Source organism: Oncorhynchus mykiss, chromosome 24 (genome assembly GCF_057628025.1).
Source record: "Oncorhynchus mykiss isolate SJ-2025 chromosome 24, ASM5762802v1, whole genome shotgun sequence".
Lineage (NCBI taxonomy): Eukaryota > Metazoa > Chordata > Actinopteri > Salmoniformes > Salmonidae > Oncorhynchus > Oncorhynchus mykiss.
In genome coordinates, this window is record NC_143045.1 from 43167635 (window position 1) to 43239723 (window position 72089).

Consider the following 72089-nt stretch of genomic DNA (forward strand, 5'->3'; position numbering starts at 1 on the left):
AAAAGTCTAAATGAAAAGTTACATACAACCAAAAAAATGCCTTGTCTGTTAAGAATCTAGCCGATGTATTGTTTTTGACTACATGCGCCAATAAAATCCCTCATTAAGGCGCCCACACAGGCCCATTTCCCCCCCTTCAGGCCACCATTATTAGCCAGTTCTGGCAACAAAAATAATAACAAAATAAGACGGGCCCACCATGCAAAACATATATATAAAAAATGGACCAGCCCATCTGGCATTTATCCGAGATGACAGATGTCCAGTCCACCCCCTGTTTAGAGAGATTCTTTCCAAACAAAAGTTGCATGTAACTTTCTATTTAGAATTTTTTTGGAGGTGAAGTTACACACCGGCAATAAAGATCATAGTTGTTCAGCGAAACGCCCTTCTTTTGGTAAATATCGAAAGTATTTTGACATAATTAAGATTGAAAAAATGGTAAATTGACAGTCAGTTTAAAGGATAATCGCCATATTCAACGTCTCCTCTAAACTCATATTCTGGTTCGGCGTTTAACGTTAGTAACGTAATCATCTTTTTAAGAAATTAAAATATCCGGAACCTGTTTAATAATAAATGTAAAAAATAAATGTTTAATAATCGTACATTTTAAAAAGTAGAGAGAATTTTTTTTAGCAACAAAAAAAGTTAAGTTATCTACCATTTTAGTAGTTTACAAATACTAGCGAATTTACATTTGGCTAACATTAACGTTACTGACGGTTAGCTAACGTTACCGTTATAACGACACCGACGCTAGCTAAAAATTAACGTTAGTTAACTAGTTTATATGAAAAGTACCTTGCTATGGACCTCAGACATATCATAGCGACTTTGTAATAAATCACTCGTTGCGGATTCTCCCCACCACTGGTATGGAGTGAGTTACACACACACAAATACTCTGGAAAAATGTGTGAAAAAAATCGGCTACAAAGTTAGCTAGTTAGCTTCTGTAGCTTTTGAACCAAAATAGGAAGCTCGAGGGCATTATTTTTTTGAGCGTGAGCTGCCTCATGAAATGGAACTACTGGCCTCCAATGACCTCATATACCAGCAAGCCAAACTTGATTCATTTTCCCAATTACTTGACAATAGGGTCACTTTTTAAAATATATATATTTTTAAATATAGCTAATTTAAGTCGCAGCTCTAGTTCTACACTGAACAAAAATATAGACGGAACATGAAAAATGCTGAAATAAACAATCCCAGATATGTTTCATATTCACAAAAAGCTTTTTTTTTTCCCTCAAATTTTGTGCACAATTTTGTTTACATCTCTGTTGGTGAGCATTTCTCCTTTGCCAAGATAATTCATCCCCCTGACAGGTGTGGCATATCAAGAAGCCGATTAAACGCCATTATCATAGGGGTGGCAGGTAGCATAGTGGTTAGAGCGTTGAACTAGTAACCAAAAGGTTGCAAGATTCGAATCCCCAACCTGACAAGGTAAAAATCTGCTGTTCTGCTCCTGAACAAGGCAGTTAAACCACTATTCCTAGGTCGTCATTGAAAAAAAAAAATGTTCTTAACTGACTTGCCTAGTTAAATAAAAATATTTTTTTACACAGGTACACCTTGTGCTGAGGACAATAGAAGGACACTCTAAAATGTTCAGTTTTGTCACAGGTGTCTCAAGTTTTGAGGGAGTGTACAATTGACATGCTGACTGCAGGAATGTCCACCAGAGCTGTTGCCAGAAAATGCCATGCTATTTTCTCTACCATAAGCCGCCTCTAAAGTCGTTGTAGAGAATTTTTCCCAGCGGCCTCACAACCGCAGATCACGTGTATGTCGTCATGTGAGCGAGTGGTTTGCTGATGTCAACGTTGGGAACAGAGTGCCCCATGGTGGCGGTGGGGGTTATGGTATATGCAGGCATAAGCTACGGACAACAAACACAATTGCATTTTATCGATGGCAATTTGAATGCACAAAGATACCATGACGAGATCCTGAGGCCCATTGTCTTGCCATTCATCTGCCGCATCACCTCATATTTCCGCATGATATTGCATGGCCCTTTGTCACAAGAATCTGTACTCAATTCCTGGAAGCTGAAAATGTCCCAGTTCTTCCATGGCCTGCATACTCACCAGACATGTCACCCATTGAGCATGTTTGGGATGCTCTGGATCAACGTGTATGACAGCGTGTTCCAGTTCACACCAATATTCAGCAACTTCGCGCAGCCATTGAAGAGGAGTGGGACAACATTCCACAAGCCTCAATCAACCGTCTGATCAACTCTATGCAAAGGAGATGTGTCATGAGGCAAATGGTGGTCACACCAGATACTGACTGGTTTTCTGATCCACGCCCCTACCTTTTTTGTAAGGTATCTGTGATCAACAGATGCATATCTGTATTCCCAGATATGATTAGGCCATAGATTAGGCCATCATTTATTTATTTCAATTGAACTGTAACTCAGTAAAATCTTTTAAATTGTTGCATGTCACTTTAATATTTTTGTTCAATGTAGTATGATGTTATATTAACAATGTAATATGTTATATAATAGAAATTGTAGGACATGTAGTATGTTATGAATTACAATTCGTATGATATGTTACGGATTGCAGTTCATACAATATATTACGAATTTGCAATATGTATAATATAATACGAACTCCAATTCGTTGTTTCGAATGTTAGCTAGGTGGCTAATGCTAAAGTTAGCTAGGTCGGTAATGTTAGCTAGGCTAGGGTTAAGGTTAGGGTTAGGTTAAAGGGTTAAGTTTAGGGTTAGCTCACATGCTAAGTAGGTGCAAAATTAGCTAAAATGCTAATGATGTCCAGAACACACGCGCGCGCACTCGCATCCTCACTCGCTCACTCTCTCGTTCTATCTCACTCTCTGCTTTCATTTTCTAATCCTTCTCTCGCTCTCTCTCCACCTTTACGCCGTTTCTGTGTATCAGGATGGACTTGGGTTGCAGCAGCCAATTTCCGCTGGCAGCACTGTACTTTTGTTTTTGCCTTTAGTAACCTACAGTGACACCTAACGTAATGTAGCATATCCTACTAAATGGAGTGTCATGAATTTTAGTAGGCTTGGACGGTATCCAGATTGTCATACCTTCATGCTGACCTTGTGCCATAACGGGATATTTGGTAATACCGGCACTGAACACAACGGGTGCTATTTTCTAACGCTACTAACTCCGAAGGTTAGCAATGCTAACAAGTACATGTAAAATCTCATAGAGAATGCTAACTAAATGCTAATGAGCGCATTGTGAAATGTTATACTGTCTATGAAATAAACTATTTGCAAGACAGACATCCCAGCTCATAAACTTATACAAGTAACAAAAAAATGCTACTCACAATTTGCTGCACACACATAACAAATATTAGACAGCAAGGTTCTTGTTCCACAAGGGGATTCTCTGCTGTTACAAAGCAAAAGCTTGATTTTCAAGATGCTAACCGCTTAGCTAGATAGCTAACTAGCTACTAAATTAGCAAACTAAATGCACAACTGCAGAGCATTTAGCACATTTTAGACAGTTAACTTAATAGTTATAATATATCTAGCTGGCAAACATCTAGTTGTGAATTCCATACTGTAATTAGATCACCAGGCGCATGCTGCACAACAGTGAGTGACTCACAAGGCTCCGGTCTCTCCATCGTTGTCTGCTTGTAAACAAACACCACTTGACTGGGGACTACCAGTAAGCTTGATAATGAAACATTATGTGACAGGTGAAATTAAGGACATATGATATTCTTTATCTCCTAACGTATCGCACAAGTTGATTGCAGGTATTGACCTAAAAAGTAACTACAAATATTTTTAAAAAATAAATAATTAAACTTTGAAGAAATAATGTAGTTTCAATGGTATTGACGGTATTGGAAAAAGCATCCGTGGCAACAGCTCAGACACGAGACGGACGGTCAGATCCATAAGTATTTGTACAGTGACACAATTTGCATAATTTTGGCTCTGTACCCTAACACAATGGATTTGAAAGGAAACAATCAAAATATGCTTTAAGTGTAGACTTTCATCTTTAATTTAAGGGTTTTGTCAAACTTATTGTATGAACGTGTAGGAATTACAATCATTTGTATACACAGCCCCCCAATTTTAGGGGCTCAAACGTAATTGAACAAACTAACATAATCATGCATTAAATTGTGAGTTTTAAAATCAGTCAAAATCCTTTGCAGTCATTGACTGCCTGAAGTCATAGACATCACCAGATGCTGGGTTTGTTCCCCGGTGATGCCCTGCCAGGCTTTTACTGCAGCTGTGTCAGTTCCTGCTTGTTTTTTGGGGGGTGTTTTGCCTCTAGCAAGTGAAATGCAAGCTCAATTGGATTCAGGTCAGGTGATTGACTTGGCATTGCACAACATTCCACTTCTTTTACTTAACAAAAGTATTGGGTTGCTTTCGCTTCGGGTCATTGGCCATCTGCACTGTGAGGTGTCGTCCAATGAGTTTTGAAGCCAATGGCTGAATCTGAGCAGATAATATACAGTGGCTTGCGAGAGTATTCACCCCCCTTGTAAATTGTCCTATTTTGTTGCCTTACAACCTGGAATTAAAATAGATTTTTTGGTGGTTTGTATCATTTGATATACACAACATGCCTACCACTTTGAAGATGCAAAATATTTTTTATTGTGAAACAGACAAGGAATAAGACAAAAAAACTGAAAAATTTAGTGTGCATACCTATTCAACCCCCCCCCCCCCCCCCCCCCCCCCCCCCCCCCCCCAAAGTCAATACTTTGTAGAGCCACCTTTTGCAGCAATTACAGCTACAAGTCTCTTGGGGTATGTCTCTATGAGCTTGGCACATCTAGCCACTGGGATTTTTGCCCAATCTTCAAGGTAAAACTGCTCCAGCTGCTTCAAGTTGGGTGGGTTTCTCTGGTGAACAGCAATCTTTATGTCATACCACAGATTCTCAATTGGATTGAGGTCTGGGCTTTGACTAGGCCATACCAAGACATTTAAATGTTTCCGCTTAAACCACTCGAGTGTTACTTTAGCAGTATGTTTAGGGTCATTGTCCTGCTGGAAGGTGAACCTCCATCGTGGTCTCAAATCTCTGGATGACTGAAACAGGTTTCCCTCAAGAATTTCCCTATATTTAGCACCATCCATCATTCTTTCAATTCTGACCAGTTTCCCAGTCCCTGCCGATGGACAAACATCCCCACAGCATGATGCTGCCATCACCATGCTTCACTGGGGATGGAGTTCTCGGGGTGATGAGAGGTGTTGGGTTTGTGCCAGACATAGCGTTTTCCTTGATGGCCAAAAATGACAAATTTAGTCTCATCTGACCAGAGTACCTTCTTCCATATGTTTGGGGAGTCTCCCACATGCCTTTTGGCGAACACCAAACGTGTTTGCTTATTTTTTTCTCAACACTCTTCGGTAAAGCCCAGCTCTGTGGAGTGCACGGCTTAAAGTGATCCTATGGGCAGATACTCCAATCTCCGCCGTGGAGCTTTGCAGCTCCTTCAGGGTTATCTTTGGTCTCTTTGTTCCCTCTCTGATTAATGCCCTCCTTGCCTGGTCTGTGAGTTTTGGTGGGCGGCCCTCTCTTTTTGTTGTGGTGCCATATTCTTTCCATTTTTAATAATAGATTTAATGGTGTTCGGTGGGATGTTCAAAGTTTCAGATATATATTTTTTATAACCCAACCCTGATCCGTACTTCTCCACAACTTTGTTCTTGACCTGTTTGGAGAGCTCCTTGGTCTTCATGCTGCCACTTGCTTGGTGGTGCCCCTTGCTTAGTGGTGTTGCAGACTCTGGGGCCTTTCAAAACAGGTGTATATATACTGAGCTCGTGTGACGGATCATGTAACACTTAGATTGCACACAGGTGGACTTTATTTAACTAATTCTGTGACTTCTGAAGGTAATTGGTTGCACCATATCTTATTTAGGGGCTTCGTAGCAAAGGGGGTGAAAACAAATGCACTCACCAGTTTTCCTTTTTAATTTTTTTTTTATTTTTGTTAATTTCACTTCACCCATTTGGACTATTGTGTGTATGTCCATTACATGAAATCCAAATAAAAATCAATTTAAATTACAGGTTGGAATGCAACAAAATAGGAAAAACGCCAAGGGGGATGGATACTTTTGCAAGGCACTGTAGCCCTAAACACTTCAGAATTTATCCTGCTGCTTTTGTCAGCAGTCACATCCTCAATAAATACAAGGGAACCAGTTCCACTGGCAGCCATACATGCCCACCTCATAACACCACCTCCTCCATGCTTCACAGATGAGGTGGTATGAGGTGGTATCATGAACAGTTCCTTCCCTTCTACATACTCTTCTCTCCCCATCATTCTGGTACAGGTTGATCTTTGTCTCATCTGTCTATAGGATGTTGTTCCAGAACGATACAGGCTTTTTTAGATGTTGTTTGGCAAACTATAATCTGGTCTTCCTGTTTTTTTTTTTTTTACCAATGGTTTACAGTCTTGTGGTAAACCCTCTGTATTTACTGTGGTGAAGTCTTCTCTTGGTTGTTGACTTTGACACAGATACAGCTGCCTCCTGGAGGGTGTTATTGATCTGGCCGACTGTTGTGAAGGGGTTTTTCTTCACCAGGGAAATAATTATTCTGTCACCCACCACAGTTGTTTTCCGTGGTCTTCCGGGCCTTTTGGTGTTCCTGAGCTCACCAGTGTGTTCTTTCTTTTTAAGGATGTACCAAATACAGTGGGGCAAAAAAGTATTTAGTCAGCCACCAATTGTGCAAGTTCACCCACTTAAAAAGATGATAGAGGCCTGTAATTTTCATCATAGGTACACTTCAACTATGACAGACAAAATTATTTAAAAAATCCAGAAAATCACATTGTAGGATTTTTAATGAATTTATTTGCAAATTATGGTAGAAAATAAGTATTTGGTCACTTACAAACAAGCAAGATTTCTGGCTCTCACAGACCTGTAACTCCTCTGTCCTCCACTCGTTACCTGTATTAATGGCACCTGTTTGAACTTGTTATCAGTATAGAAGACACCTGTCCACAACCTCAAACAGTCACACTCCAAACTCCACTATGGCCAAGACCAAAGAGCTGTCAAAGGACACCAGAAACAAAATTGTAGACCTGCATCAGGCTGGGAAGACTGAATCTGCAATAGGTAAGCAGCTTGGTTTGAAGAAATCAACTGTGGGAGCAATTATTAGGAAATGGAAGACATACAAGACCACTGATAATCTCCCTCGATCTGGGGCTCCACGCAAGATCTCACCCCGTGGGGTCAAAACGATCACAAGAACGGTGAGCAAAAATTCCAGAACCACACGGGGGGACCTAGTGAATTACCTGCAGAGAGCTGGGACCAAAGTAACAAAGCCTACCATCAGTAACACACTACGCCGCCCGGGACTCAAATCCTGCAGTGCCAGACGTGTCCCCCTGCTTAAGCCAATACATGTCCAGGCCTGTCTGAAGTTTGCTAGAGAGCATTTGTATGATCCAGAAGATTGGGAGAATGTCATATGGTCAGATGAAACCAAAATATAACTTTTTGGTAAAAACTCAACTCGTCGTGTTTGGAGGTGTTATATAAATATTCATACACATAGCTCATATAAACAAAGACATTCCGTCGTAAGAACACATACACCCAGCCATAAGACTGACCCCCTCTTCCTTATATAAACACACATCTCATCTCCCTCTAACTGGCCGGTCCCAAGAGCAAAGCACTTTTGCTGTGCACCAATGGGGCCCGCTCTGGCTAGAGCAAGGCCCGCCTCCAACCCTCCGACCAGTCAAGAAGACCGAAACGACAAGACTCCACCTACTTTATTCTATGTATAAAAATGTATGTAACCATTGTATAGGCCTCTTTTTCACCTGGCTCCTTGCCGAGTTATGTGAACTAGGTCCGTGCACGTAAAACTGCGGGACAAGATATCTCTGACTCATTAAAACTGTCTTTCGTTACAACTGAAATCCACTCTGTCCAGCGTCCGTGATTTGGTCTCAACTCTCCAGTATTTGAACACTAACAGAATACAAAGAATGCCGAGTTGCATCCAAAGAACACCATACCTACTGTGAAGCATGGTGTTGGAAACATCATGCTTTGGGGCTGTTTTTCTGCAAAGGGACCAGGACGACTGATCCGTGTAAAGGAAAGAATGAATGGGGCCATGTATCATGAGATTTTGAGTGAAAACCTCCTTCCATCAGCAAGGGCATTGAAGATGAAACGTGGCTGGGTCTTTCAGCATGACAATGATCCCAAACACACCGCCCGGGCAACGAAGGAGTGGCTTCGTAAGAAGCATTTCAAGGTCCTGGAGTGGCCTAGCCAGTCTCCAGATCTCAACCCCATAGAAAATCTTTGGAGGGAGTTGAAAGTCCGTGTTGCCCAGCAACAGCCCCAAAACATCACTGCTCTAGAGGAGATCTGCATGGAGGAATGGGCCAAAATACCAGTAACGGTGTGTGAAAACCTTGTGAAGACTTACAGAAAACGTTTGGCCTCTGTCATTGCCAACAAAGGGTATATAACAAAGTATTGAGATACACTTTTGTTATTGACCAAATACTTATTTTCCACCATAATTTGCAAATAAATTATTTAAAAATCCTACAATGTGATTTTCTGCATTTTTTTCTCTCATTTTGTCTGTCATAGTTGAAGTGTACCTATGATGAAAATTACATATTTTTAAGTGGGAGAACTTGCACAATTGGTGGCTGACTAAATACTTTTTTGCCCCACTGTAGTTGATTTGGCCACACCTAATGTTTTAGCTATCACTCTGATGTGTTTGTTTAGATTGTTCAGCCGAATGATGGCTTGCTTCACTGGCAGTGACAGCTCTTTGGACTTCATATTGAGAATTAACAGCAACAGATTCCAAATGCAAATGCCACACTTGAAATCAACTCTAGACCTTTTATCTGCTTACTTGTAAATGAACTAATGAGGCAATAACACACACCTGGCCATGTAACCGCTGAGCAGTCCAATTACTTTTGGTAAAGGGGGAGGCACATATAAAAAGTGCTGTAATTCCTACACCGTTCACCCGATTTGAATGTAAAATTTCCCTCAAATTAAAGCTGAAAGTCTACACTTTCAGCTCCTATTCATTATTTAATTTCATTATTTTAACTCCAATATGCTGTGGTAAACTGCTAAAATAATAATAACTTGGTCAATGTCCAAATATTTATGGACCTGACTGTATATGCCTAAGCCTAAATTTTAGTAACATATAATACGTTTTGCTCTGAGACCAGGCTGGTGCGGAATTAAGGGTTTGAAGGGCACATGGCAGGTAGTGTTAGAGAAGGGAATAAATAGGGAGTGATTTAGAGAACGGGTGGTAGAGGGAGAGGGATTAATTTACTGAAGAGGTGGTAGAGGGAGAGGGATTGATTGATTTAGAGAACGGGTGGTAGAGGGAGAGGGAGTGATTTAGAGAACGGGTGAGGGAAGGAATGATTTAGAGAATGGGTGAGGGAAGGAGTGATTTAGAGAACGGGTGAGGGAAGGAGTGATTTAGAGAACGGGTGAGGGAAGGAGTGATTTAGAGAACGGGGTGAGGGAAGGAGTGATTTAGAGAACGGGTGAGGGAGGGAGTGATTTAGAGAACGGGTGAGGGAAGGAGTGATTTAGAGAACGGGTGAGGGAAGGAGTGATTTAGAGAACGGGAGAGGGAAGGAGTGATTTAGAGAACGGGTGAGGGAAGGAGTGATTTAGAGAACGGGTGAGGGAAGGAGTGATTTAGAGAACGGGTGAGGTAAGGAGTGATTTAGAGGACGGGTGAGGGAAGGAGTGATTTAGAGGACGGGTGAGGGAAGGAGTGATTTAGAGGACGGGTGAGGGAAGGAGTGATTTAGAGAACGGGTGAGGGAAGGAGTAATTTAGAGAACGGGTGAGGGAAGGAGTGATTTAGAGAACGGGTGAGGGAAGGAGTGATTTAGAGAACGGGTGAGGGAAGGAGTTATTTAGAGAACGGGTGAGGGAAGGAGTGATTTAGAGGACGGGTGAGGTAAGGAGTGATTTAGAGGACGGGTGAGGGAAGGAGTGATTTAGAGGACGGGTGAGGGAAGGAGTGATTTAGAGAACGGGTGAGGGAAGGAGTGATTTAGAGAACGGGTGAGGGAAGGAGTGATTTAGAGAACGGGTGAGGGAGGGAGTGATTTAGAGAACGGGTGAGGGAGGGAGTGATTTAGAGAACGGGTGAGGGAAGGAGTGATTTAGAGAACGGGTGAGGGAAGGAGTTATTTAGAGAACGGGTGAGGGAAGGAGTGATTTAGAGAACGGGTGAGGGAAGGAGTGATTTAGAGGACGGGTGAGGGAAGGAGTGATTTAGAGAACGGGTGAGGGAAGGAGTGATTTAGAGAACGGGTGAGGGAAGGAGTGATTTAGAGAACGGGTGAGGGAGGGAGTGATTTAGAGAACGGGTGAGGGAGGGAGTGATTTAGAGAACGGGTGAGGGAAGGAGTGATTTAGAGGACAGGTGAGGGAAGGAGTGATTTAGAGGACGGGTGAGGAGATGTAGCCAAACTGTGACACTCTATTTTTTGTTCCATTAGCCCATTCTTTTATTTTGTAATTCAGAAGAACCTTCAGAATGGTGTGTACAAGTTTAATAAATGTCAAATACTTCCGTGGAACTCCAGACAAACTCGTCATTAGCAACGGATAAGATCCCCAAAATGTGGGAATTACCCCAGAGCGTCCGTAAATTGCTCTGGGCCTTGGAGCTAGCAAGCGAAGGCTGCAACTGAACCTTCTCAACTACGGTCTATTCCTGGAGCAGTCACGCCTTGATTTCAGCAGCCAGAGCATTGTGCTGTTTGGGGAACAGGTTCCCTACTTCAGACCGAAGATGCATGTCGTAGCGCAGCCAGAGCATTGTGCTGTTTGGGGAACAGGTTCCCTACTTCAGACCGAAGATGCATGTCGTAGCGCAGCCAGAGCATTGTGCTGTTTGGGGAACAGGTTCCCTACTTCAGACCGAAGATGCATGTCGTAGCGCAGCCAGAGGATTGTGCTGTTTGGGGAACAGGTTCCCTACTTCAGACCGAAGATGCATGTCGTAGCGCAGCCAGAGGATTGTGCTGTTTGGGGAACAGGTTCCCTACTTCAGACCGAAGATGCATGTCGTAGCGCAGCCAGAGGATTGTGCTGTTTGGGGAACAGGTTCCCTACTTCAGACCGAAGATGCATGTCGTAGCGCAGCCAGAGGATTGTGCTGTTTGGGGAACAGGTTCCCTACTTCAGACCGAAGATGCATGTCGTAGCGCAGCCAGAGGATTGTGCTGTTTGGGGAACAGGTTCCCTACTTCAGACCGAAGATGCATGTCGTAGCGCAGCCAGAGGATTGTGCTGTTTGGGGAACAGGTTCCCTACTTCAGACCGAAGATGCATGTCGTAGCGCAGCCAGAGGATTGTGCTGTTTGGGGAACAGGTTCCCTACTTCAGACCGAAGATGCATGTCGTAGCGCAGCCAGAAGATTGTGCTGTTTGGGGAACAGGTTCCCTACTTCAGACTGAAGATGCATGTCGTAAGAATAGCACGCGTAGCCAGAGGATTGTGCTGTTTGGGGAGCAGGTTCCCTACTTCAGACTGAAGATGCATGTCGTAGCGCAGCCAGATGATTGTGCTGTTTGGGGAACTGCAGTCTGACGGCCAAGTCAAAAGATTTAATTCCACTCTACTAAAGATCTTAGCCACCACCACAGAACGTTGTCATTGGGACCGGGACCTCATGATTCCATTCTCCGTGATGGTCTATAGAGCAACAATGGACAGCTCAACTTGGTTCATTCCGAACACGATGCTCCTTGGAAGAGAAGTAACAGAGCCCATCGACCGAGCGGCTGGCTTGCCAACCTGTTCATGGACGAACAAAACGGGTGACCGATGGTAGTGAGAAGGACGCCGAGCTCTCCTTCTGATACCACTTATTTTGTGAGTGGGTCTGCGGCACAGTTTGGAGTTCAGTCTAGTGAATGTAGCAGAATGCAACAAGTTCAAACATGGACTGTTACTCACCCTGTCTTGGGTCAAACACCCACATGGAGGCCTCAGATGAACTAAAGACCACCTAAAAGACTAGGTGATTGGGTGACTCTTCTGATTTTGAACTGAACTGTAACATACAAACTGTTCTGGGACGTAATTTTTTTAAATGTATTGTTGTTGAGCTTTGAAAATTAAAAGAACAAAACAAATTGTGACAGTTTTATATTCTACGCATTGAGACGTTGTCATGGTTCCTCCTGTCACCAGAGGGCGGCAGAGACCGCCCTAGATACTTTTATTGAACTCAGGTGTGTCTTCATTATTTCATGATTGTTTCCCCTTTAAGAGAGGTGTGTTTTCTGTTTCCCTTTGTTAGTTATTGAATTCAGTTTCCTGTATGTTTTCCCCAGTGTGAGTTTCGAGTGCTAGTGTTTGTTGTTTTTACGTTTTCTGTATCGTTACGTTCTCCATTATTCAAGTAAAGTATTTACGTTTTTCCCAAGTCGCTGATTCCTGGTCTGGTTCATTCTCTGCTAATGGGTTCAACTCTACCACGTTGCAGACGTGGGACATTTATGTTTTGGGAACTGTGTTATTTTGTATGGGAAGAAAGCCAGGTATTTTGGTAAACAGAAAGTAACATTCTTGAAGTAGAACAGAGGATAAGATCCCCAAATGTGGGAATTACCCCAAAGCATCCTTAAATTGCTCTGGCCCCGGAGATAGCAAGTGAAAGCCTCCCCTGAGCCATCTCGACTATGGTCTGGAGACAAGGCAGTAAGGATGTTCAGGCATAACAGTAGTTTGAAGGGCACATGGCAGGTAGAGTGTTAGAGAAGGGAATAAATAGGGAGGGAGTGATTTAGAGAAAGGGGGAGGGAGGGAGTAATTTAGAGAGGTTGAGGGAGGGAGGGATTTAGAGAAAGGTTAAGGGAAGGCGTGATTTCGAGAATGGATGAGGGAGGGTGTGATTTAGAGAAGGGGAGGGAGGTTGAGTGAGAGAGTGATTTAGAGAAAGGGTGAGGGAGGGAGGGAGTGATTTAGAGAAAAGGTGAGAGAGGGAATGATTTAGAGAAAGGGTGAGGGAGGGAGTGATTTAGAGAAAGGGTGAGGGAGGGAGTGATTTAGAGAAGGGTGAGGGAGGGACTGATTTAGAGAAAGGGAGGGGAAGGGAGTGATTTAGAGAAAGGTTGAGAGAGGGAGAGGGCGTGATTTAGAGACCTGGTGAGGGAGAGAGTGATTTAGAGAAAGGATGAGGGAGGGAGTAATTTAGAGAAAGGGAGGGGGAGGGAGTGATTTAGATAACTGGTGATGGAGGGAGTGATTTAGAGAACGGGTGAGGGAGGGAGTGATTTAGGGAACGGGTAAGTGAGGGAGTGATTTAGAGAACGGGTGAGGGAGGGAGTGATTTAGAGAACGGGTGAGGGAGGGGATGATTTAGAGAAAGGTTAAGGGAGGGAGAGGGTGTGATTTAGAGAGAGGTTGAGGGAGGGAGTGTTTTAGAGAAAGGGTGAGGGAGGGAGTGATTTAGAGGAAGGGAGGGATAGGGAGTGATTTAGAGTAAGGTAGAGGGAGGGAGTGATTTAGGGAAAGGGTGAGAGAGGGAGAGGGAGTGATTTAGAGAAAGGTTGAGAGAGGGAGAGGGAGTGATTTAGAGAACGGGTGAGGGTTGTGAGTGATTTAGAGAAAGGGAGAGAGATTGATTTAGAGAAAGGTAGAGAGGGGGAGTGATTTAGAGAATGGGTGAGGGAGGGAGTGATTTAGAGAAAGGGGGACGGAGTGATTTAGAGAACGGGTGAGGGAGTGATTTAGAGAAAGAGGGAGGGAGGGGAGTGATTTAGAGAAAGAGGGAGGGAGAGGGAGTGATTTAGAGAACGGTGAGGGAGGGAGTGATTTAGAGAAAGAGGGAGGGAGGGGAGTGATTTAGAGAAGGGGTGCGAGAGGGAGTGATTTAGAGAACTGGTGAGGGAGGGAGAGGGAGTGATTTAGAGAACTGGTGAGGGAGGGAGAGGGAGTGATTTAGAGAACGGGTGAGGAAGGGAGAGGGAGTGATTTAGAGAACGGGTGAGGGAGGGAGAGGGAGTGATTTAGAGAACGGGTGAGGGAGGGAGTGATTTAGAGAAAGAGGGAGGGAGGATGCTACCGCTGCTGCCAGCGGAAAATGGCTGCTGCAACCCAAGTCCATCCTGATACACAGAAACGACGTAAAGGTGGAGAGAGAGAGAGACAAGGATTAGAAAATGAGAGCAGAGAGTGAGATAGAACGAGAGAGTGACAGAGTGAGGGTGTGAGTGTCCGCGTGTGTGTTCTGGCGAAGGGGGATCTAAAGGACAGGGATACCGGGGCAGGGAGCTCGAAGCAGCGGCTACACCGAGACATGGAGGGCGAGTAAGTCCTTATCTTTTTATTTCCTACAATATTACACGAAATCAATTTAGCTTGGTCATCACATTAATCTCTGATAAACACCGATGTTACACAAGAAGGCAACCCCAGGGATAGACAAAGGTACAGTCTATTGATATAGTTGAGGATAAACACCATTACGTAGTCTTGAATCAACAGTATACATCACATTCCCGATATATTCAAGCAAACGTGTGATAAATATGTATATATGATTAGGGTTTACACGGGGGCTACGATATTAAACGGTGTAAAGACAGGATTCAATACCTTATCAAAGACAACACGGCTTCTAATCGAATGATAAAAACCCACTGTGAGAAATACCAGGTAATAGTCACGCAGTGGCGAGGACTTCTATTTAGCCGTTAAATAAATCAGTCAATGTGTAAAATGTGTTGGAAGAAATTGACAAAATATGTCGAGTTTTGGCCAAGCTCTCATTCACAGACACAGGATCCGGTAAACCTAGGGAGGGATGTTGGCGATGGGATTTTTTTTTTTATCAACGCGTCTCGGGTTTCATTATGATTTTTAAAGCACAACTTTATGAATGAAATGTGATTTTTCTCTCGTCCTCTTCCTCAACCCCTCCTCTCCTTCCCTTTTCTCGTCGCCCCCTCCCCCATCTATCGCTCCCTCTTTCTATCCTCGCACCCACTCATCTCTCCTTTTTTTTCCCCCCCAAACGATTGCATTTTTTTTCTTCGAGATATTGCACATCGGTTTAAATCACTGTGTTTTCTATTGTATTTCATTCATAAAATAAGGAATATCAGGATGTGTTAGCGAGCGAGTGCGTATAGCAGCGCAGTGTGTGATGAGCAGGCAGTAGGGGGAGAGAGGAGAACGCAATGTTTTTACAATTATTGCAACAATAATGGGAATCCTATGTAATACAAATGTAACGATATGATGCCCGTGTCTTCGCAGTTCTGTCGATCCACGGTGATGGAATTTAAAACAGTCATTCATTGTGCATCTGGCGGACTAGAGAAGGAGAGGCTTGTGTTGCGAGGTACAGGGCCTCGCTCGGATGGCGAATGGGCGCGTTCATTGATACATCTGGGAAACAATTCTTGCTCCCACCTCCCATTCGGTCATTCTCGCCTTGCCTCGATATGTCTTTCATTCCGTGCCATTTCCCCCGTGACACTTCATTACTCAGGAATAAGAGTCGTGGTCGTTCTAAAACAAACCCTGATATGGTTTATTTTTTTACATGTTTTGTTGCTGTATAATAATATAATATTCAGTCCCAACTGTTCTGTGTTCATTGGTGCAGTCATCACATCCTAGGCGAGATTAGATTTACCTTGTTCACGTGACCGTCCATTATAAAAACCTGTCTGCTTCCGTCCTTCCTAACACTGATATCTACGGTGGGGCTCATAGTCCTGTAGTGTGGTTCTGCTGTGTTTCTTTAGGAGTAGACCTACTGAGGTTAGGAAATATAGACAAACATCATGACTACAAATAAATACATTTAAAATGGAGGAGTGCTTTAAAAAAATAAAAAAAAATCTTCACGTTTTGAAACATGAGAAGGATGTTGATAAAACAGTTAGGTTTCCGGGAGTGACACAGCGGTCTGAGACACTGCATCTCAGCGCTTTCACTACAGACCCCCTGGTTTGAATCCAGGCTGTATCACAACCGGCCGTGATTGGGAGTCCCATAGGGCGGCGCACAATTGGCCCAGTGTTGTCTGGGTTTGGCTGGAGTAGGCCGTCATTGTAAATAAGAATTTGTTCTGAACTGACTTGCCTAGTTAAATAAAGGTTAAATATATATATTTTTAAGTGACGCTTGACATCATAGGCAGTGTCAACAGACCATAGCATGATTATGATGTAATTTGTAACATGATTGTATGTTCTCTGCCTGTCTTTCTGTCTCTTCCTCGCTCTCTCTCTCTCTGCCTGTCGCTCACTCTCTCACTGTCTCTCTCTGCCTGTCGCTCACTCTCTCTCTCTCTCTCTCTCTCTCTCTCTCTCTGCCTGTCGCTCACTCTCTCTCTCTCTCTCTCTCTGTCTGTCTGCCTGTCGCTCACTCTCTCTGCCTGTCGCTCTCTCTCTCTCTGCCTGTCGCTCTCTCTCTCTGCCTGTCGCTCTCTCTCTCACCGCCTGTCTATAATCTTATAATCTCTCTGTCTGTTGCTCTCTCTCTCTTCCTTATAATCTCTCTACCTGTCTATAATATCTCTGTCTGTCTTTCTCTCTCTCTCTGCCTGTCTATAATCTTTCTCTGTCACTCTCTCTACCTTAAAATCTCTGTCTGTCTATAAACTTTATGCCCGTCGCTTTCTCTCTCTGTCTATAATCTCTCTCTGTCTATAATATCTCTCTCTGTTTATAATCTCTCTCTCTCTGTCTATAATCTCTCTCTCTGTCTATAATCTCTCTGTCTATAATCTGTCTCTCGCTCTGCCTGTCTGTTGCTCTCTCTCTCTCTCTGTCGCTCTCTCTCTGTCGCTCTCTCTCTGTCGCTCTCCATCTTTCTGTCGCTCTCCAGCTCTCTGTCTCTAATCTCTCTGTCTATAATCTCTGTCTCCCGCGCTCTCTCTCTCTGTCGCTCTCCATCTCTCTGTCTGTCTATATACAGTACCTTGCGAAAGTATTCGGCCCCCTTGAACTTTGCGACCTTTTGCCACATTTCAGGCTTCAAACATAAAGATATAAAACTGTATTTTTTTGTGAAGAATCAACAACAAGTGGGACACAATCATGAAGTGGAACGACATTTATTGGATATTTCAAACTTTTTTAACAAATCAAAAACTGAAAAATTGGGCGTGCAAAATTATTCAACCCCCTTAAGTTAATACTTTGTAGCGCCACCTTTTGCTGCGATTACAGCTGTAAGTCGCTTGGGGTATGTCTCTATCAGTTTTGCACATCGAGAGACTGACATTTTTTCCCATTCCTCCTTGCAAAACAGCTCGAGCTCAGTGAGGTTAGATGGAGAGCATTTGTGAACAGCAGTTTTCAGTTCTTTCCACAGATTCTCGATTGGATTCAGGTCTGGACTTTGACTTGGCCATTCTAACACCTGGATATGTTTATTTTTCAACCATTCCATTGTAGATTTTGCTTTATGTTTTGGATCATTGTCTTGGTGGAAGACAAATCTCCGTCCAAGTCTCAGGTCTTTTGCAGACTCCATCAGGTTTTCTTCCAGAATGGTCCTGTATTTGGCTCCATCCATCTTCCCATCAATTTTAACCATCTTCCCTGTCCCTGCTGAAGAAAAGCAGGCCCAAACCATGATGCTGCCACCACCATGTTTGACAGTGGGGATGGTGTGTTCAGCTGTGTTGCTTTTACGCCAAACATAACGTTTTGCATTGTTGCCAAAAAGTTCCATTTTGGTTTCATCTGACCAGAGCACCTTCTTCCACATGTTTGGTGTGTCTCCCAGGTGGCTTGTGGCAAACTTTAAACAACACTTTTTATGGATATCTTTAAGAAATGGCTTTCTTCTTGCCACTCTTCCATAAAGGCCAGATTTGTGCAATATACGACTATTGTTGTCCTATGGACAGAGTCTCCCACCTCAGCTGTAGATCTCTGCAGTTCATCCAGAGTGATCATGGGCATCTTGGCTGCATCTCTGATCAGTCTTCTCCTTGTATGAGCTGAAAGTTTAGAGGGACGGCCAGGTCTTGGTAGATTTGCAGTGGTCTGATACTCCTTCCATTTCAATTTTATTGCTTGCACAGTGCTCCTTGGGATGTTTAAAGCTTGGGAAATCTTTTTGTATCCAAATCCGACTTTAAACTTCTTCACAACAGTATCTCGGACCTGCCTGGTGTGTTCCTTGTTCTTCATGATGCTCTCTGCGCTTTTAACGGACCTCTGAGACTATCACAGTGCAGGTGCATTTATACGGAGACTTGATTACACACAGGTGGATTGTATTTACCATCATTAGTCATTTAGGTCAACATTGGATCATTCAGAGATCCTCACTGAACTTCTGGAGAGAGTTTGCTGCACTGAAAGTAAAGGGGCTGAATAATTTTGCACGCCCAATTTTTCAGTTTTTGATTTGTTAAAAAAGTTTGAAATATCCAATAAATGTCGTTCCACTTCATGATTGTGTCCCACTTGTTGTTGATTCTTCACAAAAAAATACAGTTTTATATCTTTAAGTTTGAAGCCTGAAATGTGGCAAAAGGTCACAAAGTTCAAGGGGGCCGAAATCTTTCGCAAGGCACTGTATTTCTATCTTTCTGCCTTACTATCTCTCTCTGTCTATATCTCTCTGCCTTACTCTCTTCCTTACTATCTCTCTCTGTCTATATCTCTCTGCCTTACTCTCTTCCTTACTATCTCTCTGTCTATTTCTCTATATCTTTCTGCCTTACTATCTCTCTGCCTCACTATCTCTCTGCCTTACTCTTCCTTACTATCTCTCTGTCCATTTCTCTATATCTTTCTGCCTTACTATCCCTCTCTGTCTACATCTCTCTGCCTTACTCTCTTCCTTACTATCTCTCTGTCTATTTCTCTATATCTTTCTGCCTTACTATCTCTCTGCCTCATTATCTCTCTGCCTTACTCGCTTCCTTACTATCTCTCTGTCTATTTCTCTATCTTTCTGCCTTACTATCTCTCTGCCTTACTATCTCTCTGCCTTACTCTCTTCCTTACTATCTCTCTGTCTATTTCTCTATATCTTTCTGCCTTACTATCTCTCTGCCTTACTCTCTTCCTTACTATCTCTCTGTCTATTTCTCTATATCTTTCTGCCTTACTATCTCTCTGCCTCACTATCTCTCTGCCTTACTCTCTTCCTTACTATCTCTCTGTCTATTTCTCTATCTTTCTGCCTTACTATCTCTCTGCCTTACTATCTCTCTGCCTTACTCTCTTCCTTACTATCTCTCTATATCTTTCTGCCTTACTATCTCTCTGCCTCACTATCTCTCTGTCTTACTCTCTTCCTTACTATCTCTCTGTCTATTTCTCTATATCTTTCTGCCTTACTATCTCTCCGCCTCACTATCTCTCTGCCTTACTCTCTTCCTTACTATCTCTCTGTCTATATCTTTCTGCCTTACTATCTCTCTGCCTTACCCTCTTCCTTACTATCTCCCTGTCTATTTCTCTATATCTTTCTGCCTTACTATCTCTCTGCCTCACTATCTCTCTGCCTTACTCTTCCTTACTATCTCTCTGTCCATTTCTCTATATCTTTCTGCCTTACTATCTCTCTCTGTCTATATCTCTCTGCCTTACTCTCTTCCTTACTATCTCTCTGTCTATTTCTCTATATCTTTCTGCCTTACTATCTCTCTGCCTCACTCTCTCTGCCTTACTCTCTTCCTTACTATCTCTCTGTCTATTTCTCTATATATTTCTGCCTTACTATCTCTCTGCCTCACTATCTCTCTGCCTTACTCTCTTCCTTACTATCTCTCTGTCTATTTCTCTATATCTTTCTGCCTTACTATCTCTCTGCCTTACTCTCTTCCTTACTATCTCTGTCTATTTCTCTATATCTCTCTGCCTCACTATCTCTCTGCCTTACTCTCTTCCTTACTATCTCTCTGTCTATATCTCTCTGCCTTACTCTCTTCCTTACTATCTCTCTGCCTCACTATCTCTGCCTTACTATCTCTCTGTCTATTTCTCTATATATTTCTGCCTTACTATCTTTCTGCCTCACTATCTCTCTGCCTTACTCTCTTCCTTACTATCTCTCTGTCTATTTCTCTATATCTTTCTGCCTTACTATCTCTCTGCCTCACTATCTCTCTGCCTTACTCTCTTCCTTACTATCTCTCTGTCTATTTCTCTATCTTTCTGCCTTACTATCTCTCTGCCTTACTATCTCTCTGCCTTACTCTCTTCCTTACTATCTCTCTGTCTATTTCTCTATATCTTTCTGCCTTACTATCTCTATGCCTCATTATCTCTCTGCATATGAATGCTTATTAATTTGTTAAAATAGGTATGTACTTGTAAGAACTTTCCTACTCGGTTCATTTCATGTTTGACCAGTTGTACCTTTTGTAAAGACAATCACATTGTATTATATAAGGGGTTGGTTGTGTTTCTAATGGTTTCTCTCCTTTCCAACTGTGTGTGTGTGTGTGTGTGTGTGTGTGTGTGTGTGTGTGTGTGTGTGTGTGTGTGTGTGTGTGTGTGTGTGTGTGTGTGTGTGTGTGTGTGTGTGTGTGTGTGTGTGTGTGTGTGTGAATTAATTTGTGCATAAATGTTTGTGTATGGTATTTGTATGTGTGTGTTCAGTACAGTGCGTGTGTATCATTGTGTCGTCTAATCTCCTGTCGTCTCTCCTCAGTGTGTGTATCATTGTGTGGTCTAATCTCCTGTCTAATCTCCTGTCGTCTATCCTCAGTGTGCGTGTGTGTATCATTGTGTCGTCTAATCTCCTGTCGTCTGTCCTCAGTGTGTGTATCATTGTGTGGTCTAATCTCCTGTCGTCTCTCCTCAGTGTGTGTATCATTGTGTGGTCTAATCTCCTGTCTAATCTCCTGTCGTCTCTCCTCAGTGTGTGTATCATTGTGTGGTCTAATCTCCTGTCTAATCTCCTGTCGTCTCTCCTCAGTGTGTGTATCATTGTGTGGTCTAATCTCCCGTCTAATCTTCTGTCGTCTATCCTCAGTGTGCGTGTGTGTATCATTGTGTCGTCTAATCTCCTGTCTAATCTCCTGTCGTCTGTCCTCAGTGTGTGTATCATTGTGTGGTCTAATCTCCTGTCTAATCTCCTGTCGTCTCTCCTCAGTGTGTGTATCATTGTGTGGTCTAATCTCCTGTCTAATCTCCTGTCGTCTGTCCTCAGTGTGTGTATCATTGTGTGGTCTAATCTCCTGTCTAATCTCCTGTCGTCTCTCCTCAGTGTGCGTGTGTGTATCATTGTGTGGTCTAATCTCCTGTCTAATCTCCTGTCGTCTCTCCTCAGTGTGCGTGTGTGTATCATTGTGTGGTCTAATCTCCTGTCTAATCTCCTGTCGTCTCTCCTCAGTGTGTGTATCATTGTGTGGTCTAATCTCCCGTCTAATCTCCTGTTGTCTCTCCTCAGTGTGTGTATCATTGTGTGGTCTAATCTCCTGTCTAATCTTCTGTCGTCTCTCCTCAGTGTGTGTATATCATTGTGTGGTCTAATCTCCTGTCTAATCTCCTGTCGTCTCTCCTCAGTGTGCGTGTGTGTATCATTGTGTGGTCTAATCTCCTGTCTAATCTCCTGTCTAATCTCCTCAGTGTGTGTATCATTGTGTGGTCTAATCTCCTGTCTAATCTCCTGTCGTCTCTCCTCAGTGTGCGTGTGTGTATCATTGTGTGGTCTAATCTCCTGTCTAATCTCCTGTCGTCTGTCCTCAGTGTGCGTATCATTGTGTGGTCTAATCTCCTGTCTAATCTCCTGTCTAATCTCCTGTCGTCTCTCCTCAGTGTGCGTGTGTGTATCATTGTGTGGTCTAATCTCCTGTCTAATCTCCTGTCTAATCTCCTGTCGTCTCTCCTCAGTGTGCGTGTGTGTATCATTGTGTGGTCTAATCTCCTGTCGTCTCTCCTCAGTGTGCGTGTGTGTATCATTGTGTGGTCTAATCTCCTGTCGTCTCTCCTCAGTGTGCGTGTGTATATCATTGTGTCGTCTAATCTCCTGTCGTCTCTCCTCAGTGTGCGTGTGTGTATCATTGTGTGGTCTAATCTCCTGTCTAATCTCCTGTCTAATCTCCTGTCGTCTCTCCTCAGTGTGCGTGTGTGTATCATTGTGTGGTCTAATCTCCTGTCTAATCTCCTGTTGTCTCTCCTCAGTGTGTGTATCATTGTGTGGTCTAATCTCCTGTCTAATCTCCTGTCGTCTGTCCTCAGTGTGTGTATCATTGTGTGGTCTAATCTCCTGTCTAATCTCCTGTCTAATCTCCTGTCGTCTCTCCTCAGTGTGCGTGTGTGTATCATTGTGTGGTCTAATCTCCTGTCTAATCTCCTGTCGTCTCTCCTCAGTGTGTGTATCATTGTGTGGTCTAATCTCCTGTCTAATCTCCTGTCTAATCTCCTGTCGTCTCTCCTCAGTGTGCATGTGTGTATCATTGTGTGGTCTAATCTCCTGTCGTCTGTCCTCAGTGTGTGTATCATTGTGTGGTCTAATCTCCTGTCTAATCTCCTGTCTAATCTCCTGTCGTCTCTCCTCAGTGTGCGTGTGTGTATCATTGTGTGGTCTAATCTCCTGTCTAATCTCCTGTCGTCTCTCCTCAGTGTGTGTATCATTGTGTGGTCTAATCTCCCGTCTAATCTCCTGTTGTCTCTCCTCAGTGTGTGTATCATTGTGTGGTCTAATCTCCTGTCTAATCTCCTGTCGTCTCTCCTCAGTGTGTGTATCATTGTGTCGTCTAATCTCCTGTCTTCTCTCCTCAGTGTGTGTATCATTGTGTGGTCTAATCTCCTGTCTAATCTCCTGTCGTCTCTCCCCAGTGTGTGTATCATTGTGTGTTCTAATCTCCTGTCTAATCTCCTGTTGTCTCTCCTCAGTGTGCGTGTTAGAGCCGTGGTGATGACACGTGATGACTCCAGTGGAGGCTGGGTACCCCTGGGGGGCGGCGGCCTCAGTCACGTGGTAATATGTAAGGGGAGGAGCCATGAAGGCAGGGGGCGGAGAGAGTACATTGTACGCGGAGAGCGGCTACGCGACCGAGCAGTGAGTCTGTGTGTCACGCCCGCCACCTGAGGACTATAGTCCATATTGGTTCCTTTGTTTGAGGAAAAACAAATCAAACACAGTGAAAGTATAAAGTATTTGACTAATGTGCTAACCCTAACCCTAACCCCTAAACCCTAACCCTAACCCCTAAACCCTAACCCTAACGATATGGTACAGCGTTTTGTGGGAGCTCTTGTTTTTGGAGGACCGTGGATCGTTGGTGCAGTGATCCCTTCTACATACCTGTGTGTGTATGTGTGTGTGTGTGTGTGTGTGTATATAGCCGGTGCTGGAATGTGCTGTGCAGAAGGGGCTGGTCTACAACAAAGTGAACCCTATCTTTCATCACTGGCGCGTGGAGGAACGTAAGTTTGGCCTGACGTTCCAGAGCCCTGCTGACGCCATCTCCTTCGAGCGCGGCCTACAAGCGGTCATCGATAAGCTGGACCGCGGCTCTGAATCTCCTTCCTCCTCCACGCCTGAAGAGGGCGACACTGAGGACGATGGTCAAGCAGTGAGTGGCTTTATCCTTTTATACACACATATCTAGGATCAGATCAGATCTAGGATCAGATCTAGGATTGTTCTGAGGGCAGAACGAATGTGATTGGTTCAATTAATAATCAGTGGGCGGGGACATACAGAGATTGTGTTGTTCACTCTCTGTCGGTCTTGGATCAAGACGTATGATTGTGTCGGTCCTGGATCATGTACTGAGAATAGACTGTACATGGATGTGTAGTCTGTCTCAGACTGTGGTACATGTGCGATGAGCTGTAGCATGCAAATATAATCTATTTTCTAAATATCTAGATTATATTTCTAGGAGTTGTAGTGTGTGTCATGATGAATGATATCATATCATGATGTCATGATGATCTACATGATCTCTGATGACCTGTAGTGCGTCAGTCTACATGACCTCTGACCTGTAGTTTGATGATGTCAGTCCCATACAGGAAGTGAGTCATCAAAATTCTGAGCGGTAGATCTCCGTTTGCTTTTTCACTGCGAAAGTGATCGACTGGTGGCCATTGATTGGCCGAAATGTTCAAGTCTATTTTTCCAAAGATAGTTCATTTTATTAAAAAGACACACAAGGTGTGACTGAGCTTGTAAAAATTATTTTAATTTATTTCAATAATACAGTAGAAAAAAAAGAAAACTAAAAGTCTATATACAGTGAGTGCAAATTAGTTAAGATAATAAATAGGCCATAGTGGCAAAGTAATTACAATATAGCAATTAAACACTGGAATGATAGATGTGCAGAAGATGAATGTGCAAGTAGAGATACTGGGGTGCAAAGGAGCAAGATAAAAAATAAATACAGTATGGGGATGAGGTAGTTGGATGGGCTATTTACAGATGGGCTATGTGCAGGTGCAGTGATCTGTGAGCTGCTCTGACAGCTGGTGCTTAAAGCTAGTGAGGGAGATGTGAGTCTCCAGCTTCAGCGATTTTTGCAGTTCGTTCCAGTCATTGGCAGCAGAGAACTGACAGGAAAGACGGCCAAAGGAGGAATTGGCTTTGGAGGTGACCAGTGAAATATACCTGCTGGAGCGCGTGCTACGGGTGGGTGCTGCTATGACGACCAGTGAACTGAGATAAGGCAGGGCTTTACCTAGCAGAGACTTATCGATGACCCGTAGCCAGTGGGTTTGGCGACGAATATGAAGTGAGGACCAGCCAACGAGAGCGTACAGGTTGCAGTGGTGGGTAGTATATGGAGCTTTGGTGACAAAACGGATGGCACTCTGGTAGACTATTGGGGCAGTGTGGTTGAGATTGCATCGTCTGTGGACCTATTTGGGCGGTAAGCAAATTAAAGTGGGTCTAGGGTGTCAGGTAAGGTGGAGGTGATATGATCCTTGACTAGTCTCTCAAAGCACTTCATGATGACAGAAGTGAGTGCTACGGGGCGTTAGGGCTGTTGATCACCTGTGTAATGATCATGCTGTTTAATCAGCTTCTTGATATGCCACACCTGTCAGGTGGATGGATTATCTTGGCAAAGGAGAAAACGCTCACTGACAGGGATGTAAACACATTTCTGCACAAAATTTAGAGAAATAAGCTTTTTGGTACCAATTGAACATTTCTGAGATATTTTACTTCAGCTCATGAAACATGGGACCAACACTTTACATGTTGTGTTTATATTTTTGTTCATATATACTCAATACAATTATTTCCAAATGTTTGTATAGTGTCCCATGTTCCTAGATGTTACATTTTTTATCATTTCAAATAAACATTTTGGGCGACCAAGTTGCTGTTCCATCGACTTGACGACTTGTAGTGTGTCAGTCTACAGTGTCAGTCTACAGTGTGTCAGTCTACAGTGTGTCAGTCCACAGTGTGTCAGTCTACAGTGTGTCAGTCCACAGTGTCAGTCCACAGTGTCAGTCCACAGTGTCAGTCCACAGTGTGTCAGTCTACAGTCTACAGTGTGTCAGTCTACAGTGTGTCAGTCTACAGTGTCAGTCTACAGTGTGTCAGTCTACAGTCTACAGTGTGTCAGTCCACAGTGTCAGTCCACAGTGTGTCAGTCTACAGTCTACAGTGTGTCAGTCTACAGTGTGTCAGTCTACAGTGTGTCAGTCCACATTGTGTCAGTCTACAGTGTGTCAGTCTACAGTGTGTCAGTCTACAGTTTGTCAGTCTACAGTGTCAGTCCACAGTGTGTCAGTCTACAGTCTACAGTGTGTCAGTCTACAGTGTCAGTCCACAGTGTGTCAGTCTACAGTCTACAGTGTGTCAGTCCACAGTGTCAGTCCACAGTGTGTCAGTCTACAGTGTGTCAGTCTACAGTGTGTCAGTCTACAGTGTATCAGTCTACAGTTTGTCAGTCCACAGTGTCAGTCCACAGTGTGTCAGTCTACAGTCTACAGTGTGTCAGTCTACAGTGTGTCAGTCTACAGTCTACAGTGTTTCAGTCCACAGTGTGTCAGTCCACAGTGTGTCAGTCTACTGTCTGTCAGTCTACTGTCTGTCAGTCTACAGTGTGTCAGTCTACAGTGTATCAGTCTACAGTTTGTCAGTCCACAGTGTCAGTCCACAGTGTGTCAGTCTACAGTCTACAGTGTGTCAGTCTACAGTGTGTCAGTCTACAGTCTACAGTGTTTCAGTCCACAGTGTGTCAGTCCACAGTGTGTCAGTCTACTGTCTGTCAGTCTACTGTCTGTCAGTCTACTGTCTGTCAGTCTACTGTCTGTCAGTCTACAGTGTGTCAGTCTACAGTGTGTCAGTCTATAGTCGTGGCCAAAAGTTTTGAGAATGACACAAATATAAATTTCCACAAAGTTTGCTGCTTCAGTGTCTTTAGATATTTTTGTCAGATGTTACTATGGAATACTGAAGTATAATTACAAGCATTTCATAACTGTCAAAGGCTTTTATTGACAATTACATGAAGTTGATGCAAAGAGTCAATATTTGCAGTGTTGACCCTTCTTTTTCAAGACCTCTGCAATCCGCCCTGGCATGGTGTCAATTAACTTCTGGGCCACATCCTGACAGATGGCAGCCCATTCTTGCATAATCAATGCTTGGAGTTTGTCAGAATTTGTGGGGTGTGGTTTGTTCACCCGCCTCTTGAGGATTGACCACAAGTTCTCAATGGGATTAAGGTCTGGGGAGTTTCCTGGCCATGGACCCAAAATATTGATGTTTTGTTCCCCGAGGCAATTTGTTGTCACTTTTGCCTTATGGTAAGGTGCTCCATCATGCTGGAAAAGGCATTGTTCATCACCAAACTGTTCCTGGATGGTTTGGAGAAGTTGCTCTCAGAGGATGTGTTGATACCATTCTTCATTCATGGCTGTGTTCTTAGGCAAAATTGTGAGTGAGCCCACTCCCTTGGCTGAGAAGCAACCCCACACATGAATGGTCTCAGGATGCTTTACTGTTGACATGCCACAGGACTGATGGTAGCGCTCACCTTGTCTTCTCCGGACAAGCTTTTTTCTGGATGCCCCAAACAATCGAAAAGGGGTTTCATCAGAGAAAATGACTTTACCCCAGTCCTCAGCAGTCCAATCCCTGTACCTTTTGCAGAATATCAGTCTGTCCCCGATGTTTTTCCTGGAGAGAAGTGGCTTCTTTGCTTCCCTTCTTGACACCAGGCCATCCTCCAAAAGTCTTCGCCTCACTGTGCGTGCAGATGCACTCACACCTGCCTGCTGCCATTCCTGAGCAAGCTCTGTACTGGTAGTGCCCTGATCCTGCAGCTCAATTAACTTTAGGAGACGGTCCTGGCGCTTGCTGGACTTTCTTGGGCGCCCTGAAGCCTTCTTCACAACAATTGAACCACTCTCCTCTCCTTGCCTGTGAAGCCCTTTTTGTGCAAAGCAAAGATGACGGCACGTGTTTCCTTGCAGGTAACCATGGTTGACAGAGGAAGAACAATGATTCCAAGTACCACCTTCCTTTTGAAACTTCCAGTCTGTTATTCGAACTCAATCAGCATGACAGAGTGATCTCCATCCTTGTCCTCTTCAACACTCACACCTGTGTTAACGAGAAAATCACTGACATGATAATGTCAGCTGGTCCTTTTGTGGCAGGGCTGAAATGCAGTGGAAATGTTTTTGGGGGATTCAGTTCATTTGCATTGCAAAGAGGGACTTTGCAATTAATTGCAATTAATCTGATCACTCTTCATAACATTCTGGAGTACATGCAAATTGCCATCATACAAACTGAGGCAGCAGACTTTGTGAAAATGTATATTTGTGTCATTCTCAAAACTTTTGGCCACGACTGTACAGTCTGTCAGTCTGTAGTCTGTCTCTCTGCTTAGGGATACAGGTTAGTAATGAGACTGTATACAGGGGTACAGGTTAGTAATGAGGTTATATACAGGGGGTACAGGTTAGTAATGAGACTCTATACAGGGGGTACAAGTTAGTAATGAGACTATATACAGGGGACAGGTTAGTAATGAGACTATATACAGGGGGTATAGGTTAGTAATGACACTATATACAGGGGGTATAGGTTAGTAATGAGACTATATACAGGGGGTACAGGTTAGTAATGAGACTATATACAGGGGGTACAGGTTAGTAATGAGACTATATACAGGGGTACAGGTTAGTAATGAGACTATATACAGGGGTACAGGTTAGTAATGAGACTATATACGGGGTACAGGTTAGTAATGAGACTATATACAGGGGGTACAGAGTCAATGTTTGGGGGTACCGGTTGGTAATGAGACTATATACAGGGGGTACAGAGTCAATGTCTGGGGGTACCGGTTGGAAATGAGACCATATACAGGGGGTACAGAGTCAATGTCTGGGGGTACCGGTTGGTAATGAGACTATATACAGGGGGTACAGAGTCAACGTCTGGGGGTACCGGTTCGTAATGAGACTATATACAGGGGGTACAGGTTAGTAATGAGACTATATACGGGGGGGTACAGGTTAGTAATGAGACTATATACAGGGGGTACAGGTTAGTAATGAGACTATATACAGGGGATACAGGTTAGTAATGAGACTATACAGTGCCTTGCAAAAGTATTCGGCCCCCTTGAACTTTGCGACCTTTTGCCACATTTCAGGCTTCAAACATAAAGATATAAAACTGTATTTTTTTGTGAAGAATCACCAACAAGTGGGACACAATCATGAAGTGGAACGACATTTATTGGATATTTCAAACTTTTTTAACAAATCAAAAACTGAAAAATTGGGCGTGCAAAATTATTCAGCCCCCTTAAGTTAATACTTTGTAGCGCCACCTTTTGCTGCGATTACAGCTGTAAGTCGCTTGGGGTATGTCTCTATCAGTTTTGCACATCGAGAGACTGACATTTTTTTCCCATTCCTCCTTGCAAAACAGCTCGAGCTCAGTGAGGTTGGATGGAGAGCATTTGTGAACAGCAGTTTTCAGTTCTTTCCACAGATTCTCGATTGGATTCAGGTCTGGACTTTGACTTGGCCATTCTAACACCTGGATATGTTTATTTTTGAACCATTCCATTGTAGATTTTGCTTTATGTTTTGATCATTGTCTTGTTGGAAGACAAATCTCCGTCCCAGTCTCAGGTCTTTTGCAGACTCCATCAGGTTTTCTTCCAGAATGGTCCTGTATTTGGCTCCATCCATCTTCCCATCAATTTTAACCATCTTCCCTGTCCCTGCTGAAGAAAAGCAGGCCCAAACCATGATGCTGCCACCACCATGTTTGACAGTGGGGATGGTGTGTTCAGCTGTGTTGCTTTTACGCCAAACATAACGTTTTGCATTGTTGCCAAAAAGTTCAATTTTGGTTTCATCTGACCAGAGCACCTTCTTCCACATGTTTGGTGTGTCTCCCAGGTGGCTTGTGGCACACTTTAAACAACACTTTTTATGGATATCTTTAAGAAATGGCTTTCTTCTTGCCACTCTTCCATAAAGGCCAGATTTGTGCAATATACGACTGATTGTTGTCCTATGGACAGAGTCTCCCACCTCAGCTGTAGATCTCTGCAGTTCATCCAGAGTGATCATGGGCCTCTTGGCTGCATCTCTGATCAGTCTTCTCCTTGTATGAGCTGAAAGTTTAGAGGGACGGCCAGGTCTTGGTAGATTTGCAGTGGTCTGATACTCCTTCCATTTCAATGTTATCGCTTGCACAGTGCTCCTTGGGATGTTTAAAGCTTGGGAAATCTTTTTGTATCCAAATCCGGCTTTAAACTTCTTCACAACAGTATCTCGGACCTGCCTGGTGTGTTCCTTGTTCTTCATGATGCTCTCTGCGCTTTTAACGGACCTCTGAGACTATCACAGTGCAGGTGCATATGTACGGAGACTTGATTACACACAGGTGGATTGTATTTATCATCATTAGTCATTTAGGTCAACATTGGATCATTCAGAGATCCTCACTGAACTTCTGGAGAGAGTTTGCTGCACTGAAAGTAAAGGGGCTGAATAATTTTGCACGCCCAATTTTTCAGTTTTTGATTTGTTAAAAAAGTTTGAAATATCCAATAAATGTCGTTCCACTTCATGATTGTGTCCCACTTGTTGTTGATTCTTCACAAAAAAATACAGTTTTATATCTTTATGTTTGAAGCCTGAAATGTGGCAAAAGGTCGCAAAGTTCAAGGGGGCCGAAATCCTTCGCAAGGCACTGTATACAGGGGGTACAGGTTAGTAATGAGACTATATACAGGGGGTACAGGTTAGTAATGAGACTATATACAGGGGTGCAGGTTAGTAATGAGACTATATACAGGGGTACAGGTTAGTAATGAGACTATATACAGGGGGTACAGAGTCAATGTCTGGGGGTACCGGTTGGTAATGAGACTATATACAGGGGGTACAGAGTCAATGTCTGGGGGTACCGGTTGGTAATGAGACTATATACAGGGGGTACAGAGTCAATGTCTGGGGGTACCGGTTGGTAATGAGACTATATACAGGGGGTACAGAGTCAATGTCTGGAGGTACCGGTTGGTAATGAGACTATATACAGGGGGTACAGAGTCAATGTCTGGGGGTACCGGTTGGTAATGAGACTATATACAGGGGGTACAGAGTCAATGTCTGGGGGTACCGGTTGGTAATGAGACTATATACAGGGGGTACAGAGTCAATGTCTGGGGGTACCGGTTGGTAATGAGACTATATACAGGGGGTACAGAGTCAATGTCTAGGGGTACCGGTTGGTAATGAGACTATATACAGGGGGTACAGAGTCAATGTCTGGAGGTACAGGTTAGTCCAGGTAATTTGTACATGTAGATAGGGATAAAGTGACTATACAGAGATAAAAAACAAAAACAGCGAGTAGCAGCAAATGGGTAGCCATTTGATTAGCTGTTCAGCAGTCTTATGGCTTGGGGGTAGAAGCTGTTAAGAAGCCTTTTGGACCTAGACTTGGCGCTCCGGTACCGATTCCCATGCGGGGGCAGAGAGAACAGTCTATGACTAGGGTGGCTGGAATTTTCGTACATTTTTAGGGCCTCCTTCTGACACCGCCTGGTATAGAGGTCCTGGATGGCAGGAAGCTTGGCCTCAGTGATGTACTGGACCGTACACACTACCCTCTGTAGTGCCTCGCAGTCGGAGCCAGAGCAGTTGAAATACCAGGCAGTGATGCAACCAGTGCTCTAGTCTTTACCTGGGTAGTAGTAGTACTACCATGCTCTCGATGGTTCAGCTGTGGAGGATCTGAGGAACCATGCTAAATCTTTTCAGTCTCCTGAGGAGGAAAACGTGTTGTCGTGCCCTCTTCACAACTGTCTTGGTGTGTTTGGACCATGATAGTTTCTTGGGCACCAATGAACTTGTAGCTCTCAACTTGCACCACTTACAGCCAGCCCACTGATGATTTCTGACCTGTAGTGTGTCGGTCTGCAGTCTGATTACCTGTTGTGTGTGTCAGTCCACATGACCTCTGACCTGTAGTTTGATGATGTCAGTCCCATACAGGAAGTGAGTCATCTTCCAACAGCCGGAAGGAGATGCTTCCCAAGCCCGTCACCATAGTAACCAGCGAGTCCTCCTCCACCTGCTTCGTACGTTCCACCTCCGAGGAGTTTAGCTTCGGAGCGTCCCACACGCTCACCACCACCACACCTGCCCAGGTAAGGGCTAGAACACAGCTCACTACTACTACTACTACTACTGCCCAGGTAAAGACTAGAACACACCTCACCACCCCTACTACTACTACTACTACTGCCCAGGTAAAGACTAGAACACACCTCACCACTACTACTACTACTACTACTACTACTACTACTACTACCCAGGTAAAGCCTAGAACACACCTCACCACTCCTACTACTACTACCCAGGTAAAGACTAGAACACACCTCACCACTCCTACTACTACTACCCAGGTAAAGACTAGAACACACCTCACCACTCCTACTACTACTACCACTACTACTACTACTACTACCCAGGTAAAGACTAGAACACACCTCACCACTACTACTACTACTACTACTACTACTACCCAGGTAAAGCCTAGAACACACCTCACCACCGCTACTACCACTACTACTACCCAGGTAAAGACTAGAACACACCTCACCACTACTACTACTACTACTGTGTACTACCAGGTAAAGCCTAGAACACACCTCACCACCGCTACTACCACTACTACTACCCAGGTAAAGACTAGAATACACCTTACCACTACTACTACTACTACTACTACTACTACTACCCAGGTAAAGACTAGAACACACCTCACCACTACTACTACTACTACTACTACTTTTACCCAGGTAAAGACTAGAACACACCTCACCACCACTATTACCACTACTACTACCCAGGTCAAAAATCAAATCAAATCAAATGTATTTATATAGCCCTTCGTACATCAGCTGATATCTCAAAGTGCTGTACAGAAACCCAGCCTAAAACCCCAAACAGCAAGCAATGCAGGTGTAGAAGCACGGTGGCTAGGAAAAACTCCCTAGAAAGGCCAAAACCTAGGAAGAAACCTAGAGAGGAACCAGGCAATGTGGGGTGGCCAGTCCTCTTCTGGCTGTGCCGGGTGGAGATTATAACAGAACATGGCCAAGATGTTCAAATGTTCATAAATGACAAGCATGGTCGAATAATATTAAGGCAGAACAGTTGAAACTGGAGCAGCAGCACAACCAGGTGGACTGGGGACAGCAAGGAGTCATCATGTCAGGTAGTCCTGGGGCATGGTCCTAGGGCTCAGGTCCTTCGAGAGAGAGAAAGAGAGAAGGAGAGAATTAGAGAACGCACACCTAGATTCACACAGGACACCGAATAGGACAGGAGAAGTACTCCAGATAAAACAAACTGACCCTAGCCCCCCGACACATAAACTACTACTGCAGCATAAATACTGGAGGCTGAGACAGGAGGGGTCAGGAGACACTGTGGCCCACTCCGAGGACACCCCCGGACAGGGCCAAACAGGAAGGATATAACCCCACCCACTTTGCCAAAGCACAGCCCCCACACCACACCACACTTTACCCAGGTAACGCCTAGAACACACCTCACCACTACTACTACTGCCCAGGTAAAGACTAGAACACACCTCACTACTACTACTACTACTACCCAGGTAAAGACTAGAACACACCTCACCACCACTACTACTACTACTACTACTACTACTACTACTACTACTACTACCCAGGTAAAGACTAGAACACACCTCACTACTACTACTACCCAGGTAAAGCCTAGAACACACCTCACCACTACTACTACTACCCAGGTAAAGACTAGAACACACCTCACCACTACTACTACTACTACTACTACTACTACTACTACTACTACTACTACTACTACCCAGGTAAAGACTAGAACACACCTCACCACTACTACTACTACTACCACCCAGGTAAAGACTAGAACACACCTCACCACCACCACCACTACTACTACTATTACTACTACTACTACTACTACTACTACTACTACCCAGGTAAAGCCTAGAACACACCTCACCACTACTACTACTACTACTACTACTACTACTACTACCCAGGTAAAGCCTAGAACACACCTCACCACTACTACTACTACTACTACTACTACTACTACTACTACTACTGCCCAGGTAAAGACTAGAACACACTTCACCACCACCACTACTACTACCCAGGTAAAGACTAGAACACACCTCACCACTACTACTACTACTACTACCCAGGTAAAGCCTAGAACACACCTCACCACCGCTACTACCACTACTACTACCCAGGTAAAGACTAGAACACACCTCACCACTACTACTACTACCCAGGTAAAGCCTAGAACACACCTCACCACCGCTACTACCACCCAGGTAAAGACTAGAACACACCTCACCACTACTACTACTACTACTACTACTACTACCCAGGTAAAGCCTAGAACACACCTCACCACTACTACTACTACTACCCAGGTAAAGACTAGAACACGCCTCACCACTACTACTACTACTACTACTACCCAGGTAAAGCCTAGAACACACCTCACCACTTCTACTACTACTACCCAGGTAAAGCCTAGAACACACCTCACCACTACTACTACTACCCAGGTAAAGACTAGAACACACCTCACCACTACAACTACTACTACTACCCAGGTAAAGCCTAGAACACACCTCACCACCGCTACTACCACTACTACTACCCAGGTAAAGACTAGAACACACTTCACCACCACCACTACTACTACTACCCAGGTAAAGCCTAGAACACACCTCACCACTACTACTACTACTACCACTACTACTGTGTACTACCAGGTAAAGACTAGAACACACCTCACTACTACTACTACTACTACCCAGGTAAAGACTAGAACACACTTCACCACCACCACTACTACTACTACCCAGGTAAAGCCTAGAACACACCTCACCACCACTATTACCACTACTTTTACCCAGGTAAAGACTAGAACACACCTCACCACTACAACTACTACTACTACTACTACTACCCAGGTAAAGCCCAGAACACACCTCACCACTACTACTACCACTACTTTTACCCAGGTAAAGCCTAGAACACACCTCACCACCGCTACTACCACTACTACTACCCAGGTAAAGACTAGAACACACCTCACCACTACTACTACTACTACCCAGGTAAAGCCTAGAACACACCTCACCACTACTACTACTACTACCCAGGTAAAGACTAGAACACGCCTCACCACTACTACTACTACTACCCAGGTAAAGACTAGAACACACCTCACCACTTCTACTACTACTACCCAGGTAAAGCCTAGAACACACCTCACCACTACTACTACTACTACTACTACCCAGGTAAAGACTAGAACACACCTCACCACTACAACTACTACTACTACCCAGGTAAAGCCTAGAACACACCTCACCACCGCTACTACCACTACTACTACCCAGGTAAAGACTAGAACACACCTCACCACTACTACTACTACCACGGTAAAGACTAGAACACACCTCACCACTACTACTACTACTACTACTACTACTACTACCCAGGTAAAGACTAGAACACACCTCACCACTACTACTACTACTACTGCCCAGGTAAAGACTAGAACACACCTCACCACTACTACCAGTACTACTATTACTACTGCCTAGGTAAAGCCTAGAACACACCTCACCACCACTACTACCACTACTACTACTACTACTACCCAGGTAAAGCCTAGAACACACCTCACCACCGCTACTACCACTACTACTACTGCCCAGGTAAAGACTAGAACACACTTCACCACTACTACTACTACTACTACTGCCCAGGTAAAGACTAGAACACACCTCACCACTACTACTACTACTACTACTACCCAGGTAAAGACTAGAACACACCTCACCACCACTACTACTACTACTACTACCCAGGTAAAGACTAGAACACACCTCACCACCACTACTACTACTACTACTACCCAGGTAAAGACTAGAACACGCCTCACCACTACTACTACTACTACTACTACCCAGGTAAAGCCTAGAACACACCTCACCACTTCTACTACTACTACCCAGGTAAAGCCTAGAACACACCTCACCACTACTACTACTACCCAGGTAAAGACTAGAACACACCTCACCACTACAACTACTACTACTACCCAGGTAAAGCCTAGAACACACCTCACCACCGCTACTACCACTACTACTACCCAGGTAAAGACTAGAACACACTTCACCACCACCACTACTACTACTACCCAGGTAAAGCCTAGAACACACCTCACCACTACTACTACTACTACCACTACTACTGTGTACTACCAGGTAAAGACTAGAACACACCTCACTACTACTACTACTACTACCCAGGTAAAGACTAGAACACACTTCACCACCACCACTACTACTACTACCCAGGTAAAGCCTAGAACACACCTCACCACCACTATTACCACTACTTTTACCCAGGTAAAGACTAGAACACACCTCACCACTACAACTACTACTACTACTACTACTACCCAGGTAAAGCCCAGAACACACCTCACCACTACTACTACCACTACTTTTACCCAGGTAAAGCCTAGAACACACCTCACCACCGCTACTACCACTACTACTACCCAGGTAAAGACTAGAACACACCTCACCACTACTACTACTACTACCCAGGTAAAGCCTAGAACACACCTCACCACTACTACTACTACTACCCAGGTAAAGACTAGAACACGCCTCACCACTACTACTACTACTACCCAGGTAAAGACTAGAACACACCTCACCACTTCTACTACTACTACCCAGGTAAAGCCTAGAACACACCTCACCACTACTACTACTACTACTACTACCCAGGTAAAGACTAGAACACACCTCACCACTACAACTACTACTACTACCCAGGTAAAGCCTAGAACACACCTCACCACCGCTACTACCACTACTACTACCCAGGTAAAGACTAGAACACACCTCACCACTACTACTACTACCACGGTAAAGACTAGAACACACCTCACCACTACTACTACTACTACTACTACTACTACTACCCAGGTAAAGACTAGAACACACCTCACCACTACTACTACTACTACTGCCCAGGTAAAGACTAGAACACACCTCACCACTACTACCAGTACTACTATTACTACTGCCTAGGTAAAGCCTAGAACACACCTCACCACCACTACTACCACTACTACTACTACTACTACCCAGGTAAAGCCTAGAACACACCTCACCACCGCTACTACCACTACTACTACCCAGGTAAAGACTAGAATACACTTCACCACTACTACTACTACTACTACTACTACCACTACTACCCAGGTAAAGACTAGAACACACCTCACCACTACTACTACTACTACTACTACTGCCCAGGTAAAGACTAGAACACACTTCACCACTACTACTACTACTACTACTGCCCAGGTAAAGACTAGAACACACCTCACCACTACTACTACTACTACTACTACCCAGGTAAAGACTAGAACACACCTCACCACCACTACTACTACTACTACTACCCAGGTAAAGACTAGAACACACCTCACCACCACTACTACTACTACTACTACCCAGGTAAAGACTAGAACACACCTCACCACTACTACTACTACTACTACTACCCAGGTAAAGACTAGAACACACTTCACCACCACCACTACTACTACTACTACCCAGGTAAAGACTAGAACACACTTCACCACTACTACTACTACTACTACTACCACTACTACTACCACTACTACCCAGGTAAAGACTGGAACACACCTCACCACTACTACTACTACTACTACTACCCAGGTAAAGACTGGAACACACCTCACCACCACCACTACTACTACTACTACTACTACTACTACTACTACTACTACTACTACTACTACTACTACTGCCCAGGAAAGACTAGACACACCTCACCACCACCACTACTACTACTACTACTACTACTACTACTACTACTACTACTACTACTACTACTGCCCAGGAAAGACTAGACACACCTCACCACCACTACTACTACTACTACTACTGCCCAGGTAAAGACTAGACACACCTCACCACCACTACTACCACTACTACTACTACTACTACTACTACCCAGGTAAAGACTGGAACACACCTCACCACCACTACTACTACTACTACTACTACTACTACTGCCCAGGTAAAGACTAGACACACCTCACCACCACCACTACTACTACTACTACTGCCCAGGAAAGACTAGACACACCTCACCACCACCACTACTACTACTACTACTACTACTGCCCAGGAAAGACTAGACACACCTCACCACCACCACTACTACTACTACTACTACTACCCAGGTAAAGACTAGAACACACCTCACCACTACTACTACTGCCCAGGTAAAGACTAGACACACCTCACCACCACCACTACTACTACTACTACTGCCCAGGAAAGACTAGACACACCTCACCACCACCACTACTACTACTACTACTACTACTGCCCAGGAAAGACTAGACACACCTCACCACCACCACTACTACTACTACTACTACTACCCAGGTAAAGACTAGAACACACCTCACCACTACTACTACTACCCAGGTAAAGACTAGAACACACCTCACCGTGTTGAGCATTACTGGTGCTGTAATGGATCCAGATTGCTGTAATTGTTCAGTCTCCTATTCTGATAATCTTCCTCTCTTCAGATCCACACCAGGCCTACGCAGCACCAACTCTCCCAAGTCCCCGCTGTGTTGAACCCTCCGTCTCCCCCTCCACCTCCCCCTGCTCCCCCCACTCCTCCAAAGGGCCCCCCAGCCTCCTCACCCCTCTCCCCCACCATCTCTCTACTCGAGGAGGGAGACCTGCGCAGCCTGGACCCCTGTAAGGACCTATGGGGTTCCCGGGGGTACGAGGACTACCGGCGTGCCGGGGCTCAGAGGACCATGGTGGGAGGTCTCACTGGGGGGGTGGTGGTGGGCAGTGGGGGCAGCATACAGGACAAGTCCACAGAGCTGTGTGTGGTGCGCTTTGAGAAGGAGGTGGCAGGGGTGGGCACGGCGGGCTGCGAGGTGACGGTCACTCTGGACAGTAAAGGTTCCCAGCGCCTCTCCTCCTCCTCCTCACCCACCTGCATGGCCTCCATGCCCAATGCTGTATCTGGAGGCTCGTCGGGCGCCGGCTCGCCCCAAGAGACCGGGAAGGGAAGTCCCTCCCCCTGCTGCATCCACACCTCTCTGGCCACTCCCCGCTCACGGACTCGCAAGCGAGGAGGAGGTGGAGGAGGGGCGGCAGCGGGAGGTGGGGATGGTAATGACGGTGACCCGGCCATCTCCCCAGACGAGGACAGTCCGTGTCCGGCGGGGTCGTCGTGTTCGTCGCGCTGCGTCTACTGCCGCTCCGTGTTCAGCCAATCAGAGAATGGGCGGGGCCGCTGCCGGGACGCACCTGACCCCGCCCTACACTGCCTGCACCAGTGGACCTGTGTGTGGTGCGCAGAGAGCCTGCTGTATCACTGTATGTCGGACTCAGAGGGCGAGTTCTGGGAGCCGTGTTCCTGCGAGGACTCTTTAGGGGAGGGCCGTCCCCACCCGCTGTGCTGTGCCCGCTGGCTGGCCCTCCTGGCTCTGTCCCTGTTTGTGCCCTGCATGTGCTGCTACCTGCCCCTGCGAGCTTGCCTGCGCTGTGGAGAGAGGTGCGGCTGCTGTGGGGGCAAGCACAAGGCCGTTCGGTGAGGCCAGGCTGGAGGAGGCTAGACCCAGGGGGGGTTGGGCAGTGGGGAGGGAGAGGGGGCTAGACCCAGGGGGGGCTGGGTGAGGCTAGACCCAGGGGGGGTTGGGCAGTGGGGAGGGAGGCTAGACCCAGGGGGGGGGGTTGGAGGGGGGCTAGATCCAGGGGGGGCTGGGCAGTGGGGAGGGAGAGGGGGCTAGACCCAGGGGGGGCTGGGGGAAGCTAGATCCAGGGGGAGTTGGAGGGGGGCTAGACCCAGGGGGGGTTGGAGGGGGGCTAGACCCAGGGGGGTTGGAGGTGTTTTGGGGGCTAGACCCAGGGATGTTGGAGGGTGTTGGGAGGGCTAGACCGAGGGGGGTTGGAAGGTGTTGGGCAGTGGGGAGGGAGGGGGGTTGGAGGGGGGCTAGACCCAGGGGGGTTGGAGGTGTTTTGGGGGCTAGACCCAGGGATGTTGGAGGGTGTTGGGAGGGCTAGACCTAGGGGGTTTGGAAGGTGTTGGGCAGTGGGGAGGGAGGGGAGTTGGAGGGGGGCTAGACCCAGGGGGGTTGGAGGGTGTTGGGTGCGACCCAGGTGTGAGGGAGGGTGTTGGGCTCGACTTAGGGGGGAAGGAGGGTTTTGGGAAGGGGGGCTAGACCCAGGGGGTTGGATGTGTGTTGGACTTTGGGGTGAAGAAACAGACTGTATGGAATGGAGGAGATAGAAAGAGAGGGAGCACGGGGGACGATGAAATGCGCTCTCTTTGAGCGGGTAGACTCAGATCTCTTAACCTAGCCCCCCACCAGCCTTCCACTCTCTCTTTGAGGGGGTAGACAGATCTCTTAACCTAGCCCCCCACCAGCCTTCCACTCTCTCATTGAGGGGGTAGACAGATCTCTTAACCTAGCCCCCCACGTCCCCCAACAGCCTTCCACTCTCTCTTTGAGGGGGTAGACTCAGATCTCTTAACCTAGCCCCCCACCAGCCTTCCACTCTCTCATTGAGGGGGTAGACAGATCTCTTAACCTAGCCCCCCACGGCCCCCAACAGCCTTCCACTCTCTAATTGAGGGGGTAGACAGATCTCTTAACCTAGCCCCCCACCAGCCTTCCACTCTCTCATTTCAAACTGGACCCTTCTTTCCCTCACTGGTTCATGTCTGCTGTGGTGGGGGACGTCTATCAGTGTAACACCAGTACCTACAGTATGGGAGGGGGACGTCTATCAGTGTAACACCAGTACCTACAGTATGGGTGGGAGACGTCTATCAGTGTAACACCAGTACCTACAGTATGGGAGGGGGACGTCTATCAGTGTAACACCAGTACCTACAGTAGGGGAGGGGGACGTCTATCAGTGTAACACCAGTACCTACAGTATGGGAGGGGGACGTCTATCAGTGTAACACCAGTACCTACAGTATGGGAGGGGGACGTCTATGTGGCTGCCCTGCACACAGAACACAGGACATGGAACACGGAACGACCCCAGGTTGAATGAAAATCACCAGGAGCCTTCATAGAGGAGTTACCGTCGTTACTGAGGACTGGCTGCTGATTGTTCTGTCAGGGGTCAGAGGTCAGAAACTGGACTGGGGGAGGAGAGAAGAGACTGATGATGTGTGTACACTGTTTCAACTGTCAGTTTTTGTTTTTGTTTTAATTTTAGGGAGAAAACATGCAAAAACAAAAGGACGTTTATATAGACATATAATTAGAACTTTGAATCGGTATATTTGATTAAACATGTCGACAGGACCCCATCAGTCACAGGCACTGGAATGTTGTTTTGAAATTACCTCTGGAACTACCCCCCCCCCCCCTTACCTCTGGTTTAGAGAGAGACAGAGACAGAGAGGATGAGAGAGACAGAGAGAGACAGAGAGAGAGAGAGAGACAGAGAGACAGAGACAGAGACACAGAGAGAGAGAGAGAGAGGATGAGAGAGACAGAGAGGATGAGAGAGACAGAGAGAGACAGAGAGAGAGAGAGAGAGAGAGAGAGAGAGAGAGAGAGAGAGAGACAGAGAGAGAGAGAGAGAGAGAGGATGAGAGAGACAGAGAGAGAGAGAGAGAGAGAGAGAGAGAGAGAGAGAGAGAGACAGAGAGAGAGAGAGAGAGAGAGGATGAGTGTGAGGTGAGATAGTGTACTGTATTACAGCACTAGTGTTGTCTTGGGGGTGAGTTCAATATTTAAGTACAAGCACAGTGTTGGGTTAGGGTTCTAGAGTTTAGTGGTAGAAGGGAGCAGTATATGAGGATGTGTATAGCAGATTGCTGCGTGGAAGAAGAGGTTAAACAGGACATTCAGAAAGTATTCAGACCCCTTGACTTCAACAACATTGTTACGTTACAGCCTTATTCTAAAATTGATTAAATTGTTTTCCCTTCAATCTACACACAACACTCCACAATGACAAAGCAAAAACATAATTATTCAGACCCTTTACTCAGTACTTTGTTGAAGCACCTTTGTCAGCGATTACAGCCTTGACTCTTATTGGGTATGACACTACAAGCTTGGCACACCTGTATTTGGGGAGTTTCTCCCATTCTTCTCTGCAGATCCTCTCAAGCTCTGTCAGGTTGGATGGGGAGCGTCGCTGCACAGCTATTTTCATGTCTCCCCAGGGATGTTTGATTGGGTTCAAGTCCAGGCTCTAGCTGGACATTCTGAGACTTGTCCCGAAGCCACTCTTGTGTTGTCTTGGCTGTGTGCTTAGGGTTGTTGTCCTGTTGGAAGGTGATCCTGGTCCTGAGCGCTCATCAAGGATCTTCCTTTCATCTTACCCCTCGATCCTGGCTAGTCTCCCAGTCCCTGCCGCTGAAAAACATCCCCACAACATGATGCTGCCACCACCATGCTTTACCGTAGGGATGGTGCCAGGTTTCCTCCAGACGTGACGCTTGACATTCAGGCCAAAGAGTTCAATCTTGGTTTCATCAGACCAGAGAATCTTGTTTCTCGTGGTCAGAGTCTTTAGGTGCATTTTGGAAAACTATAAGCGGGCTGTTATGTCCCTTTCACTGAGGAGTGACTTCCGTCTGGCCACTCTACCATAAAGGCCTGATTGCTGGAGTGATGGGAGAACCTTCCAGAAAGGCAACCATCTCCACAGAGGAACTCTATAGCTCTGGTCACCTCCCCCGATTGTTCAGTTTGGCCAGGCGGCCAGCTCTGGGAAGAGTCTTGGTGGTTCCAAACTGTGTTTGTGTTCTTGGGGACCTTCAATGCTGCAGACATTTTTTAGTACCATTCCCCAGATCTGTACCTCGTCTCAATCCTGTCTCTGAGCTCTATGGACAATTTCTTCGACCTCATGGCTTGGTTTTTGCTCTGACATGGTGGGACCTTATATAGACAGGTGTGTTCCTTTCCAAATCATGTCCAATCAATTGAATTTACCACAGGTTGACTCCAATCAAGTTGTGGAACATCAAGGATAATCAATGGAAACAGAATGCACCTAAGCTTAATTGAGTCTCATGGCAAAGGGTCTGAATTTGCTCAAATTTATACAATCCTGTTTTTGCTTTGTCATTAAGAAGTATTTTATGTAGATTGAGGGGGAAAAATATTAAATCAACTTCAGAATAAGGCTGTCTACGTAACCCCCCCCCCCACCCAGCCATGTAAAATACCATCTGTAGGGCCCCCCCCCCACCCAGCCATGTAAAATACCATCTGTAGGGCCCCCCCCCCCCACCCAGCCATGTAAAAGTCCAATCTGTAGGGCCCCCCCGCACCCAGCCATGTAAAAGTCCAATCTGTAGGGCCCCCCCCCACCCAGCCATGTAAAAGTCCAATCTGTAGGGCCCCCCCCCCCCACCCATTCATGTAAAAGTCCAATCTGTAGGCCCAACCCCCTCACCCAGCCATGTAAAAGTCCAATCTGTAGGGCCCCCCCCCCACCCAGCCGTGTAAAAGTCCAATCTGTAGGCCCCCCCCACCCAGCCATGTAAAAGTCCAATCTGTAGGGCCCCCCCCCCCACCCAGCCATGTAAAAGTCCAATCTGTAGGCCCCCCCCCCACCCAGCCGTGTAAAAGTCCAATCTGTAGGCCCCCCCCACCCAGCCATGTAAAAGTCCAATCTGTAGGGCCCCCCCCCACCCAGCCATGTAACAGTCCAATCTGTAGGGCCCCCCCCCACCCAACCATGTAAAATACCATCTGTAGGGCCCCCCCCACCCAGCCATGTAAAATACCATCTGTAGACCCCCCCCCCCACCCAGCCATGTAAAAGTCCAATCTGTAGGGCCCCCCCCCCACCCAGCCATGTAAAATACCAATCTGTAGGGCCCCCCCCCACCCAGCCATGTAAAAGTCCAATCTGTAGGGCCCCCCCCCACCCAGCCATGTAAAAGTCCAATCTGTAGGGCCCCCCCCCACCCAGCCATGTAAAATACCAATCTGTAGGCCCAACCCACCCAGCCATGTAAAAGTCCAATCTGTAGGCCCCCCCACCCACCCAGCCATGTAACAGCCCCGTCTGTTCCACTAGCCCCGTCTGTTCCACTAGCCCCTTCTGTTCCACTAGCCCCGTCTGTTCCACTAGCCCCGTCTGTTCCACTAGCCCCGTCTGTTCCACTAGCCCCGTCTTTTCCACTAGACCCGTCTGTTCCACTAGCCCCGTCTGTTCCACTAGCTCCGTCTGTTCCACTAGCTCCGTCTGTTCCACTCTGTTCCACTCTGTTCCACTAGCCCCGTCTGTTCCACTAGCCCCGTCTGTTCCTCTAGCCCCGTCTGTTCCTCTAGCCCCGTCTGTTCCTCTAGCCCCGTCTGTTCCTCTAGCCCCGTCTGTTCCTCTAGCCCCGTCTGTTCCACTAGCCCCTTCTGTTCCACTAGCCCCGTCTGTTCCACTCTGTTCCACTAGCCCCTTCTGTTCCACTAGCCCCGTCTGTTCCTCTCTGTTCCACTAGCCCCTTCTGTTCCACTAGCCCCGTCTGTTCCACTAGCCCCGTCTGTTCCACTAGCCCCGTCTGTTCCACTAGCCCAGTCTGTTCCACTAGCCCAGTCTGTTCCACTAGACCCGTCTGTTCCACTAGCTCCGTCTGTTCCACTAGCTCCGTCTGTTCCACTAGACCCGTCTGTTCCACTCTGTTCCACAAGCCCCGTCTGTTCCACTAGCCCCGTCTGTTCCACTAGCCCCGTCTGTTCCACTAGGCCATCACTCTAGTGCTCAAAATCCATCTCTGCTGGTGATGCGGTAGATTTAGATTAGAATGAGAGAAACTAAATTGAGTTGGTGGAACACAGGAGACAGCTCTCGGTTCAGACATCATGTATTGGGCTAAACACGGAAATCCCAGACCTAAAACATCGTGTCGGATGTTATGTGCATCTGTCCATGAGAGATTGTGTATAGGACGTCTATCAGTGTAACACCAGTACCTACAGTATGGGAGGGAGACGTCTATCAGTGTAACACCAGTACCTACAGCATGGGAGGGGGACGTCTATCATTGTAACACCAGTACCTACAGTATGGGAGGGGGACGTCTATCAGTGTAACACAGGTTACTATGCCCAGGTAGTGCTCAGACCCCTGTCCTCCCCAGACCAGTCACAGAGCCCCCAGATGGCAGAAGTACAACTCCAACCAAAGTGTTGTTTAAATGACTATCATTCCCTTCAAATCACTGACACATCAACTGATCTGTACACACACACAATATTCAGGTTAGCAGTTGATCTGACAAACTAGTCTGACACACACTCAGACAGACACACAACAGTATACTTATACCACCGATATGTTTGATCCACACACACAGGGGGAGCCAGGCTACATGGTATCTCAACACAGTACTGAGAGAGAGAGACAGGCTACATGGTATCGAGAGACAGGCTACATGGTATCTCAACACAGTACTGAGAGAGAGACAGGCTACATGGTATCTCAACACAGTACTGAGAGAGAGAGACAGGCTACATGGTATCGAGAGACAGGCTACATGGTATCTCAACACAGTACTGGAGAGAGAGACAGGCTACATGGTATCTCAACACAGTACTGAGAGAGAGAGACAGGCTACATGGTATCTCAACACAGTACTGAGAGAGAGAGACAGGCTACATGGTATCTCAACACAGTACTGAGAGAGAGAGACAGGCTACATGGTATCTCAACACAGTACTGAGAGAGAGAGACAGGCTACATGGTATCGAGAGACAGGCTACATGGTATCTCAACACAGTACTGAGAGAGAGAGACAGGCTACATGGTATCTCAACACAGTACAGAGAGAGAGAGACAGGCTACATGGTATCTCAACACAGTACTGAGAGAGAGAGACAGGCTACATGGTATCTCAACACAGTACTGAGAGAGAGAGACAGGCTACATGGTATCTCAACACAGTACTGAGAGAGAGAGACAGGCTACATGGTATCTCAACACAGTACTGAGAGAGAGAGACAGGCTACATGGTATCTCAACACAGTACTGAGAGAGAGAGACAGGCTACATGGTATCTCAACACAGTACAGAGAGAGAGAGACAGGCTACATGGTATCGAGAGACAGGCTACATGGTATCTCAACACAGTACTGAGAGAGAGAGACAGGCTACATGGTATCTCAACACAGTACTGGAGAGAGAGACAGGCTACATGGTATCTCAACACAGTACAGAGAGAGAGAGAGAGAGAGAGACAGGCTACATGGTCTCTCAACACAGTACTGAGAGAGAGAGACAGGCTACATGGTATCTCAACACAGTACTGGAGAGAGAGACAGGCTACATGGTATCTCAACACAGTACTGAGAGAGAGCGAGAGAGAGAGACAGGCTACATGGTATCTCAACACAGTATTGAGAGAGAGAGACAGGCTACATGGTATCTCAACACAGTATTGAGAGAGAGAGACAGGCTATATGGTATCTCAACACAGTACTGGAGAGAGAGAGACAGGCTACATGGTATCTCAACACAGTACTGAGAGAGAGACAGGCTACATGGTATCTCAACACACTACTGAGAGAGAGAGAGACAGGCTACACGGTATCCCAACACACTACTGAGAGAGAGACAGGCTACATGGTATCCCAACCCAGTACTGAGAGAGAGAGAGACAGGCTACATGGTATCTCAACACAGTACTGAGAGAGAGAGAGACAGGCTACACGGTATCCCAACACACTACTGAGAGAGAGAGACAGGCTACATGGTATCCCAACACACTACTGAGAGAGAGACAGGCTACATGGTATCCCAACACACTACTGAGAGAGAGACAGGCTACATGGTATCCCAACACACTACTGAGAGAGAGACAGGCTACATGGTATCCCAACACACTACTGAGAGAGAGAGACAGGCTACATGGTATCCCAACACACTACTGAGAGAGAGACAGGCTACATGGTATCCCAACACACTACTGAGAGAGAGACAGGCTACATGGTATCCCAACCCACTACTGAGAGACAGGCTACATGGTATCCCAACACACTACTGAGAGAGAGAGACAGGCTACATGGTATCCCAACACACTACTGAGAGAGAGACAGGCTACATGGTATCCCAACACACTACTGAGAGAGAGACAGGCTACATGGTATCCCAACACACTACTGAGAGAGAGACAGGCTACATGGTATCCCAACCCACTACTGAGAGAGACAGGCTACATGGTATCCCAACACACTACTGAGAGAGAGACAGGCTACATGGTATCCCAACCCACTACTGAGAGAGAGACAGGCTACATGGTATCCCAACCCACTACTGAGAGAGAGACAGGCTACATGGTATCCCAACCCACTACTGAGAGAGAGACAGGCTACATGGTATCCCAACCCACTACTGAGAGAGAGACAGGCTACATGGTATCCCAACCCACTACTGAGAGAGAGACAGGCTACATGGTATCCCAACCCACTACTGAGAGAGAGACAGGCTACATGGTATCCCAACCCACTACTGAGAGAGAGACAGGCTACATGGTATCCCAACCCACTACTGAGAGAGAGACAGGCTACATGGTATCCCAACCCACTACTGAGAGAGAGACAGGCTACATGGTATCCCAACCCACTACTGAGAGAGAGACAGGCTACATGGTATCCCAACCCACTACTGAGAGAGAGACAGGCTACATGGTATCCCAACCCACTACTGAGAGAGAGACAGGCTACATGGTATCCCAACCCACTACTGAGAGAGACAGGCTACATGTTATCCCAACCCAAGGCCCCATTCTTACATCTTAATAAATGTGCCTTTTGATTTGATTAATCAATAACCTGATTTCGTAGTAACTCTGTATTTAAGTACTATTTTTATTTTATTTTTTTGTAATTAATTTATTTCTGCAGATGTGCATTTTAATACGTATTTATTTTGTTTTAAAGTAATTACTGAAATATGAGCTGTTTATTTATTTAATGAGGTATTTATTCTGATTGGTTCATTTATGTTTATGGAGACAGGTTTTTTTTTATCTTCCGTGCTGTCTGACTTTGTGCCAATGTGCTGCTTTGAGGTGTTCCATATCGTGGGTTTGTATCGTCCATTAAACACTCCTCTATATTTTAAACAAAACGCTTCCTCCCTCTGTGATGTCATTCAGTCTGTTACCGTGGAGTTGAGGGGGCGTGACAGAGCTTCAACCAATAAAGAAGTCGAGATGAAATTAAACAAAAAAATCAACATGACCGGAAGAAGAAAAGAGGCGTGACTCTTGATTTTATTATAAACCAGTATTCACTAAAAAACCCTTCAGGTTGTTGATTTCTCCATAGCAGTTAATTGAAGGCCTTTACTTTGTCCTGATCAGGTGATCTAGGCAGAAAACTTTAGTGTCTCTCAACGTGCATGTGCTGTCTTCTTGGTGTTTAAGGATCTCTGTTTCAACGTCCAGAGTGCACGTGCTGTCTTCTTGGTGTTTAAGGATCTCTGTTTCAACGTCCAGAGTGCACGTGCTGTCTTCTTGGTGTTTAAGGATCTCTGTTTCAACGTCCAGAGTGCACGTGCTGTCTTCTTGGTGTTTAAGGATCTCTGTTTCAACGTCCAGAGTGCATGTGCTGTCTCTTGTGTTTGAGGATCTCTGTAGAAGTGAGCGTCAGGTCCTTGTCACAGACATCACAGTGGTAGACTCTGGCCAGACTGGAAACAGAGAAGGAAGAGGGGGCTGCCTTCACATCATCACCCTCTGAAACAGACAACAGCATCTGTCAGTTAGTTTCATTCCTAGAGATCATATTACATACATACAGGGCATTCAGAAAGTATTCAGACCCCTTTATCCACATTGTGTTACGTTACAGCCTTATTCTAAAATGGATTAGGTTGTTTTTTCCCCCTCATCAATCTACACACAATACCCCATAATGACATCACAATACCCCATAATGACATCACAATACCCCATAATGACATCACAATACCCCATAATGACATCACAATACCCCATAATGACATCACAATACCCCATAATGACATCACAATACCCCATAATGACATCACAATACCCCATAATGACATCACAATACCTCATAATGACATCACAATACCCCATAATGACATCACAATACCCCATAATGACATCACAATACCCCATAATGACATCACAATACCCCATAATGACATCACAATACCCCATAATGACAAAGCAAAAACTCTATTTTAGAAAGTTTTGCAAATTTATTACAAATAAAAAAACTGAGATTTACATATATATTCAAACCCTTTACTCAGTACTTTGTTGAAGCACCTTTGGCAGTGATTACAGCCTGGAGTCTTCTTGGGTTTGTCGCTACAAACTTGGCACACCTGTATTTGGGGAGTTTCTCCCATTCTTCTCTGCAGATCCTCTCAAGCTCTGTCAGGTTGGATGGGGAGTGTTGCTGCACAGATATTTTCAGGTCTCTCCAGAGATGTTTGATTGGGTTCAAGTCCATTCTGAGACTTGTCCCCAAGCCACTCCTGCGTTGTCTTGGCTGTGTGCTTAGGGTCGTTGTCCTGATGGAAGGTGAACCTTCGCCCCAGTCTGAGGTCCTGAGCGCTCTGGAGCAGGTTTTCATCAAGGATCTCTCTGTACTTTGCTCCGTTCATCTTTCCCTCGATCCTGACTAGTCTCACAGTCCCTACCACTGAAAAACATCCCCACAGTATGATGCTGCCACCCCCATGCTTCACCGAAGGGATGATGCCAGGTTTCCTCCAGATGTGATGCTTGGCATTCAAGCCAAAGAGTTCAATATTGGTTTCATCAGACCAGAGAATCTGGTAAACTCCAAGTGTGCTCTCATGTGCCTTTTACTGAGGAGTGGCTTCTGTCTGGCCACTCTACCATAAAGGCCGGATTGGTGGAGTGCTGCAGAGATGGTTGTCCTTCTGGAAGGTTCTCCCATCTCCACAGAGGAACTCTGGAGCTCTGTCAGAGTGACCATCGGGTTCTTGGTCACCTCCCTGACCAAGGCCCTTCTCCCCCGATTGCTGGCCAGGTGGCCAGCTCTAGGAAGAGTCTTGGTGGTTCCAAACTTCTTCCATTTCAGAATGATGGAGGCCACTGTGTTGTTCAATGCTGCAGACATTTTTTGGTACCCTTCCCCAGATCTGTACCTTGTCTCAATCCCGTCTCGGAGCTCTATGGACAATTCCTTCAACCTCAAGGCTTGGTTTTTGCTCTGACATGCACTGTCAACTGTGGGACCTTATATAGACAGGTGAGTGCCTTTCCAAATCATGTTTAATCAATTGAATTTACCACAGGTGGACTCCAATCAAGATGTAGAAACATCAAGGAAGTCTCATAGCAAACGGTCTGAATACTTATTTAAATACATTTTGAAAAAATTCTAAAACTGTTTACGCTTTGTCATTATGGGTGATTGTGATGTCATTATGGGGTATTGTGATGTCATTATGGGTGATTGTGTGTAGATTGATGAGGGAAAACAATGATTGAATCCATTTTAGAATAAGGCTGTAACGTAACAACATGTGGGAAAAGGGAAGGGGTCTGAATCCTTTCTGAATGCACTGTATTCTGCATCCCAAATAGTACCCTTTCCTCTATATAGTACACTACAATTAACCCTCTGCCATAGGGCTCTGGTCTAAAGTAGTGCACTATATAGGGAATAGGGTTCCATAGGGCTCTGGTCTAAAGTAGTGCACTATATAGGGAATAGGGTTTTATAGGGCTCTGGTGTAAAGTAGCGCACTATATAGGGAATAGGGTTCTATAGGGCTCTGGTGTAAAGTAGTGCACTATATAGGGAATAGGGTTCTATAGGGCTCTGGTGTAAAGTAGTGCACTATATAGGGAATAGGGTTCTATAGGGCTCTGGTGTAAAGTAGTGCACTATATAGGGAATAGGGTTCTATAGGGCTCTGGTGTAAAGTAGTGCACTATATAGGGAATAGGGTTCTATAGGGTCCTGGTCTAAAGTAGTGCACTATATATAGGGAATAGGGTTCCATAGGGCTCTGGTCTAAAGTAGTGCACTATATAGGGAATAGGGTTCTATAGGGCTCTGGTGTAAAGTAGCGCACTATATAGGGAATAGGGTTCTATAGGGCTCTGGTGTAAAGTAGTGCACTATATAGGGAATAGGGTTCTATAGGGCTCTGGTGTAAAGTAGTGCACTATATAGGGAATAGGGTTCTATAGGGCTCTGGTGTAAAGTAGTGCACTATATAGGGAATAGGGTTCTATAGGGCTCTGGTGTAAAGTAGTGCACTATATAGGGAATAGGGTTCTATAGGGCTCTGGTGTAAAGTAGTGCACTATATAGGAAATAGGGTTCTATAGGGCTCTGGTCTAGAGTAGTGCACTATATAGGGAATAGGGTTCTGGTCTAAAGTAGTGCACTATATAGGGAATAGGGCTCTGGTCTAAAGTAGTGCACTATATAGGGAATAGGGTGCTATAGGGCTCTGGTTTAAAGTAGTGCACTATATAGGGAATAGGGTTCCATAGGGCTCTGGTTTAAAGTAGTGCACTATATAGGGAATAGGGTTCTCACCTTTGTCCTGGTTGTCCTGCTGTTCCCCAGGCGGCCTGCAGGTGGCCTCGTGGCTCATCCTCTCCAGCGGTGTGACAGGACTGTACAGGTCACAGTGGGGACAGGACCAGAACGTACGCAGACACTCACTGTAGAGGTCCTTAGAGTCCTGGGGAACAGACACATTACAGTACAGACACTCACTGTAGAGGTCCTTAGAGTCCTGGGGAACAGACACATTACAGTACAGACACTCACTGTAGAGGTCCTTAGAGTCCTGGGGAACAGACACATTACAGTACAGACACTCACTGTAGAGGTCCTTAGAGTCCTGGGGAACAGACACATTACAGTACAGACACTCACTGTAGAGGTCCTTAGAGTCCTGGGGAACAGACACATTACAGTTCAGACACTCACTGTAGAGGTCCTTAGAGTCCTGGGGAACAGACACGTTGCAGTACAGACACATAATACAGACACATAATACAGACACATTACAATACAGACACATTACAGACACATTATAATACAGACACATAATACAGACACATTACAATACAGACACATTACAGACACATTATAATACAGACACATAATACAGACACATTACAATACAGACACATTACAGACACATTATAATACAGACACATTATAATACAGACACATTACAGTACAGACACGTTGCAGAACAGACACATTATAATACAGACACATAATACAGACACATTACAGAACAGACACATTACAGAACAGACACATTACAGAACAGACACATTATAATACAGACACATAATACAGACACATAATACAGACACATAATACAGACACATTATAATACAGACACAATACAGACACATTATAATACAGACACAATACAGACACATTATAATACAGACACTATAATACAGACACATTACAGACACATGAAGGCTGTGTGTGCCTTTTTAATAAATCTACGTAGTTCTGTCCTTGAGCTGTTCTTGTCTATTGATGTTCTGTATTATGTTTCATGTTTTGTGATAAACCCCAAGAAGAGTAGCTGCTGCCTTGGCAGGATCTAATGGGGATCCATAATAAACCCCAGGAAGAGTAGCTGCTGCCTTGGCAGGAACTAATGGGGATCCATAATAAACCCCAGGAAGAGTAGCTGCTGTCTTGACAGGAACTAATGGAGATCCATAATAAACCCCAGGAAGAGTAGCTGCTGCCTTGGCAGGAACTAATGGAGATCCATGATAAACCCCAAGAAGAGTAGCTGCTGCCTTGACAGGAACTAATGGGGATCCATAATAAACCCCAGGAAGAGTAGCTGCTGCCTTGGCAGGAACTAATGGGGATCCCTAATAAACCATTGGAAGAGTAGCTGCTGCCTTGACAGGATCTAATGGGGATCCATAATAAAGCCCAGAAAGAGTAGCTGCTGCCTTGGCAGGAACTAATGGGGATCCCTAATAAACCCCAGGAAGAGTAGCTGCTGCCTTGGCAGGAACTAATGGGGATCCATAATAAACCCCAGGAAGAGTAGCTGCTGCCTTGGCAGGAACTAATGGGGATCCATAATAAACCCCAGGAAGAGTAGCTGCTGCCTTGGCAGGAACTAATGGGGATCCCTAATAAACCCCAGGAAGAGTAGCTGCTGCCTTGGCAGGAACTAATGGGGATCCATAATAAACCCCAGGAAGAGTAGCTGCTGCCTTGGCAGGAACTAATGGGGATCCATAATAAACCCCAGGAAGAGTAGCTGCTGCCTTGGCAGGAACTAATGGGGATCCATAATAAATCCCAGGAAGAGTAGCTGCTGTCTTGTCGGGAACTAATGGGGATCCATAATAAACCCCAGGAAGTGTAGCTGCTGCCTTGGCAGGAACTAATGGGGATCCATAATAAACCCCAGGAAGAGCAGCTGCTGCCTTGGCAGGAACTAATGGGGATCCATAATAAACCCCAGGAAGAGTAGCTGCTGCCTTGGCAGGAACTAATGGGGATCCATAATAAACTCCAGGAAGAGTAGCTGCTGCCTTGGCAGGAACTAATGGGGATCCATAATAAACCCCAAGAAGAGTAGCTGCTGTCTTGACAGGATCTAATGGGGATCCATAATAAACCCCAGAAAGAGTAGCTGCTGCCTTGTCGGGAACTAATGGGGATCCATAATAAACCCCAGAAAGAGTAGCTGCTGCCTTGGCAGGAACTAATAGGGATCCATAATAAACCCCAGGAAGAGTAGCTGCTGCCTTGGCAGGAACTACTGGGGATCCATAATAAACCCCAGGAAGAGTAGCTGCTGCCTTGGCAGGAACTAATGGGGATCCATAATAAACCCCAGGAAGAGTAGCTGCTGTCTTGACAGGAACTAATGGAGATCCATAATAAACCCCAGGAAGAGTAGCTGCTGCCTTGGCAGGAACTAATGGGGATCCATGATAAACCCCAAGAAGAGTAGCTGCTGCCTTGACAGGAACTAATGGGGATCCATAATAAACCCCAGGAAGAGTAGCTGCTGCCTTGGCAGGAACTAATGGGGATCCCTAATAAACCCTTGGAAGAGTAGCTGCTGCCTTGACAGGATCTAATGGGGATCCATAATAAAGCCCAGGAAGAGTAGCTGCTGCCTTGGCAGGAACTAATGGGGATCCCTAATAAACCCCAGGAAGAGTAGCTTCTGCCTTGGCAGGAACTAATGGGGATCCATAATAAACCCCAGGAAGAGTAGCTGCTGCCTTGGCAGGAACTAATGGGGATCCATAATAAACCCCAGGAAGAGTAGCTGCTGCCTTGGCAGGAACTAATGGGGATCCATAATAAACCCCAGGAAGAGTAGCTGCTGCCTTGGCAGGAACTAATGGGGATCCATAATAAACCCCAGGAAGAGTAGCTGCTGCCTTGGCAGGAACTAATGGGGATCCATAATAAACCCCAGGAAGAGTAGCTGCTGCCTTGGCAGGAACTAATGGGGATCCATAATAAACCCCAGGAAGAGTAGCTGCTGCCTTGGCAGGAACTAATGGGGATCCATAATAAATCCCAGGAAGAGTAGCTGCTGTCTTGTCGGGAACTAATGGGGATCCATAATAAACCCCAGGAAGTGTAGCTGCTGCCTTGGCAGGAACTAATGGGGATCCATAATAAACCCCAGGAAGAGCAGCTGCTGCCTTGGCAGGAACTAATGGGGATCCATAATAAACCCCAGGAAGAGTAGCTGCTGTCTTGTCGGGAACTAACGGGGATCCATAATAAACCCCAGGAAGAGTAGCTGCTGCCTTGGCAGGAACTAATGGGGATCCATAATAAACTCCAGGAAGAGTAGCTGCTGCCTTGGCAGGAACTAATGGGGATCCATAATAAACCCCAAGAAGAGTAGCTGCTGTCTTGACAGGATCTAATGGGGATCCATAATAAACCCCAGAAAGAGTAGCTGCTGCCTTGTCGGGAACTAATGGGGATCCATAATAAACCCCAGAAAGAGTAGCTGCTGCCTTGGCAGGAACTAATAGGGATCCATAATAAACCCCAGGAAGAGTAGCTGCTGCCTTGTCAGGAACTACCAGGTTGACCCCAGGTTGACCCACTGTTGACCCCAGGTTGACCCAGTAAATAGTTGGGAGCATAAATAGTGTTGACTAACTGTCTTTTCCTAAAGTTTACTCTCCGATATTCAGAACTGTTCTGACATGTTTTGGTCTGCGTCAGCTCGTGTTGTTGACTCATCTGATTGGTTAAATCAAAAGCTAGAACTGGTCTATGGTTGCTTGTGGAGTGTGGAGTCAGTTATCCAGCTGTAGTTGGTAATATGATAACCTCTACTCACAGTGAGGCAGTTGTAGGTGAAGTATTTGGTGACTTGGAGGCCTCCCTTGATGGTGTCAGGTTGCGCCTCCACCCCAGGGAAAAGGGGGTTTGGGGCATGGGGCTCAGAGAACTCGGACTGGGCCTGGGGACCTACGTAGAGGTTCTGTACCTGCAGGCCTGTCAAACGACGTAGACTGTAGCTCACCTGGAGAGGACGGACAGACAGGCGGAGAGGACAGACAGACAGGCAGACAGACACCTCAGTTGGGGGTGTTCTCATGATGTTATCTAGACAATAAACGAGGGGCGTGATGATTAGACATGAGAGCTTTTCGTTGTCAGATCACATGGTAGGAAAAACAAAGTCCTAGTTTCTATGTTATAACTAGAACCCACAGTTAAAATAACCTATTGAAGCTAGGGGGCACTATTTTTATTTTTGGAAAAATAACCTTCCCAAAGTAAACCGCCTATTTCTCAGGACCAGATGCTAGAATATGCATATAATTGACAGCATAGGATAGAAAAATATTGTCTGTGAGTATAACAGAACTGATATTGCAGGCGAAATCCTGAGAAAAATCCAATCAGGAAGTGACTCTTATTTTGAAACCCCTGTCTTTCTATGCATCCCTATTGCCCATTGAAAGGGATATCAACCAGATTCCTTTTTTTCTGTGGCTTCCCTAAGGTGTCTACAGCCTTTAGACGTAGTTTCAGGCCTTTATTTTGAAGAATGAGCGTAAACTTCCACATTGCGTAAGTGGTCAGTTGTTGACTCTCAGTGTGATTTTTGCGCTAAACAGAGAGGTAGCTATTTTTCCTCCCAGTCCTAGTGAAAAGCCACCTGTCCCGGTTGATATATTATCGAATAGATATTTGAAAAACACCTTGAGGATTGATTATAAAAAACGTTTGCCATGTTTCTGTCGATATTATGGATATCATTTGACATTTTTGTCTGCGTTGTCGTGACCGCTATTTCCGGTGGATTCCTAGGCATAACGCACCAAACTAACGGAGGTATTTGGATATAAAAAATATCTTTATGGAACAAAAGGAACATTTGCTGTCTAACTGGGAGTCTCGTGAGTGAAAACATCCGAAGATCATCAAAGGTAAACGATTTAATTTGATTGCTTTTCTGATTTTCGTGACCAAGTTACCTGCCGCTAGGTGTACATAATGTTTTGCTGGAATATATCGATAAACTTACACAAACGCTTGTATTGTTTTCGCCGCAAAGCATAATTTCAAAATCTGAGACGACAGGGTGATTAACAAAAGGCTAAGCTGTGTTTCTCTATATTTCACTTGTGATTTCATGAATATTTTCTAGTAAGATTATTTGACCGTTGCGCTATGCCATTTAGCGTAGTTTATGACAATTATCCCGGATCCGGGATGGGTAGTTCCAAGATCCCCGTTAAAATACAAATATACCATATTATAAAGTAGTCTCAACGTTAAAGTTTAGGTGTTCCTGTACCTCAGTGTATAGCAGGAAGCGGACCAGTCCTTCACTGAGTTTCTCCAGGTCTTTACGGGAGAGCCCAGGTACCCCCAGCCCCTCTCCCCTCCCAGCCTTGGCCCTGCTCCCCGCTCCGGCCCCCAGAGTGCCCTGTCCCAGCTGGGCTAGCAGGAGGCGCTCCCAGTCGGCCCTGAGAGTGAGGGAGGTGGACAGAACCTTCAGAGCCCCCTCTCCTGTCAGTCCTACCTCCAACCAGCCATCCACCACCAACCTGGTACAGTCAGCGTTACTGTCCAAGGAGTTAGCTACCAGCAACAGGGCCTGGAAGGGGACACGAACAAACAGTCAGGAGAGAAACACTGCAGACAGGAACCATAAAAGCTGTGTTCCGAAACCAGCTCTGACACTGATAACATTTCAGTCTGAGGTGGATCTTTGACAGGCATCGAGCTGAGACTCTGACCCGGTACTGACCTGTTAGGGCTGGGACTCTGACCCGGTACTGACCCTGTACTGACTTTTTAGGGCTGGGACTCTGACCCGGTACTGACCTGTTAGGGCTGGGACTCTGACCCGGTACTGACCCGGTACTGACCTGTAAGGCTGGGACTCTGACCCGGTACTGACCTGTAAGGCTGGGACTCTGACCCGGTACTGACCTGTTAGGGCTGGGACTCTGACCCGGTACCGACCCGGTACTGACCTGTAAGGCTGGGACTCTGACCCGGTACTGACCTGTAAGGCTGGGACTCTGACCCGGTACTGACCTGTTAGGGCTGGGACTCTGACCCGGTACTGACCTGTAAGGCTGGGACTCTGACCCGGTACTGACCTGTTAGGGCTGGGACTCTGACCCGGTACTGACCCGTAAGGCTGGGACTCTGACCCGGTACTGACCCGTAAGGCTGGGACTCTGACCCGGTACTGACCCGTAAGGCTGGGACTCTGACCCGGTACTGACCTGTAAGGCTGGGACTCTGACCCGGTACTGACCTGTAAGGCTGGGACTCTGACCCGGTACTGACCTGTTAGGGCTGGGACTCTGACCCGGTCCGGACCTGTAAGGCTGGGACTCTGACCCGGTACTGACCTGTTAGGGCTGGGACTCTGACCCGGTACTGACCTGTTAGGGCTGGGACTCTGACCCGGTACTGACCTGTTAGGGCTGGGACTCTGACCCGGTACTGACCTGTTAAGGCTGGTACTCTGACCCGGTACTGACCTGTAAGGCTGGGACTCTGACACAGTTGGATACATAAGGCTTGTTTGTCTCAAGTAGAGTAACGAATGCTAGGAGCTGGTGTTTGCTGCTCTCCCCTTTGTCAGGCCCTTCTCTGTTCCCCTCCTCAGGAACGTGCAGCACCTCTGGGTCGCTGGCAAACACACTGGTGGGGTGGATCACTACCCCTTGCTTGTTACGGGTGTGGAACACCTATAGGAGACAGGGACATTATCACCGTACACACACACACACACACTCCTGTTCACACACGCTCACACCTACACACACTCCTGTTCACACACGCTCACACACACTCCTGTTCACACACGCTCACACCTACACACACTCCTGTTCACACACGCTCACACCTACACACACACACACACACACTCCTGTTCACACACGCTCACACCTACACACACACTCCTGTTCACACACGCTCACACCTACACACACACCTATTCACACACGCTCACACCTACACACACACTCCTGTTCACACACACACACACACACACTCACACCTACACACACACACACACACCTGTTCTGAGTCCTTGCGGTTGGCATTGTGTTCGTCTGGCAACGCCAGCTGGGGGTAAAGGCCTCGACAAAGCAGCAGCTTCAGGAGGGCTTGTTGCCTTGACGACAGGTCCTGGCTGGCCGACGCCGCTTCCTGGAGCTCTGACACGTTGTGGCGAAGCTTGAACTTCACTTCCTGTAAGGGGAGGGTTCAAGACATATATGTTTTAAAATCTAAAAAAAAAGGGGGTATTAGAATTTGTAAGGATTACAATTCATATAAATCTACAGACAATATAATTTAAGCCTTTTTATCTTATTAATTACGGTCACGTGACAGTTGTAACCGACTGGTCTGTTGCCATGGCTCCCGTCCACAGTGACATCATCCTCACCTGTATGTCCAGGTTGTGTCCACCGGTCTGCGCCTTGTCCTTCCCGTCCCGTCCCGTGGCGCCCTGCTCTGTGTCCGACCCCGAATCCCCCTCCCCATCCTGTCCCTCCTCCAGTCTCAGGACCTTCCTCCTGCCGCCCTCTGCCAGGTCATGTTCTCTCTTCAGCTGATGTAGCTTCCTCCTCTCGGTCAACCTCTCCCTGCGCTGTCCTCGCTCTCCACCAGAGGGAGCCCTCTCCTCCAGCACCTCCAACAGACCATGACTACGCAACAGCTCCTGTTGCCACACCAGGCGGGGAACGGGTCAGGGATAAATGCCGGTGTTGTGAACCTTAGAAATAATAAACGACGAAGCGGAAACGAGCCGGAGCCGAGTCGCGGAGTTCATTTTTTCCAAGGTAATGTACAGAATGGACGCCCTAATCACGTTTATACCGTAGTTGTCAAAGAAAACAATTTGAAAGCACACATGTACCGGTAGAAATACTTATGTTTCGTTGATGTTTACATTTTCATAAGAAAATTCATACTTCGGTTATTAAAAGCGCATTCCAGCCGGTGTTATTTCCACAAGTTACGACTGGCTAAATCTATGACGCCTATTTATCTGAGCAATCACAGGCAAGCATTTATTTATTTACTTAAAAAAAAAAAAAAACTTTTATTTAACTAGGCAAGTCAGTTAAAAACTAATTCGTATTTACCCTCTCCCTAACCCAGCAATTTATAAACTTGATCTCCACTATAAAAATTTTAAAAAGCATCTAGACATTTTCTCACATTTCTTTTAGGATAACATTTAGTTTTTAACAGCGGATTTTTATATAATATTGCTGTCTGTTTCGCTGACATAGAGAAGATAGGGGGGGTTACACCATAGAGAAGAGAGGGGGGGTTACACCATAGAGAAGAGAGGGGGGGTTACACCATAGAGAAGATAGGGGGGGTTACACCATAGAGAAGATAGGGGGGGGGCTTACACCATAGAGAAAATAGGGGGGGGTTACACCATAGAGAAGATAGGGGGGGTTACACCATAGAGAAGATGGGGGGAGGGTTTACACCATAGAGAAGAAAGGGGGGGTTACACCATAGAGAAGAAAGGGGGGGTTACACCATAGAGAAGAAAGGGGGGGTTACACCATAGAGAAGATAGGGGGGGGGTTACACCATAGAGAAAATAGGGGGGGGTTACACCATAGAGAAGATAGGGGGGGTTACACCATAGAGAAGATAGGGGGGGTTACACCATAGAGAAGATAGGGGGGGTTACACCATAGAGAAGATAGGGGGGGTTACACCATAGAGAAGATGGGGAGGGGAGGGTTTACACCATAGAGAAGTTGGGGGGGGTTTACACCATAGAGAATATGGGGGGGGGGCTTACACCATAGAGAAGATGGGGGGGGTTTACACCATAGAGAAGATGGGGGGGGTTTACACCATAGAGAAGATGGGGGAGGGTTTACACCATAGAGAAGAAAGGGGGGGTTACACCATAGAGAAGATAGGGGGGGGGTTACACCATAGAGAAAATAGGGGGGGGTTACACCATAGAGAAGATAGGGGGGGTTACACCATAGAGAAGATAGGGGGGGTTACACCATAGAGAAGATAGGGGGGGTTACACCATAGAGAAGATGGGGAGGGGAGGGTTTACACCATAGAGAAGTTGGGGAGGGGAGGGTTTACACCATAGAGAAGTTGGGGGGGGGTTTACACCATAGAGAATATGGGGGGGGGGGGGCTTACACCATAGAGAAGATGGGGGGGTTTACACCATAGAGAAGATGGGGGAGGGTTTACACCATAGAGAAGATGGGGGGAGGGTTTACACCATAGAGAAGATGGGGGGGTTTACACCATAGAGAAGTTGGGGGGGTTTACACCATAGAGAAGATGGGGGGGGGGTTTACACCATAGAGAAGATGGGGGAGGGTTTACACCATAGAGAAGATGGGGGGAGGGTTTACACCATAGAGAAGATGGGGGGGTTTACACCATAGAGAAGTTGGGGGGGGTTTACACCATAGAGAAGATGGGGGGGGGGTTTACACCATAGAGAAGATGGGGGGGGGGGGGGGTTTACACCATAGAGAAGATGGGGGGGTTTACACCATAGAGAAGATGGGGGAGGGTTTACACCATAGAGAAGATGGGGGAGGGTTTACACCATAGAGAAGATGGGGGAGGGTTTACACCATAGAGAAGATGGGGGGAGGGGTTTACACCATAGAGAAGATGGGGCGGGGGTTTACACCATAGAGAAGATGGGGGGGGTTTACACCATAGAGAAGATGGGGGAGGGTTTACACCATAGAGAAGATGGGGGGGTTTACACCATAGAGAAGATGGGGGGGGTTTACACCATAGAGAAGATGGGGGAGGGTTTACACCATAGAGAAGATGGGGAGGGTTTACACCATAGAGAAGATGGGGGGGGTTTACACCATAGAGAAGATGGGGGGGGTTTACACCATAGAGAAGATGGGGTGGTTACACCATAGAGAAGATGGTGTGGGGGGGGATTACACCATAGAGAAGACAGAAACAGGAACAGATTTATTACATACTGATGTCAGGCGTGGCTGTCCTACCTTGAACTGTCTTCGTAGGTTGACCATCTCATAAAGCCTCTGTTCCTCCAGCCCTCTCCTCCTGCACCACTTCCTGCTGGCACCTCCTCTCTCCCCCTTCACCTGGAGGAGAAGGTATGATGACTGGAGTGTCTACACTAATATGCTACACATTATGTCAATCACTCTAAATGGAATATTTAGTGATCTTAAATTCTCCATTACAAGACGTAAGTAAGGTAAGTGGCTTCGCACAGAGGGTGACTAAAGATGTTTTCTGTGCCCTGATTGGCTGACCTGCACCCAGGCGTTGAAGGTGTTGAGCAGGGTGAAGGGGTCTCCCTGGTTGGAGTGCAGGGGCTGGCGTGCTGTGGCACAGTCGGGGTTGTGTTGGGCCGAGCGGAGAAATGGGGACTGAACACTGAGGGCAGCAGCCACCGTCAGGACCGGCTCCACCAAGTTAAACACTGACCCCAGCACCAGCATCTTACCTAGACACACAGAGGTCAGGGGTTAAGGGTCAGGACCAGCTCCACCAAGTTTTCCACCATAATTTGCAAATAAATTCATTAAAAATCCTACAATGTGATTTTCTGGATTTTTTCCCTTCATTTTGTCTGTCATAGTTGAAGTGTACCTATGATGAAAATTACAGGCCTCTCTCATCTTTTTAAGTGGGAGAACTTGCACAATTGGTGGCTGACTAAATACTTTTTTGCCCCACTGTAAGTATTTAAATAAATGTATTTGAACACAGATTTAGGGGTTAGGGCTCGTGGTTAATAAATAGAATATAACTAGGGCCTGGAGGTTTGTCTGCCCAGGTCGTGTGATCAGGAAATCCTCAGGGCCCTTTTCAGGGGGGCACAGTACAGGATGGCAGAAGTCACAACAGGGATACTTCTTTATTTCAGAGGGACGTACCTATGACCACGTCAACAGGAAGTTGTGCCAGCAGGCTTCCGATAGAGGTGAGATCTCCTCTAGCGTCTAGCGCCCCCTGTTCCCTGAGGTAGGTTACTGCAGTCTGGATACTGGCCGCGGGAGGAGGGTCGATGAACAAAAAGGATCGTGGGTCTCCCAGACTCATACTCTTCATCTGTAAGGACAGGAAACAATCTTTTGGCATGCAGAAGTAACTATAGGGAACAGAAAACCAGAACAGCGAAGAGGGATTTCAGTCGTTCAGTACCTGTAGTACGAATGAGTACCACCCTGTGTATCTCTGGGACAGGGTAAGGTGTGAAAGGCTAGGGGTCAGGATACCTGTAGTACGAGTGACTCGAGGGCCACCCTGTGTATCTCTGGGACAGGGTAAGGTGTGAAAGGTTAGGGGTCAGGATACCTGTAGTACTAGTGAGTTGAGGGCCACCCTGTGTATCTCTGGGACAGGGTAAGGTGCGAAAGGTTAGGGGTCAGGATACCTGTAGTATGAGTGAGTCGAGGGCCACCCTGTGTATCTCTGGGACAGGGTAAGGTGCGAAAGGTTAGGGGTCAGGATACCTGTAGTATGAGTGAGTCGAGGGCCACCCTGTGTATCTCTGGGACAGGGTAAGGTGTGAAAGGTTAGGGGTCAGGATACCTGTAGTACTAGTGAGTCGAGGGCCACCCTGTGTATCTCTGGGACAGGGTAAGGTGCGAAAGGTTAGGGGTCAGGATACCTGTAGTACTAGTGAGTCGAGGGCCACCCTGTGTATCTCTGGGACAGGGTAAGGTGTGAAAGGTTAGGGGTCAGGATACCTGTAGTACTAGTGAGTCGAGGGCCACCCTGTGTATCTCTGGGACGGGGTAAGGTGCGAAGGCCTCGTAGTCGGACTCAGAATAGAGCCGATAACACACCCCAGGTCCTGTCCTCCCGGCCCGGCCTTTCCTCTGCTCAGAACTGGCTCGACTGATCCAGAACTCCTGCAGACGCTGCATCTTAGCCTTCGGGTCAAAACTCATCTCCTTCACCTTGCCTTGAGGACACATTCAGAGGTAATACATTGTGTTCTATTTCTGAAAGTGGCACACAGCAACACGCTTGAGATCTTTAAAGAAGCTTTTGTCTGTGTCCCCCCCCCCCCCAGACGGACACAACAATGACATTACCCAGGCTCCTCTCTGTCCCACTGGGCAGCGGTTATTTTGTTATTGAACCTTTATTTAAACTAGTCCGTTAAGAATAACTTATTCACAACGACGGTCCTACCCCCCCTGGCGCCGCCCTATTGGACTCCCTATCACGGGCCGTATGTAATACAGCCTGGATTCGAACCAGGCACTGTAGTGATGCCTCTTTCACTGAGATGCAGTGTCTTAGACCGCTGCCGCACACTCGGGAGTTCCGGGTCGTGCTTCGGGTTGTCTTACCCGAGTCGACGACGAAGCGCACCCCGTCGATGGTGACGGATGTCTCTGCCACGTTGGTAGAGATGATACATTTCCTCACTCCCGGAGGAGAGATGTCAAACACCTACAGACACAACATACACAGTTCCATGTTTTAGCCCCAATGCCATGGGAACATGATAAACGTCTTGTTGTAAGCCATCCAGCTTGGACTTGGGTGAAATAAGCACTTTTATAATCATCAGACCTAATTAATACTTTAAAGCTGCACAGGTGAGATACACAGTTCACTATACACGCTCCTAGACCTGCCCCTAGACCTGCTCCTAGACCTGCTCCTAGACCTGCTCCTAGACCTGCTCCTAGACCTGTTCCATAGATCTGCTCCTAGACCTGCTCCTAGACCTGCTCCTAGACCTGCTCCTAGGCCTGCCCCTAGACCTGCTCCTAGACCTGCTCCATAGATCTGCCCCTAGACCTGCTCCTAGGCCTGCCCCTAGACCTGCTCCTAGACCTGCTCCTAGACCTGACCCTAGACCTGCCCCATAGATCTGCCCCTAAACGTGATCCATAGACCTGCTCCATAGATCTGCCCCTAGACCTGCTCCTAGACCTGCTCCTAGACCTGCTCCTAGACCTGCCCCTAAACCTGCTCCATAGATCTGCCCCTAAACGTGATCCATAGACCTGCTCCATAGATCTGCCCCTAGACCTGCTCCTAGACCTGCTCCTAGACCTGCTCCTAGACCTGCCCCTAAACCTGCTCCATAGATCTGCCCCTAAACGTGATCCATAGACCTGCTCCATAGATCTGCCCCTAGACCTGCTCCTAGACCTGCTCCTAGACCTGCTCCTAGACCTGCCCCTAAACCTGCTCCATAGATCTGCCCCTAAACGTGATCCATAGACCTGCTCCATAGATCTGCCCCTAAACCTGCTCCATAGATCTGCCCCTAAACGTGATCCATAGATCTGCCCCTAGACCTGCTCCTAGACCTGCCCCTAAACCTGCTCCATAGATCTGCCCCTAAACGTGATCCATAGACCTGCTCCATAGATCTGCCCCATAGACCTGCCCCTTAGACCTGCTCCTAGACCTGCTCCATAGACCTGCCCCTAGACCAGCTCCATAGACATGCCCTTAGACCTGCTCCTAGACCAGCTCCATAGACCTGCCCCATAGATCTGCCCCTAGACCTGCTCCATAGATCTGCCCCTAGACCTGCCCATAGACCTGCCCCTACACCTGCCCCTACACCTGCTCGTAGACCTGCTCCTAGACCTGCCCATAGACCTGCCCATAGACCTGCTCCTAGACCTGCTCCTAGACCTGCCCCTAGACCTGCCCCTAGACCTGCTCCTAGACCTGCCCATAGACCTGCCAATAGACTGTCTCAGATTCATACATCATCCTGCTGTACCTCATCCTGCTGTACTGCTACTGTACCTCATCCTACTGTACTGTACCTCATCCTACTGTACTGTACCTCATTCTACTGTACTGTACCTCATCCTGCTGTACTGCTACTGTACCTCATCCTACTGTACTGTACCTCATCCTACTGTACCTCATCATTCTGTACTGTACCTCATCCTACTGCTACTGTACCTCATCCTACTGTACTGTACCTCATCCTACTGCTACTGTACCTCATCCTGCTGTACTGTACCTCATCCTGCTGTACTGTACCTCATCCTGCTGTACTGCTACTGTACCTCATCCTACTGTGCCTCATCCTACTGTACCTCATCCTGCTGTACTGTACCTCATCCTGCTGTACTGTACCTCATCCTGCTGTACTGCTACTGTACCTCATCCTGCTGTACTGTACCTCATCCTGCTGTACTGTACCTCATCCTACTGTACTGCTACTGTACCTCATCCTACTGTACCTCATCCTACTGTACTGCTACTGTACCTCATCCTACTGTACTGTACCTCATCCTACTGTACTGTACCTCATCCTACTGTACCTCATCCTGCTGTACTGTACCTCATCCTGCTGTACTGTACCTCATCCTGCTGTACTGTACCTCATCCTGCTGTACTGCTACTGTACCTCATCCTTCTGTACTGTACCTCATCCTGCTGTACTGCTACTGTACCTCATCCTGCTGTACTGCTACTGTACCTCATCCTACTGTACCTCATCCTACTGTACTGTACCTCATCCTGCTGTACTGCTACTGTACCCCATCCTGCTGTACCTCATCCTGCTGTACCTCATCCTGCTGTACATCATCCTGCTGTACCTCATCCTACTGTACTGTACCTCATCCTACTGTACTGTACCTCATCCTGCTGTACTGCTACTGTACCTCATCCTGCTGTACTGTACCTCATCCTACTGTACTGTACCTCATCCTACTGTACTGTACCACATCCTACTGTACTGTACCTCATCCTACTGTACTGTACCTCATCCTACTGTACCGTACCTCATCCTAATGTACCTCATCATACTGTACTGTACCTCATCCTACTGTACTGCTACCGTACCTCATCCTGCTGTACTGCTACCGTACCTCATCCTGCTGTACTATACCTCATCCTGCTGTACCTTATCCTACTGTACTGTACCTCATCCTGCTGTACTGTACCTCATCCTGCTGTACTGTACCTCATCCTGCTATACTATACCTCATCCTGCTGTACCTCATCCTGCTGTACTGTACCTCACCCTGCTGTACTGTACCTCATCCTACTGTACTGTACCTCATCCTGCTGTACTGTACCTCATCCTGCTGTACTGTACCTCATCCTGCTGTACTGTACCTCATCCTGCTGTACTGTACCTCATCCTGCTGTACTGTACCTTATCCTGCTGTACCAGGGACAGGGTGCTGTGGAGGGGCAGAACGATCCAGCGCTTGGTGTGTGTGGCGTAGGCCTGGCATGCCTCTAAGATGGTAGATATCTCTGCCACGCCGCTGAGGAACAGAAGCAGGTCGCCCCTCTCCTCGGGCGGGTAGCGTTGGTCGATGCCCTGCAGCACACGGAGGTATGGGCGGGGGTCCAGCTTCTCCGAGCGGGACGGCTGCTCCTCTTGTGGGATGGGCTGGTAGATCACCTACCAGACAGACAGGACAGGACAGGACAGGACAGGACAGGACAGGACAGGACAGGACAGGACAGGACAGGACAGGACAGGACAGGACAGGACAGGACAGGACAGGACAGGACAGGACAGGACAGGACAGGACAGGACAGGACAGGACAGGACAGGACAGGACAGGACAGGACAGGACAGGACAGGACAGGACAGGACAGGACAGGACAGGACAGGACAGGACAGGACAGGACAGGACAGGACAGGACAGGACAGGACAGGACAGGACAGGACAGGACAGGACAGGACAGGACAGGACAGGACAGGACAGGACAGGACAGGACAGGACAGGACAGGACAGGACAGGACAGGACAGGACAGGACAGGACAGGACAGGACAGGACAGGACAGGACAGGACAGGACAGGACAGACAGACAGACAGACAGACAGACAGACAGACAGACAGACAGACAGACAGACAGACAGACAGACAGACAGACAGACAGACAGACAGACAGACAGACAGACAGACAGACAGACAGACAGACAGACAGACAGACAGACAGACAGACAGACAGACAGACAGACAGACAGACAGACAGACAGACAGACAGACAGAGAGAGAGTCTTCATCCTGAATAACACCATCATCCTTCAGGTCAATAGTCGTGCACTATATAAGGAATAGGGTGGGACTCAGACATAGAAGAAAAGTGAGTTCCTGGAAGTCACAGGGAGAGACAGGAAGAGGCATTATCTAGAAATGAACTAACAGCAGTCACTGAACGGCCCAATCATTACTATATATTAAATAACAGCAGTCACTGAACGGCCCAATCATTAATTTCAACAGCCTGACCCTGCCACTGTTTGACAGAATGAAAAACAGGACATTTTAGGCCTAACCACAGACGGAGCTATACAAGGATGCAGGCTTTGCTTGACTGTCACTAAAGCTATGGCATTGAAATCACAGATAGGATCTCCAGTTTGCTAGACTTAGAGTTGACGTCGGAAGTTTACATAAACCTTAGCCTAATACATTTAAACTCAAGTTTTTCACAATTCCTGACATTTAATTCTAGTAAAAATGCCCTGTCTTAGGTCAGTTATGATCACCATTTTATTTTAAGAATGTGAAATGTCAGAATAATATTAGAGAGAATGATTTATTTCAGCTTTTATTTCTTTCATCACATTCCCAGTGGGTCAGAAGTTTACATACACTCAATTAGTATTTGGTAGCATTGCCTTTAAATTGTTTAACTTGGGACACACTTTTCTGGTAGCCTTCCACAAGCTTCCCACAATAAGTTGGGTGAATTTTGGCCCATTCCTCCTGACAGAGCTGGTGTAACTGAGTCAGGTTGGTAGGCTTCCTTGCTCCCACACGCTTTTTCAGTTCTGCCAACAAATGTTCTATAGGATTGAGGTCAGGGCTTTGTGATGGCCACTCCAATACCTTGACGATGTTGTCCTTAAGCCATTTTGCCACAACTTTGGAAGTATGCTTAGGGTCATTGTCCATTTGGAAGACTCATTTGCGACCAAGCTTTAACTTCCTGACTGATGTCTTGAGATGTTGCTTCAATATATCCACATAACTTTCCTACCTCATGATGCCATCTATTTTGTGAAGTGCACCAGTCCCTTCTGCAGTAAAGCACCCCTACAACATGATGCTGCCACCCCCATGCTTCACGGTTGGGATGGTGTTCTTCAGCTTGCAAGCCTCCCCCTTTTTCCTCCAAACATAACAATGGTCATTATGGCCAAACAGTTCTATTTTTGTTTCATCAGACCAGAGGACATTTCTGCAAAAAGTACGATCTTTGTCCCCATGAGCAGTTGCAAGACGTTGTCTGACTGTTTTATGGCGGTTTTGGAGCAGTGGCTTCTTCCTTGCTGAGTGGCCTTTCAGGTTATGTCGATATAGGACTTGTTTTACTGTGGATATAGATACTTTTGTACCTGTTTCCTCCAGCATCTTCACAAGGTCCTTTGCTGTTGATCTGGGATTAATTTGCACTTTTCGCACCAAAGTACGTCCATCTCTAGCAGACAGAACGCATCTCCTTCCTGAGCGGTAAGACGGCTGCGTGGTCCCATGGTGTTTATACTTGCGTACTATTGTTTGTACAGATGAACGTGGTACCTTCAGACGTTTGGAAATTGCCCAAGGATGAACCAGACTTGTGGAGGTCTACAACTTTTTTTCTGAGGTCTTGGCTGATTTCTTTTGATTTTCCCATGATGTCAAGCAAAGAGGCACTGAGTTTGAAGGTAGGCCTTGAAATACATCCACAGGTACACCTCCAATTGACTCAAATTATGTAAATTATCCCATCTAAAGCCATGACATCATTTTCTGGAATTTTCCAAGTTGTTTAAAGGCACAGTTAACTTAGTGTATGTAAACTTCTGACCCACTGGAATTGTGATACAGTGAATTAAAAGTGAAATAATCTGTCTGTAAACAACTGTTGGAAAAATGACTTGTGTCACAAAGTAGATGTCTTAAACGACTTCCCAAAAATACATTTGTGGAGTGGTTGAAAAAAACGAGTTTTAATGACTCCAACCTAAGTGTATGTAAACTTCAGACTTCAACTGTATACAATTTCTCTGAGTGCTGTCGATTTCTACACTTATGACATAGCATGGTCGAGAGGTTTTCAGACCTCTCCCACAGCCGTTCTTTTTATTTAAACTTTTCCAGAGCACACCTGATTCCACTTGTCAACTAAATCACCTTGACCAGGAGAAACAGGTGAGTTAGTGCAGGGCAACAACCAAAATATGAAACGTCTGTGGGTCCCAGAGGAGAGGGTTTGAATACGAAACGTCTGTGGGTCCCAGAGGGTTTGAAATCTAGTGTCCACTCACCTGTATAGGGAAGAGCCTGCCCGGTACCTGCAGTACAGGTGCATTTTTAAAGTAGCTGGAGAAGAGTTTTATGTTGATGGTGGCGGACATGAGGACCAAGCGGAGGTCGGGGCGGGTGGCCAGGAGGGAGCGCAGGACCCCCAGGAGGAAGTCACAGTGGAGGTGTCGCTCATGCACCTCATCAACAATCAACACCTGGGTGGAATAGGGAGGTAGGAAGATCAACACACGGACAGGTTATGGAACAACTAGGGTGCATCCCAAATGGAACCATATTCCCTATATAGTGCACTACTTTAGACCAGAGCCCTATTCCCTATATAGCGCACTACTTTAGACCAGAGCCCTATTCCCTATATAGTGCACTACTTTAGACCAGAGCCCTATTCCCTATATAGCGCACTACTTTAGACCAGAGCCCTATTCCCTATATAGTGCACTACTTTAGACCAGAGCCCTATTCCCTATATAGTGCACTACTTTAGACCAGAGCCCTATTCCCTATATAGTGCACTACTTTAGACCAGAGCCCTATTCCCTATATAGTGCACTACTTTAGACCAGAGCCCTATATAGCACACTACTTTAGACCAGAGCCCTATTCCCTATATAGTGCACTACTTTAGACCAGAGCCCTATTCCCTATATAGTGCACTACTTTTGACCAGAGCCCTATGGGAACAATTGGGACACAGCCCTAGAAAGGCATAAAACCCCTAGATACAGTGAGAGTAAAGTTATCTGTCTGTTCTGTAACCCACCTGGTATATACAGTTCCTTCAGAGAGTATTCAGACCCCTTGACTTGAAAAACTTTTTTTTTAACGTTACAGCCTTATTCTAAAATGGATGAAATCGGGTTTTTTTATTCTAAAATTGATTAAATAAATACAAATCCTCAGCAATTTACACACACTACCCCATAATGACATCACAATACCCCATAATGACATCACAATACCCCATAATGACATCACAATACCCCATAATGACATCACAATACCCCATAATGACATCACAATACCCCATAATGACATCACAATACCCCATAATGACATCACAATACCCCATAATGACATCACAATACCCCATAATGACATCACAATACCCCATAATGACATCACAATACCCCATAATGACAAAGCAAAACCAAGTTTTTAGAATTTTTTGAAAATGTGTTAAAAAACAAAAACAAAACAAGAATACCTTATTTTCATAAGTATTCAGACTCTTTGCTATGAGACTCTAAATTGAGCTCAGGTGTATCCTGTTTCCATTGATCATCCTTGAGATGTTTCTACAACTTGATTGGAGTCCACCTGTAGCGTTGAAGGTCCCCAAGTACACAGTGGCCTCCAACATTATTAAATGGAAGAAGTTTGGAACCACCAAGACTCTTCCTAGAGCTGGCCACCAGGCCAAACTGAGCAATTGGGGAGAAGGGCCTTGGTCAGGGGGGGGGGGGCCAAGAACCCGATGGTAACTGACAGAGCTCTAAAGTTCCTCTGTGGAGATGGGAGAACCTTCCAGAAGGACAACCATCTCTGCAGCACTCCACCAATCAGGCCTTTATGGTAGAGTGGCCAGACGGAAGCCACTCCTCAGTAAAAAGGCACCTAAAGAGTCTCAGACCATGAGAAAAAAGATTATCTGGTCTGATGAAACCAAGATAGAATTCTTTGGCTTGAATGCCTAACATTACGCCTGGAGGAAACCTGGCACCATCCCTACGGTGATGCATGGTGGTGGCAGCATAATGCTGTGGGGATGTTTTTCAGTGGCAGGGACTGGGAGACTAGTCAGGATCGAGGGAAAGATGAACGGAGCAAAGTACAGACAGATCCTTGATGAAAACCTGCTCCAGAGCGCTCAGGACCTCAGACTGGGGTGAAGGTTCACCTTCCTAAGCACACAGCCAAGACAACGCAGGAGTGGCTTCGGGACAAGTCTCTGAATGTCGAGTGGCCCAGCCTGAGCCCCGACTTGAACCTGATCGAACATCTCTGGAGAGACCTGAAAAAAAGCTGTGCAGCGACGCTCCCCATCCAACCTGACAGAGCTTGAGAGGATCTGCAGAGAAGAATGGGAGAAGTGTCATACCCAAGAAATGGGAGAGTGTCATACCCAAGAAGACTCAAGGCTGTAATCGCTAGGTCATTATGGGGTATTGTGTGTAGACTGATGAGAAAAAAACATATTTAATCTATTTTAGAATAAGGCTGTAAAGTAGCAAAATGTGGGAAAATAAATCAGGGGCTCTGAATACTATCAGAAGGCACTGTATATTATCCGGTATATTTTATAGTTATATGTATTATATATTATATTTACCTGGTATATATTACAAAACTGGATGGTTCAAGCCTTGAATGCTGATTGGCTGACAGGCGTGGTATATCAGACCGTATACCACGGGTATAACAAAAACATTAATTTGTCTAATTTAGTTGATAACCAGTTTATCATAGTAATAAGGAACCTCGGGGGTTCGAGGTATATGGTTAATATACCACGGCTAAGGGCTGTGTCCAGGCACTCTGGTTGAGAGAATGGCAAAGGGTGGCTACTTCTAAAATATAAAATATATTTTGATTCGTTTAACACTTTTTTTTGGTTACTACATGATTCCATGTGTGTTATTTCATACTTTTGATGTCTTCACTAT

General features: G+C 46.2%; 2 protein-coding genes across 3 annotated transcripts in view; one reads left to right on the forward strand and one right to left on the reverse strand.

The window, feature by feature from the left end:
• Nucleotides 1-14148: 14148 nt before the first annotated feature.
• Nucleotides 14149-39270, forward strand: spred3 (sprouty related EVH1 domain containing 3). Its single transcript, XM_090219008.1, has 5 exons — nt 14149-14395; nt 22912-23077; nt 23364-23594; nt 31512-31676; nt 38227-39270. Exons 1-5 carry the CDS (start codon nt 14385-14387, stop codon nt 39253-39255), a joined length of 1602 nt encoding a protein of 533 aa, XP_090075134.1. The 5' UTR covers nt 14149-14384; the 3' UTR covers nt 39256-39270.
• An 8627-nt stretch (nt 39271-47897) lies between these two features.
• dhx34 (DExH-box helicase 34) overlaps nt 47898-72089 on the reverse strand; it is a 26053-nt gene continuing 1861 nt past the window's right edge. The window contains exons 3-16 of one of the 2 annotated variants that reach the window (XM_090219009.1): nt 69426-69620; nt 66305-66559; nt 63510-63612; nt 62898-63115; nt 62082-62256; nt 61455-61648; nt 61179-61280; nt 58583-58858; nt 58210-58383; nt 57666-57875; nt 56462-56764; nt 54992-55177; nt 51202-51349; nt 47898-48380 (exon numbers count right to left, since the gene is read on the reverse strand). In XM_090219009.1, coding sequence (XP_090075135.1) covers nt 48232-48380; nt 51202-51349; nt 54992-55177; nt 56462-56764; nt 57666-57875; nt 58210-58383; nt 58583-58858; nt 61179-61280; nt 61455-61648; nt 62082-62256; nt 62898-63115; nt 63510-63612; nt 66305-66559; nt 69426-69620 — 2688 coding nt within the window. In that variant the 3' untranslated portion in view covers nt 47898-48231. Of the gene's footprint in view, nt 48381-51201; nt 51620-54991; nt 55178-56461; nt 56765-57665; nt 57876-58209; nt 58384-58582; nt 58859-61178; nt 61281-61454; nt 61649-62081; nt 62257-62897; nt 63116-63509; nt 63613-66304; nt 66560-69425; nt 69621-72089 lie in introns of both variants that reach the window. The other variant, XM_036962183.2, reaches the window with a different exon arrangement.

What these genes read in the sequence shown, in the direction of transcription:
- spred3 (XM_090219008.1), top strand. An exon ending in AGCGGCTACGCGACCGAGCA is followed by an intron (nt 23,078 to 23,363) that starts GTGAGTCTGTGT and finishes GTGTGTATATAG; the next exon opens with CCGGTGCTGGAATGTGCTGT. An exon ending in CTGAGGACGATGGTCAAGCA is followed by an intron (nt 23,595 to 31,511) that starts GTGAGTGGCTTT and finishes TGATGATGTCAG; the next exon opens with TCCCATACAGGAAGTGAGTC.